Genomic DNA, 66,978 nt, shown 5'->3' on the forward strand with positions numbered 1-66,978 from the left:
TGTGTATTGGATCATACACATTTTAGAAATACTCTCTCAAACTTCCCGCATTGGTACCTCACCAGGGAGGTAGAAAACAGCAATAGCATTGAAAAAGTGTGATTGTAGTTCTGCTCTTCTGCAATATATTTCTACAAGATCTTTAACATCTTCTTTAACATTGTTTTAAAGGCTGGGACCAATATGGTGGAATATCTCCAACACACGGACATTGAGAGACTCGACCCCTTTGTGCTGCTGCTCAGAGACCAACTCTCAGTTGTCTCTGAGTAGGCTATGGATCAACTTCCTTTCCTAATATGAAGGAGACAATGGATACAAAACCTATAGGCAACTATGAAAAACAGGTGATTATTGTTATTCTTCTCATTATAAACTACTTAATACATCTCTCCCATAAAGTACAACAGGATAGTGGTGACGTCATTCAGGATTGGATTGCCATTGGTCAAAAGCCCTCTGAGAGAAATTGTGTGGCGACACTCCACACTCTTAGAAGAAATTGTTCTGCACAGAACCATAAAGGGTTCCTCGAGTAATCGCTCTGGTGGATCCCTTTATGGTTCTATGTAGAACCCCTTCAAAGGGGTTACATGAAGAACCCCCAAACATAGCGTTCTACACAGAACCATTCGTTTTAAAATGTTATATATAGAACCCATTCAAAAGGGGGACACGTGCTATACCTGAATTTGTTTTCCAAATACAATCTTTAAAAAATGTATGAGTTCATATATACAAACACACATACACAACGTAGAAATCGCACTACTAGTGAACTAACTTCATTTACATTATATGCCACAACTCCTCAATTTGGAACGCAAAAACAAGACATCTGATGTAAAAGTGTAAACTAATTACGAACAGCACTTTTGATTTTTATCTTCAATTCAGGGGCTACTTATTCGAACAGTAAACTGTATTCTCTCTTCAGAGTGACTGGAATGTTTTTGCCTACATTCAACTTAAATATGAAAGTTTCCAAAAACGGCATAGTTTTCTTTAAGGCTATTCAATGCCAAACACAAAATTCTCTCTGCTTTCAGTGCTTGTCCTTCAGCACAATTACACAGGTTCATGATGTTCTCATTTCAATACATTGTTTTCTTATTTAAACTATTTGACTTTGAGCTTACATTGAGAATAAAATCACTTTTGCAAGTAAAACCTGGCCAAGAAAGGAAGCAGCACTACAATAAAACAATACACAGAATACAAAGCAGTTCCTTCAAAAGTGAAAGTGATAAAGAGTGATGTCTGTCAGTAAATTACGTTGAGATACATATTGGTTATTTTGAATTAGGAGTCCAACTTCAATAACTTCTATTAACAAGCCAAAATACAGATCAGAATTACGGGTAATTGAAAATAATATGTAGCGGCTAGGTAAGCTTGGATGTGTTCAGAGAAACACTAAAAACGGATTGGCTTTATTTGTGGAATGCAATCCTGAAGAGTATTTGATATTTTGGGTAATAAGCTGACCGAAAATATTAGGAGAGCCATATGCACAAAATAGTATAGTCTCCTAGTGCACGTCACCGCCCTCTATTGCATAATCTACAACACCTTATACATCAAACCCAATTTACTAATATTATTGTTATGCATTCATTTGTCACATCTGCCTTTGTTGGTTAGGATAACAGTACAGGATCATCAAAATGTACTGTAACGAAACCTGTCCTAGTAAGGTCGTGTCCTAACTGGATTTGACAGAGGAGCATGTAGCTGCCACCACCTTTGGTTTACCGGACGGTCCGGTCGAATAACCCTGGAAGCTAAAATTAGTGATGTAAAGGGAGAGTGAAAAGCCAAGAGGAAGTATATAACCAAGTCTATTTAATAACCAATTTAATACGCTGGGTACACAATGTGCAATTTAGGCAAATAGAATAACAATCACAGTATCACTAAACAATCCATAAAAAGTCAATATCCATTAAACAGTTAAGTTAATTTCTCCCTCAAATACATACGACCAATTATTATAATAAAACCGCAATTGACCTTCATTAAAGAAATACTAAAATAAACCATACAATAAACACCAATGTAAGTGAAAAGAAACCACAATATAAACATCAGATAAACCATACAATAAACACACCAATATAAGTTACCACAATTACAACAGCAATTTCAACTATAAAAGCAAAATACAAACTCTTCAATGTAAAGCCAAAGAAAAACAAAAAACGGGTTAATTGTTGTTTTAGATCAATTGATTGGAATATAGCTAATAGGATCAGCAAAATCCAATCAATCAATCACTCACTTGGCCCTGTTACACAGACTGATTAATAGCAGTATGTTTAAGTCTAACCATAAATTCATAAATTAAAGCAAAGAAACTGTTACTATGTTTAAACTTGGTTTTATACAAGTCCTTGCCCAATGAAAACATGTAATCAAATACACATAATCCCACAAACAAACACATATAGATTTAAAATAGAGTCAGAGAGCTCCCGTCAACTGAACAGCTCCCCAGCATTTGGCGCACACTGCACACTGCACACTGCACACTGCACACTGCACACTGCACATGTAAAAACAAGCAGCCCCCTATTATCTGCACACAAACCAACACAAGCAATGCTAGCCGTAGAAAGAGTCTCTCTTGTGTCTTCTGAGCACTGCTTATATCCCCATCTGCTCCCGGTATGACATCCCGTGATTGGTCGCAATGCTCAGTCCAATTAGGGTTAATAAGAGCCAATTCAATCAGTGACAGAGCCGACTGGCTCATCACAGTACTACTATATTTACAGCATGACATAACAGCGCGGCGCTGGAGCGGGAAAGTGCGCTTCTTTTTGCACATCGTCTACATGCGCGAAAAGCCTGGACACTTGGGCTAAAAAAAAGACAAAAATAGAAAGTGTGAAATATGAACGTTAACATTGTAGCGCAAACATTGGGCTTCGAGCCACGTGTAACAGACAGTGCGATTCAGAACAAAGTCAAAAATAGCTTCTGCACAACAATACAACTCTTAGCTAGTAAATTCATGTGGAAAATGGACGCCCCGTCTACAGGGCTGCGGCAAGTCGTGGCCTATTTGTTGGGGAAGGATGTTGAGCTCGGTTTTCCAAACGAGCCGCTGCATATTGACCTATGTCTATTGTCTAAATGTCTATTTATTTATTGATGTATTCATTTATTTCTTTCAACATGTATTGATTCATTGATGATTTTCTCTGTGTATTCATTTTTAATTCTGGCATGGATTATCCTGCATACAAAAGCAAAGGCCCGGGACAGTGCGAGCATGACTTATACAGCGCAGTGCAATCATGGTCGCTGCTTGACATCGTCCTGCAAATAAAAAAACATTGGCTGGATGTCAAGTCACACATTGCCGGGCCAGACCTCGAACCCGGATCCTCCGGATCGTCACCCTGCTGCTCTCCAGCTGAGCTACTCCGGCAACGGAGCATCGGCGCGGAAGGGCGCTATTAACTGTGCGCTGTTTCTGCCGTCACTCATCTCCTGCAATGCCGTGTTTATGTGAGAGCTGTGACGCGCTGTAGCAGCAACTACATGTTTACTACATCTCATCTCCTCTGGGGTTTCAGTGTTTGTGAGACGGTGACACTAAACGCTGAAGTATAATGTCGGCCAATAAGCGCACTGGACACCGCCCACTGGCTGTGATTGACACAGCGGGCTTGTATGACGTCATTCACTGCTACAATGATCGAGCGCAGAAATACACCGTGGTCGTGCAAAAATGCTTTTTCTACTCTTGCGGTTTTTATTTTACACTACAGGAATAAATAACTAAACCAATATTAAATACATAGATACATGTCCCTGCCGATTCCAATGTTGGCGATTCATTGAACATGTAGCACTATTTGCACATGCATGTATTTATTGTCTCACATTAGAGATGAGATGTAGAAAACATGTAGTTGCTGCTACAGCGCGTCACAGCTCTCACATAAACACGGCATTGCACATGCCTGTAGCCAAAGTCCGTTTTTTTGTCTTCATTAAAATGATCCTTTACAGGAGTATTACATGCGAAGCCAAGGCCGGCCCTATCGGAACAGGCAAATGCTAGGGGCGCCCGAAAGAGTGAACATTTGTACGGAGGTTTGTTGCACTCAGTGCTTGTTATTGTGTGGAACCAAGTCACAGCAATTCCTGGTTATTAGCCAATAGGATGTGAGTGTTAATATGGGATGTCCTGTATAGAGCTGCTGTTAGGGAGTCAGTCAGTGAGTTGCACTGGGCAACAGCGGCACTTTGTACTGTCAAAAACAACACAAACACAGCTATTGGGTTTTGCTGATTTCTATACATAAGCAGCTCAAATTGGACATTGTCAACCTCGCCTCTAAAATATAAAAGTGCGCACACGACCGGGGGTCACGGTGCCATAGCTTGTGTTCACCTAGAAACTCGTCCGGCAGCGGCGGACGCAGCGGATTTCAGTGCAGACGCGTTTCAGCAGCGACACGTTTCCATCACACCCACCGGCACCGCGTCCAGTTTGCATATATAATGTTGCTTGATATGGGATTTTCCGCTGCTGATGTGTGGTTGTGAAGCAAAGATATGTTTGAGTCCAAATCTGCCTGATTTCATGGAGATTTTGAGCTGTTTTTTGACTTGTCTCCAGTTGTTAACATCTTCCCCAGAACCCGCACCCTGAATTACTCAATCGTCTTCGCCCTCATTTTTCAACACTAATTTTGTGCAGTGCACAGTGGGACAAAGGGAAATGGTACAGACTTTAATCTAATAAAACACAAAATGCTTGAAAGTTTCTATTATGTTTATCTATATGACTACAATAATCTTTAACAAATTAAAATGTAAGTGGTCTGAAACCGTTTTAATACAAATATATACATTTATTTAACCAGTTGATTTTTGTACTTTGTGAAATGAATGTACTAAATATAAGCAACGGGGTAAATGACTAATTCACAGATTTAGTCCATGTCTGGACCTTGACTATACCTTGACCAAGAAATGTGGACCCTGACACAACATAATTGACTACCCCTGCTGTAGAACATTGCTACATTATGCATATTGCACTAAGGTGTCTGTAATATCGTTTTTTCGTGCAATACTTTTATAATACTGTATTTATAATTCATTTTATGTCACTTGTTTCTTTAATACTGTTTTTATACTGTTTGTGTGGGGGTTTTGTTTCTAAAATAAAGAAGATCTCAAAGACATAAAGCTATGCAGTCTGTGAGTGTATGAACACAATGACCCTGCGATGCAGGGGGCACCACTTAAAATCTTGCCTAGGGCACCAAATTGGCCCTGTGCGCAGCAACTGACGTTATGCAAACGACATCCAGCTGGATAGTGAATATGGGGTGAAAAGAGCAGGAGAGACGGGAGAGAAAGCAGGCAGCAGCGTCATTGTCGCAGAATATTGAACATATGTTCAAAAACACTGCCAAACAGGGTAAGGTTGTTATATTTACTACCTAATCTAACAGTTGAGATAGATAACGCTAACTACGTGCTAGCAAACAGTCGTCAACTCCACGCAGAAGGTAGCTAATGTTTTTACTCGTGTGTGTCTGTGTCTGTCAGATTACACAAAAACTACAAGACCGATTTTCACGAAACTCAGTGGAGGGGTGTAGCATGGGTCAAGGAAGAACACAGTAAATTCTGACCATTATCCATCCAGTGGGACTAGCTAGCTACAGTGACCGATTCAGAAGATTTTTACCCTGAATATGTGTGATGTGTCGGCGCTCCATTCACGTGTGTGTGTGTGTGTGTGTGTGTGTGCGCATGTGTCTGTGTGTCTGCGTGCGTGCATGCGTGTGTTTGGACTGAAAAAGGTGGTACATGATCTTGGTAAGCAATTTGACAACATTGTAGTAAATATTTTCGGTGCATCAAAAAGCGTCCTCGTTAAGATACCAGCAGACAAGCTAATCCAGCACAAATTAGTGCATAAAAAGTAACCAAAATGAAGTATTTAAACCTCATAATTGAATACAAAACGAGGGGAAAAACTGCAAAAAGGTCCACTTTTTGAAAAAAGAACCCCCCTTCCACTAGGCTGGCTACGGGCCTGTTGCAGGAGATGAGTGACAGCAGAAACAGCGCACAGTTAATAGCGCTCTTCCGAGTCTTTCCGGAGTTGCCCGAGTAGCTCAGTCGGGAGCGCGTCAGACTGAAGGTATGAAGCCCCAGGTCCGATCCCTGGCTCTGGCAATGAGCTACACTGTTTCCACTTCCACACTTTTACTCTGCACAACAATCTGACGCAGAGCAACCATGATTTTACAGCAAAGTGAAATCATGGTCACTCTGCTTCAGATTGTTCTGCAAAGTAAAAGCTTTCATTTCATGTTGTGTAAAAAAAGTGCAAAAGTCCAAAAGTGTCTTGACAAGTGTTGAAATTAAAGCTAGACCCACGCTAACGCGATTCTTTAAATCCCAGACGATATTTAAAATGGTGGGCTGCTCACATTTAACGACAGGCAGGATTTCACGGAATTTAGGTCTTTTGCATCATGATGCCCCAAAACAACTATTGTTATTTGAGGTATTTGAATCAATACTTATGAAAGTCAAAATCAAAAACTCAAAATAATGTAACTTGTTTTCGTGGATGTGCTCGACTCTCATTGGCTGCTGCCGGTCTCGGACCCGAGTCGCATCTTTAATATGAATTGTGTTGGATCTACTCGCCTGCCTGGCGAGCTGCAGGTTTGAGCAGAGGGCAGCGGCTCATCGGTTAGGCCCCGACCTGCTGCTTTCTGTTCAACCGGACACTCAATGACTCCATTGAATGAACAACCGGCTTAGATTGTACTTTTCAAATTGTGTAAAAAATAGTTGGTTCTTTAATATGTTATTCATACAATTCTATGCTTAACTTAAACCCTCTACAGTTAAAAATAATGAAAATGCTCTGATTAAGGTTCAATTAAGCAATCGAGAGCTCTGTTGGAACAGATACCACAGGCAGTGCCCATCTTGCCCATCTTGCCAAAGACTATCAACATCAATATTATTAGCATTAGTAATGTAACTATTCTCAATTTCCCAGCTGAGCTCACAGACACTTTCACTGACCCCCCCTCCTTCCTGGGGGGTGAATCCCTTCCTAATTGATAGGGTATTTCTGTTAGTGAAAGGACTATTTCCATACAATATCATGACTTTAGACTTTAAACTATATCTCATTCAATGATTTATTTATTTTACATTAAGTTATACCTTCAGTAACTTCCTTATTTTCCCTCATATTCCATTCAACCACCTTCACAACTCTCATGCTGAAAGTGGCAGCACATGTCTTTCACACATATCAAACTCCCTTTTTCCAGCTTCCCAAGCCTCATCAACTCTTAAACCCCTCGTCAACTTCCTCAAACCTTCCTCAACATCGCTCAGACCCACTAAATTGCTCTGTATCCTAAAAGCTGTTCTTTCTCCTTTTCCTAATTTCTTACAAGAAAATTCAAGTTATATTTATTGACATGTATTATTACTATTTATACACACATTTCACTCCATTATTTTAACTAAAATATTTACTTAACAAAATATCTTTTAGAAAATAAGCCTTTTAATTGATTTCAATAATGATTCCCAGGTACCTCAGGAAAACAAAGTTTCAAAAAATGTGTCCAGTCAATGATTTCCCCAATGAAGAGTTTGCGTGGGCACTAAGACTGTCCACCTGCGCGGCTCATATGTCCTTATTGTGTCAACTTCCTCCTATTGAAGTCCAATCTACACCGGTACATGTTCAGAAGAACTGTTCCCGAAACTAGGTTGAACTGATCAATAGTTAATTTCTTACCTACACATTGTATTTAGGGATCTTATATCTGGGATTTTCAAAAACTCTTCATTGTGGAACTCACAGCTACCAAACGACCCTTTAATTTCCTGGAGTATCTGGTTATCTATTGAAGACTCTGTATAGGAAGTTGAAGAAAGTGTTTTGTGATAATTATATAATGTTTTATATTAATACTAGCATTAGAAGTAGTTTGTATACAGACTGAGCAGATTAGATTTAGCAGCACAAGTAAAGGGTCAACAAGGTTGATTTGTTAGAAACTCCTGTCAGAAATGAAAGATCACCCAGTGCCGAAATAGCCTACAGATGTCTGCTGAGAATTTGTTTATGACTTAATCGTTTCTCCAGATAGGCAGGAATTGTTTCTGTTAACGAGCGATTGACACTAGGTAAATGACGACCGTGGGATCGCATCTTCCTAGTGCACATCAAAGACGGACATCTGCTTTGGATCCATCACCTCTTCACGGGAGGACAGATCATAAAACGGACCCGGACCTGTATCTTCTGATTGGATGAACGGCCATAAGATGTTACGTAATTTTCCTATAAAGCTGCACTCATGTTGGTAAACATTAAGTTCTCACTGAAGGAATTATTCCTGACGTGGGGCTTCCGAGCGTCTTGATTAAAGTTCTATTTGCTTTATCTCCACGATTTCTCCACTGATTTCCGAGACGGTTCTACATCTATGTATTCATATCTTCACCATATTTTACTGTTTCCTCAGATTCCCATTTCAGAAATTAGCTCAAATTCAATTTTCAACATTTTATTTTGTATTTCTGGGTTGTAAAATAGTATTTTATTTTTATTTTCTCCTTTAAATGGTTCAATGTTAATTTAGCTCACTTCTTCAATGCTTGTCATTTTATATTTCTATAGTATCCTTCAAATTCGTACCCTTTGACTACTTCACTCATCTTAAATCCAAGGTCTAATTTATTTCAGGTATTTTATGCTGGCCCCAAACATTTTCTGAAAATAAGACTATAATATATCACTATTCTGTTTACATTCTCCTGCCTGGATTTTACATCAGGCTGTCAGGGCTGCACCAGAGTGCTGCTCCTGTGGATGTCAGCCTTTCATTTCCCTTTAATTTGACTTTATAGAATTTGTCCATAATATGATTTTTAACAAACAAATCCTTGTCCTTCTGGGTCTTAGACGACACCATTACTATTTATTTACTTTATTATTACTTTATTTTTATTATTTAGTGTATATTGTGTATTACTTTAACATTATTCTCATAATAGAATATATAATTTATTTATAATTTGTGATGCCTTATGCACTCTATATGCACTCTATATACAGTTAAATGTTTAGATCCAGCCTGGAGCTGAACCTCTGGAGCCACTGGGGAGCTGTTCAGTTGACGGGAGCTCTCTGACTCTATTTTAAATCTATATGTGTTTGTTTGTGGGATTATGTGTATTTGATTACATGTTTTCATTGTTTAAACTTGGTTTTATACAAGTCCTTGCCCATAGTAACAATGTCTTTGCTTTAATTTATGAATTTATGGTTAGACTTAAACATACTGCTATTAATCAGTCTGTGTAACAGGGCCAAGTGAGTGATTGATTGATTGGATTTTGCTGATCCTATTAGCTATATTCCAATCAATTGATCTAAAACAGCAATTAACCCGTTTTTTTTTGTTTTTTTTTGGCTTGTTGTGAATTTTGGCTTTACATTGAAGAGTTTGTATTGTGTTCTTTTGTAGTTGAAATTGCGGTTGGAAGATCGTATTTTTTTTTCGCCACACTGCTCGGCCGCACCACTCGCACTGACTGAATGTTGTGTTGAGGTGTGTGTGCTGCACCAAACGGGAGCACCGGGACAATGTCATCATACGCAGCACATCAACACAACATTCATACTTTTATTCTGTCTTTTTTTTTTTTTTGGCTTGTTGTGAATTTTGGCTTTACATTGAAGAGTTTGTATTGTGTCCTTTTTTAGTTGAAATTGCTGTTGTAATTGTGGTAACTTATATTGGTGTGTTTATTGTATGGTTTATCTGATGTTTATATTGTGGTTTCTTTTCACTTACATTGGTGTTTATTGTATGTTTTATTTTAGTATTTCTTTAATGAAGGTCAATTGCGGTTTTATTATAATAATTGGTCGTATGTATTTGAGGGAGAAATTAACTTAACTGTTTAATGGATATTGACTTTTTATGGATTGTTTAGTGATACTGTGATTGTTATTCTATTTGCCTAAATTGCACATTGTGTACCCAGCGTATTAAATTGGTTATTAAAAAGACTTGGTTATATACTTCCTCTTGGCTTTTCACTCTCCCTTTAACATCACTAATTTTAGCTTCCAGGGTTATTCGACCAGACCGTCCGGTAAACCAAAGGTGGTGGCAGCTACATGCTCCTCTGTCAAATCCAGTTAGGACACGACCTTACTAGGACAGGTTTCGTTTCAGTACATATTGATGAACCTGTACTGTTATCCTAACCAACAAAGGCAGATGTGACAAATTAATGCATAACAATAATATTAGTAAATTGGGTTTGATGTATAAGGTGTTGTAGATTATGCAATAGATCTCAACGTAATTTACTGACAGACATCACTCTTTATCACTTTCACTTTTGAAGGAACTGCTTTGTATTCTGTGTATTGTTTTATTGTAGTGCTGCTTCCTTTCTTGGCCAGGTTTTACTTGCAAACGTGATTTTATTCTCAATGTAAGCTCAAAGTCAAATAGTTTAAATAAGAAAACAATGTATTGAAATGAGAACATCATGAACCTGTGTAATTGTGCTGAAGGACAAGCACTGAAAGCAGAGAGAATTTTGTGTTTGGCATTGAATAGCCTTAAAGAAAACTATGCCGTTTTTGGAAACTTTCATATTTAAGTTGAATGTAGGCAAAAACATTCCAGTCACTCTGAAGAGAGAATACAGTTTACTGTGCGAATAAGTAGCCCCTGAATTGAAGATAAAAATCAAAAGTGCTGTTCGTAATTAGTTTACACTTTTACATCAGATGTCTTGTTTTTGAGTTCCAAATTGAGGAGTTGTGGCATATAATGTAAATGAAGTTAGTTCACTAGTAGTGCGATTTTTTCGTTGTGTATGTGTGTTTGTATATATGAACTCATACATTTTTTAAAGATTGTATTTGGAAAACAAATTCAGGTATAGCACGTGTCCCCCTTTTGAATGGGTTCTATATATAACATTTTAAAACGAATGGTTCTGTATAGAACGCTATGTTTGGGGGTTCTTCATGTAACCCCTTTGAAGGGGTTCTACATAGAACCATAAAGGGATCCACCAGAGCGATTACTCGAGGAACCCTTTATGGTTCTGTGCAGAACAATTTCTTCTAAGAGTGTGGAGTGTCGCCACACAATTTCTCTCAGAGGGCTTTTGACCAATGGCAATCCAATCCTGAATGACGTCACCACTATCCTGTTGTACTTTATGCGAGAGATGTATTAAGTAGTTTATAATGAGAAGAATAACAATAATCGCCTGTTTTTCATAGTTGCCTATAGGTTTTGTATCCATTGTCTCCTTCATATTAGGAAAGGAAGTTGATCCATAGCCTACTCAGAGACAACTGAGAGTTGGTCTCTGAGCAGCAGCACAAAGGGGTCGAGTCTCTCAATGTCCGTGTGTTGGAGATATTCCACCATATTGGTCCCAGCCTTTAAAACAATGTTAATGAAAGGTACTCACAGTCATTTTAAATATTACATCCTGTAGTGTTTCCTTTCAAAATATAATCTTATTATGACTTGAACTAAATAAATCCTTTGACCCACTAATACCAAATTACAGTTAGGGGGGCCACAGGTGTGATTTGAAAATACGATGTTCCATGTCTTTCTGTTGTGTTTTGACCTGGGGATCTGTAATTGTCCAAGTGGCTACTGCACATGTACTTATTTTATATTAAATGTGTTATTTAATTAGGCTTGGTTCTGGTGAGCATGTACAAGACGTCAGCTTTTTAAATAACTGTGTGTATTGGATCATACACATTTTAGAAATACTCTCTCAAACTTCCCGCATTGGTACCTCACCAGGGAGGTAGAAAAAAGCAATAGCATTGAAAAAGTGTGATTGTAGTTCTGCTCTTCTGCAATATATTTCTACAAGATCAAGAACGGGCTCTGAAAACACTGAGGGTACAGGACGAGGACAGCGAAGCAATGAGCAACACTTGATACAGGATAAGAGCAACGGATACTTAGAATTTATAGGTGTAGGCCCCGTAGTAAAATATTCCCATCCGTTTTCATGGTACAATACTTTGATAATGACCCCCAATAGTCTTTCAAATGCCTGAATATCTGAAAAACATTTTTTTTTTCTGAATTGAAAACCCTAGCTGGCTATGCATTCGTTTGGCACCATCTAACATTTCGGAATCTGTGCATTCTTTACCCTTCCACAGGCGGTACACACTGGCAGCAAAACATAAATTGTTACCTTGGTTTATGTCTATTATTTTACTAAATAAAATACCTTTTAAGCGCCTCCGCGCACCACCACCACCTTGCATATTTCTAATCACAGTGACCGTTATTCGCAAACTCAAATGTGATAGAATTTTGTTGTGACTTTGTAGTAAATTAGCTATGCTCTCTAAGAAATCTGCAGCGTCCAGCTCCCCCACATTTCGCCTCCTCGATTAGAAAAGATTATTTAATGACCCCGAGCTCGGTCTCAGCTGTACAAAATCATTAGGACCCACATTGTGTGATATTTCATTTAGCAATCCTTGCACAGCTCCATGCTCAATACGGACAGCATTCATATAAGATTGTACCAGATCCAGGTTCACAAACCTGAATTCTTCATAAAACTCCATACCCCGAAACCTATTAATTTCTCGGTCATAGCGACGAATAATCTCCAAAAACCCCCGAGGAGGGTCCCCGCCAACGCCACCCTCAGCCATTTGTTCATCATTTTCATTATTCATCTCTAACATTGCAGCATCACCACCCCCGATCTGATTATCATTGTTATTAGCTACCGATGCTAGTTCCTTAGATACATCCTGATCTATATATTCCTGAATTTCCAAGTTTACCGGATGGCCTCCCGTCTGGAGAGTGTGCAACAGTGTCTGTGACCGTGCTAATTGTGACACATTTGTTCTAAATTTAAGCCTACACAGCATTCTTTTCGCAGCATTAATTTTATTTCGCATTACCCCCCTAATTACACAAGCAGACTGACAGATTTTGTGCTTCTCCTTTTTCATTGTTTGTCAATTGTTGTTTTCAGAATTGGTTGTTTTTTGTAACAACCCTTCTCGATCTTGCAGAGACTGATTGATTCACAGTGTGAATTACAGATTCATCAAACTCTCATCAGAAACGGGTCAATTCCCTATTTGTTTTAACAAATTTGTCAAAACATGTATTATGCACTGAGCGGTGTTTAACGCCTCCACAAGCTGACTGCATATCTTGCTAAACACCAGGGCCCTACAATCACCAGGGGTCTGTATGTCAACACAGGGTGATTGATCACATTTCATCTCAGTATCCCCACTAGTGGTGGCTTTAACCGTGCTTTTACCCCGTTTACCTCTTTTTACAGTAGCGGAGCTCGGTCGGTTCACTTTCACACATTGCACCCCCACATCGGTGGTGTCGTGTGCCACCCGGTTTGTCTTACTCAGGGCTTTTCTGGGCGCTGTGTTTCCCCTTTGTGTGACTGGTGGCTGTCTCCCCCGCTGTAGAACGGACCTCCCTTTATCAGCACGATCGGATCTCTTCACCTGTTTTCCACTTGACAAGCCTCTCAAGCAGGGCAATGCAGGCTGTGCCGCATTTTTAGCTATAATAAAACAAACATGTCAATTACACTTTATACAGTGACTTTTCACTACATTTCGAACAAATACAAAATATAATATTATTATTATTATTATTATTATTATTAATAACATTGGTAAAAACGGTGAATGTTACACACCTCCATTCAAAGTTTGCTCTGTGACTTGGGGTGGGTGGGGGAGTGCTTAGTTATGTGGGTTAAACAACTGTCAAATCAAAAAACAAACATTGGTCCCATAAATGTACACAATATAATGTTTTAGAAGATGTAATTAATTTATAATATGTAACAACTTGTTCTATGGCATACCATGAAATCTGAATAAAACTGGCCATTAAACACATTGCTTTGGCCCACCTTCAGAACACGTGTCTCCTGCGGTTTGGAAGGCGCTGTTCGGGACGTAGGCGTTGGGGGTTGCGAGTTCCACTCTCCGTGGTCCCCTGCGGGGTGCTCGGCCCGACAGTCTCGGCTCTGTTATTCTGTGCTGTAATATCTCGGTTCTCTCTCACCTTAAATTATACAAACCATGAACTATGCATGATATACTAACACTTTTAAACCCAACTCTATTACTATAAAAAACATTCTTACCATCAATACATGATAACGCATTTACTAGCTCTTCCTCATCAAATGGACCCCAGTCAGATGCCATTATGAAGAGTGTGTCCCTTCATATATTATATTGGATGTGTAAAATTAACTGCTTGGAGCGGCTTATTTATGGGGGGGCAAAATGGTATTTCATAATTTTTCTAAGAATCACACAAAATTGTATTCCACATAACATACCAGGAAACCGCCAAAAATGTTGTTCTTATTACAGAATTCAGTTGGGGCGGTATGTTGGGGTGTCTATTTCACTCCGATAAAGTTGATCTCCAACAGACATCTGTATCTATGCGTGCTATGGTCATGGTCTCACGTTCAAAACAACGTGTACACACTGGGTGAGGTGACCATTTGGAGAGATAAATTGTTATCACATATTTGTTATGGACACGAGCCTAATGGGTACAAATGACTGTACCCACGTGGCACCCATACACGCACCCAACTCCGCCCACACTCCTCCTCCTCTGTAGAGCCACTGCCCCCCATTTACCCACGTGTCCCCACACACGCCCCCAACCCCACCCACACCCCGCCTCCTCTGTAGAGCCGCCGGCCACCATTTACAGTATAAAGAGCATGCTGGTAAACACAGAAAACATGTCACCCGTTCGGGACAGAACAGGTCTGCGGTAACTGGTGGAAACCCCCATAGCGCACTATGGCTACACCAGCTAAGAAGACACCCCCTAGCGACCACGCTGCTGATGAAGATGCGGGGGCACCTAACACAAAATTAAGATGGTCGGAAGACAGGGACCCAAAAGAGGTAACACTTTATTTTACTTTAAAAACGTGTTTAGAATATTATTATTAATTTTAAACGTATGCCGGTGTTTACATGCTGTTAGGCCGTATGTGTGTATATATAAATTTCAATGCAAAGTGAATTTAAATGCATGTTTTCTTCTTTGTATGTTTATCAAAAGAATAGTGTCAGCGCTCCTCCTCCGAGCCCCAGGGATGCTCTCCCAATGTCTGATGAAGACGAAGGTGTCAACACTGGTGATGAGTCTGAAGATGATGACAAGGACCATGAACATGGCAGGGAGGATAAAACCTCAGACACTGATGATGGAGTTGGACCATCAATGGAAAGAGAGGTAAATATAGAGGTCCTACAACTGTGTATAGTTGTGTACTTCTTTACTGACCGACACACATTACAGTTTTAAGTGTTATTTTCTTTTCTCTTCATTAGAATAGTGGAGTACCAGACACCAGTGATATGGATTCCTCTGTCAACTCTTTAAGACCCCGAACAAGATTGAACATTGCATGCTTCTGTTCTTGCCTTGCTAGAACCCACAAGAGTTTTGATTCAGACAGGGAAGTTCCGAGATATAATTGTAAAAACTATGATGATCATGTAACACTAGTGATGACACACACCATAAAGGGCATTATTGCGCTAGTGTTACAACATTGTATTGGCCGTGAATTAGTTGATAAGTGTGAGGCCTGTCTGATAGGTGACCCCAGCCAAGCACAGCATCTCTGTCTAACTTTAGATCACGAGCAAGGGAGTGTCTGGAGTAGTGTCGCTCTTATATGTAACAAAATAAGTGTCACCCACTTTCTAAATGTTGTGTTATGTGTTGCACGTGCCCTATGTGGGCTATGCATCACCAGACAGACTGAGAAAGAAGTGAAATCTCTTTTGCATAGCTTAGAAACATGCACTCTACCTTTGAGATGGTTAAGTGACTTGTTGGAAAGTGTAGATGAGTAAGTGATACAATTAATTGAGAAGGTTATAAATAACAAGCCTTATAAGATGTTTTACAAATTTGTTTTGCAATAAGACATTATATATATTTTTTCCAGAGAAAGAAAACTCCTGCTGCCGTGGGTTTATGTATACGTATGTTTGAGGAATCTCTGCTTGAAGATGCCATCCTCACTCTAATAGCTCACAAGTTTGGTGATTTGTGATGACACTGGTAATCCTAATGTGACATTGCTGGTTGAGGATATTGTGAAAACAGTGGATGCCCTCCCCAACATGCTCAAGAGAATGCTGTATAAAGATCCACGTCCTGGTGTACCTGCTTTTACAGCTGTTCAAAAAGTTCTCCAGAGTTCTTTTGGAAACACCATCCCTATCATGACCAAGTCCAATATATATGTGTGTATTTAAAACTTGTATTTTTTAATTTACTAAAACAGTATCATAAGACAATATAACCTTAAAAACACAGTTTATGCTATAAAACATTACACCTCCACACAAGCAGGGTGAGGTACACTCGGACCCTCACCATGATGGATGTCACCCTAGCAAAATGGCTACCATCTTACCAAATGACCTATGACCTTACAAATGGTAACAAAATGGCTCCCATCTTACCAGATGACCTATGACCTTACAAATGGCTGACATCCAATATGGCCGATATCATCCAAGATGGCTGACAAGGGAGGGTAAAAGGGTAACCCTGGGGGTGATGGGAAGGAGAGAGAAGTTCCGGTTCAAAGGTGGGGGTAACCGGAAGGTGAGGTGGGCCTTCCGGTCTATGGTACGTAGGGAGGGCGGGACTTCCGGCTGTCAAAATTGTAAGTGATGCTGCCATCATACCGTTTGACATTGTCTCCAAGGTTCTCATCGTGAATAACAAACAAAATTCAAACTACCTTCTGGCCTGACCTTCTAGCTTGACCTAATCTTTCTTAAGTATACAAGAGAGAAAAACAGGTGTGAGAAAAGAATTTCTAACTTTCCTTCCATACATACATACATACATACATACATACATACATACATACATACGGAAAATAAATAATAGAATTTTGAATCACAATAAGATGTAATCAAGTACAGAAAAAGAAAATGTAATAAAATGTGATCTTAAATACATACAAATAAAGAAAATTGGTTTACTATTTCCAGATTCCTTTTTTGAAATACATTGACATGCATTACAAATGAGTATTTACATTATATTTACAGCCGGTGCTCGTGTGTCACTGTGTCCCTCAGGCTGTGGTAGGCGCTGACATATTGGGCAGCCAGGGTGGCTGTGTGTCCCTCCCCCAGGAGGACTGACCGTTTTTCTTTTTTCTAAGTTTTGTCACAGGTTGGGTGGGCATCCATTATGTTGTTACAGAATGTGTCCCTTATTTTGGGCTAAAGCTTTCCGTGGAGGGGAACGTGGATCAGTTTGTACCATTTTTGGGAAGATCTGCCTTGTTGGGGCGGAGCTGTGATCCAGGTGAACAGCAGATCGGGCATAGGTGGGCATGTGGGCAGAGGAGTAGGAAGGCCGGTCAAGCAAATAAGCTTGCTAAGGTACGCAGCAGCAGCAAGCAGCCCCCCCATCCAGCCAGCCAGCCAGTCTGGCTAGCAGTGACTGAGTGGTTGACAGACGGCAAGCAACGGAATGTACGTGCTCTGTGATGTCATAGCAGTCAGCTGAGAGAGGCTCGTGATGTCATCGCTGAGCTGTCTGTCTGTCTGTCTGTCTCTCTCTCTCTCTCTCTCTCTCTCTCTCTCTCTCTTCCTCTCAATTCAATTCATTTGTATTGTCAAAGCAATTGGACATACATACATACATACATATATATATATATATATATATATATATATATATATATATACATACATACATACATCCATACATGCTAGAAAGTCATTACTATGTTATCTTAAAGGCTAACTAAGCAGAACATATATCATTATAGAACAGAGTTCATAGGTCAACACATGGTTTTAGGGAACAGGCTCGTAGGTCATACCGTTTGACATTGTCTCCAAGGTTCTCATCGTAAATAACAAACAGAAATCAAACTATCTTCTGGGCTGACCTTCTAGTTTGACCGTATCTTTCTTAAGTATACAAGAGAGAAAAACAGGTGTAAGAAAATAATTTCTAATTTTCCTTCTACACATATATACATACATACATACATATGTAGCGTTATGTTGGGTGTATTTGGATAAGAGCATTTGGGCTCTGAGCTGAAGCACGGATCTAAAGAAGACCTCTCCCCCCCCCAAAGTTATCAGATTTCCTTAGCTCATCAGCTTGGAACTGGTTTGCATCAAAGTGACAGTTTTGGGGAGGATGGCACCGAGAAGAGGCCAAATAGTTTGGAATTCTGCTATGAGATGTCTGGAGAAAGGGGCCTGTAGGTGATAAAAACTCTTTGAAGTGGACGAGAGCCGAAATCCCGACATAGAGCTACGAACCCGGGCCAACCGGCATTTCCAAAAGATGGCATGGATTGACATCAGTCATAAATCAAGCCCCCCTCCAATAGGACACTGGGGGCTGAAACCGAAATCCAATCTCAAGAACTCAGGGACCAATCACCTACTGATCTGACAGACTTTAAGGAACAGCGGACAGTCTTTCTCTCTCTCTTTCTCTCACCTGAACCAGAAACTCGCTGCCACAGCTCAACCTGTAGCTCTGTTGCCAGAACCAGAATCAGAAACCAACCAAGTCTTTGCCGGCAACAGAAGAGTTAAACTGGGAGAAGGAGATTGAGCCGTACGAAGAATTCTTTTAAAGGACTTTATTAAATAAATAACTTTACAGACCCACCTGATCAGTGGAGTTTTACAGCTGGACAATTGACTAAGTCGACTGAATACGAAAGTGTCAGTCACTTAAATAGCTATTTGAGTCTTAAGAAACTTGACCCTTGGAATAAACAGGGCCCTGCTTTCCTCAAAGACTTTGTCTTCAAGTAACTACGGTGGAACCCTGCTTACAAAGAAGATATTGTGCACAACCTTGGAGCATTCAAACCAGTGGAAAATCTGTTTGGAAAAGACTCTACATTCCCGAAACCCCAACTTCCAGGTGCATCGACTGAGTGGAAGTTCTTGGACAAAGCCGAACCGGACTGCCTTTGTTCCAAACCACACAGACCTCGTGCCGAGTGCTGTTATCTGAGCCCGAAGCCAGAGAGGCCTCTCTGCGACGAAGTTCACATAAGTTTAACAGTTTGGAGTTTGTGATTCATGACATTTGAGAAATCAATTAGAAATGTTAATCTGTGATTCATAACTCTAGAATGTGTAATATCATTTAGTTTTCTTAAATATAAATGTGTGTTGCATTAAACTGTTTTGTTGATAATTTTAGAAATAAAATCTGTCAACCCCGAGAAATATCTTCTCATTCCTGTTTAACTGTTTAGTCTGAAATTGACACAAGTGAATAGACATTAGATTATTGGTGGCCCTGCCTATCCTTAATCATTGAATAATAATCAGTTAAGGGAAATTGTGGTAACAAATAGGATCTTTCTCGGCACCTAAACGTAAATGAGACTGATATATATATAACGAGAAGTTACCCGACATAAATACTAACCTGCGTAGTTATTTAATGTCTGACTAATAATACTAACAATAGACTCACCTTCGTCTTACTAACCGGTATTGTAGTCAATGTGTTTATAACCTTTTTTGTTTAACGATTTGTTAAACGGAATGTATGTGCTCTGTGCTGTCATAGCAGTAAGCTGAGAGAGGCTCGTCATGTCATCGCTGAGCTGGCTGGCTGGCTGGCTGGCTCTCTGTGTGTGTGTGTGTGTGTGTGTATGTGTGTCTCTCTGTCTGTCTGTCTGTCTGTCTCTCTCTCTCTCTCTCTCTCTCCCTCTCAATTCAATTCATTTGTATTGTCAAAGCAATTGGACATGCATACATACATACATACATATATATGGAAAATAAACAATATGTGTACATCTCTTTCGGCATTAGTGGTGCCCTCACAGATGTGCAAGTTACATGACAGACAGACAGACAGACACACACACACTTTCACACACAGACAGACAGACAGACAGACAGACACACGCATATTATGGGTCTTTGTTGGGTAGTGAAATGGGTAGCATCAGTCGCAGTGTGGGTTATGTCAGGGAGCCAATCATAGTCCCCGTTATTTGCATATCGTGGCGCAAAGCATTCTGGGAAAAGCAACTAAACACGTTTAGTCATGTATTTGTCCATAGTTTACACATGAGATGAAAGAGACAGTATGACGTATTGAGCACCTGGGATTCCTCATGTGTATGTGAGGGGCAGAGGAACCGGATCCCAAGTGTGCGTCCCAGGTGCTATAGGTTTCAAAGCATGCAGGGGAATAGGCACCCCACCCTGACACAAAGAAGACTGGATAGGGAGATATAAATAGCAATGGGGAGACTCTTGTACTTGGTGTGGCTCTATCCATATAGTGGGGCCAGCATGTGCAGCAATAGAAGCTCAGCCTGGGGAGACTGGATTTAGCATTTCCTCTCCATTTTGATAACTATCCATAATCATTTCTGCAAAATACTTCTATGATACCTATGTATGTTTTTTACTTGTACTATATTATACTATCAAGTATCAGTGTACACATACAATGTGACCTGTTACATTAATACAGAGGCCACGGAAGGCCAGATCACTAATAGCCACTGTCCCCTGATATTACACTTTTTCACAATCACTTTGGCACTCATTTCAGAACCTTGATGTCATTTTTCAAAACTCTAGACACTAAACTCACACCCGATGATCAAAATGCACATTTTTCAAAACTCTAACACTTTTTTACAATTGCTTGGATACAATACACATCAACCTCAGATCATTTGTTCATTGAACTAAAATGACACAACTTAACATCAAAGTATTACCATTTCAAAATGCAATTCACACATTACATCTGAGATCACTGTCTATTCATTTCATTACAAAGATCTAATTATCAATTGATACAGCTGCTCAAAATGATAAGTGACTGTTGCATTACTCTTAATGCATAATTTTATGGAAACTGACAAACAATATTCCATGTTTCGATCATGAAAGTTTCAGGATAATGAGATCCATTGACACCAATAACCGAGGAGCATGAACCAGTTGGACTACATTATCTATGGATGTAATATTTCATCATCATTCATCATCATGTAGCACTTTTCCACACCATGTTTTCAGTGTGGAAGGAAAGTTAGAAATTCTTTCTCTAATACCTGTTTTTCTCTCTTGTATACTTAAGAAAGATAAGGTCAAGCTAGAAGGTCAGGCCAGAAGGTAGTTTGATTTCTGTTTGTTATTTACGATGAGAATCTTGGAGACAATGTCAAACAGTATGATTGAAGTGCCTGCTCCCTAATCCATGTGTTGATCTATGAACTCTGTCCTATAATGATATAAATTCTGCTTAGCTAACTTTTAAGATAACATAGTAATGACTTTCTGATTATAACCAGCTCTTTGATTTTTGTGTATAAAAGCTCTGACTGTTAAAATGAAGGCAGAGCGACTTTGGGATCTACTTGAGTCACTGTTCCTCTCCACGCTGCGTGTATTAAAGGCATTGCAACTAACGCTCCAACCTGGTTGAAGATGATTGTTCTTCCACATCAGATTTGACATTACTGTATGTATGCAGGCCCTTGTAATTGCTTTTCCAATACTGCCAACTGGTTATTGATGATTGATTTCACATTGTGGTACGAGTATCGAGTGAAATGAGTGCTATCCACCCCAGCAACACAGTGATAACATGGAGCCGGCAAGTCATCCAGGTCACAATAGAGGTCAAGCAGTGGGAGGAGGAAGACGTGGTGGTCAAAGGAATGGAAGGGGACATGCACCCCTTCTGAGAGGTGGTCGTGGGCCTCGTCATAGAGGAGGGCTTAGGCCTCACCAGAGAGGCAGCCATGGGCCTCATTTGAGAGGTGTTGGGGGAACGTGGTAGAGGACAAGGCCACGGACCAGACAGCGGCAGCAACAGCAAATAGTGTCCAGTGAAATCCGAGAAATAGTTGTAGAGCATGTTGTAAATCATGGCATGACCATGACTGAGGCAGCTACAATGATTCAATCAAACCTCAGAATCAACTCAGGATCAACTGTGGCCTCAATCATCAGAAATTTCCGTACTGAGAAGCGGCAAGTCTTCAGCATGCACTAAACATTAGGCTACTCTCAATTGTCAAATGACTGTATACTGCATACCAATGTGTAGCACAGAGTATAGTGTGCCTTTTGAAAGAAATGCAGACAGAGTGAAGCAGCTGATGACTGAGTATGTTCAGGTATGTTCAGTTTCAAGATGCCTCTTGTGAAAAATGGTTGTGAGAACCTGAACCTGAACACAGGGCTGATGGAAATTCAGAAGTACAGTAATCAATCCTTTGTTTTACACTAAGCCAGGTGAGGAACACTGCAGTTGACATTTTACTGTAGTTCTGTTCTTTTTTGTAGCTAATTATTGTTGCATGGCTTCAAAGAAACCTATGGTGTGATTTGATTGTATTGCATCAATACATTTCAGATTTTGTTCAATGATTCCACTGTGTCTGTAGTATTCTCTCTACTAGTCCTTTTACAGTGATGTATTTATGTGTAGTACCATAATGAAACATGTATCACATATTTTGTACTACAATATTTAATGATTGTACGAACAACTACACAGTGAAACTATCGGTATCTTCTGTGTGGGTGATCTAAATAAATGTTACTATGGTATTTCATGATAAATGAATTATTTGAACCAACAAGTCTGCAAGTGCAAGGTTTCTTTAAAGATATGAATGCACAATGCAATGTTTTGAACATTGGACAGCCTGTGTTACAAGTGATGACCGTTTTGAGTTTTGTGTCTAGAGTTTTGAAAAATGACATCAAGGTTCTGAAATGAGTGCCAAAGTGATTGTAAAAAAGTATGCAATATGCGATATGCAAATAACGGGGACTATGATTGGCTCCCTGACATTACCCACACTGCGACTGATGCTACCCATTTCACTACCCAACAAAGACCCATAATATGCGTGTGTCTGTCTGTCTGTCTGTCAAAGTATGTGTGTGTGTGTCTGTGTGTGTCTGTGTCTGTCTGTCTGTGTGTGAAAGTGTGTGTGTGTCTGTCTGTCTGTCTGTCATGTAACTTGCACATCTGTGAGGGCACCACTAATGCAGAAAGAGATGTACACATATTGTTTATTTTCCATATATATGTATGTATGTATGTATGCATGTCCAATTGCTTTGACAATACAAATGAATTGAAATGAGAGGGAGAGAGAGAGAGTAAGAGAGAGAGAGACAGACAGACAGACAGACAGACAGAGAGACACACACACACACACACACACACACACACACACAGAGAGCCAGCCAGCCAGCTCAGCGATGACATGACGAGCCTCTCTCAGCTTACTGCTATGACATCACAGAGCACGTACATTCCGTTTAACAAATCGTTAAACAAAAAAGGTTATAAACACATTGACTACAATACCGGTTAGTAAGACGAAGGTGAGTCTCTCGTTAGTATTATTAGTCAGACATTAAATAACTACGCAGGTTAGTATTTATGTCAGGTAACTTCTCGTTATATATATATCAGTCTCATTTACGTTTAGGTGCCGAGAAAGATCCTATTTGTTACCACAATTTCCCTTAACTGATTATTATTCAATGATTAAGGATAGGCAGGGCCACCAATAATCTAATGTCTATTAACTTGTGTCAATTTCAGACTAAACAGTTAAACAGGAATGAGAAGATATTTCTCGGCGTTGACAGATTTTATTTCTAAAATTATCAACAAAACAGTTTAATGCAACTCACATTTATATTTAAGAAAACTAAATGATATTACACATTCTAGAGTTATGAATCACAGATTAACATTTCTAATTGATTTCTCAAATGTCATGAATCACAAACTCCAAACTGTTAAACTTATGTGAACTTCGTCGCAGAGAGGCCTCTCTGGCTTCGGGCTCAGATAACAGCACACGGCACGAGGTCCGTGTGGTTTGGAACAAAGGCAGTCCGGTTCGGCTTTGTCCAAGAACTTCCACTCAGTCGATGCACCTGGAAGTTGGGGTTTCGCGAAAGTAGAGTCGTTTCCAAACAGATTTTCCACTGGTTTGAAGGCTCCAAGGTTGTGCACAAAATCTTCTTTGTAAGCATGGTTCCACCGTAGTTACTTGAAGACGAAGTCTTTGAGGAAAGCAGGGCCCTGTTTGTTCCAAGGGTCAAGTTTCTTAAGACTCAAATAGCTATTTAAGTGACTGACACTTTCGTATTCAGTCGACTTAGTCAATTGTCCAGCTGTAAAACTCCACTGATCAGGTGGGTCTGTGAAGTTATTTATTTAATAAAGTCCTTTAAAATAATTCTTCGCTCAATCTCCTTCTCCCAGTTTAACTCTTCTGTTGCCGGCAAAGACTTGGTTGGTTTCTGATTCCGGTTCTGGCAACAGAGCTACAGGTTGAGCTGTGGCAGCGAGTTTCTGGTTCAGGTGAGAGAGAGAGAGAGAGAAAGACTGTCCGCTGTTCCTTATAGTCTGTCAGATCAGTAGGTGATTGGTCCCTGAGTTCTTGAGATTGGATTTCGGTTTCAGCCCCTAGTGTCCTATTGGAGGGAGGCTTTATTGATGACTGATGTCAATCCATGCCATCTTTTGGAAATGCCGGTTGGCCTGGGTTCGTAGCTCTATGTCGGGATTTCGGCTCTCATCCACTTCAAAGAGTTTTTATCACCTACAGGCCCCTTTCTCCAGACATCTCATAGCAGAATTCCAAACTATTTGGCCTCTTCTCGGTGCCATCCTCCCCAAAACTGTCACTTTGATGCAAACCAGTTCCAAGCTGATGAGCTAAGGAAATCTGATAACTTTGGGGGGGGAGAGGTCTTCTTTAGATCAGTGCTTCAGCTCAGAGCCCAAATGCTCTTATCCAAATACACCCAACATAACGCTACATGTGTATGTATGTATGTATATATGTGTAGAAGGAAAATTAGAAATTATTTTCTTACACCTGTTTTTCTCTCTTGTATACTTAAGAAAGATACGGTCAAGCTAGAAGGTCAGCCCAGAAGATAGTTGGATTTCTGTTTGTTATTTACGATGAGAACCTTGGAGACATTGTCAAACGGTATGACCTACGTGCCTGTTCCCTAAAACCATGTGTTGACCTATGAACTCTGTTCTATAATGATATATGTTATGCTTAGTTAGCCTTTAAGATAACATTATAATGACTTTCTAGCATGTATGGATGTATGTATGTATGTATATATATATATATATATATATATATATATATATATATATATATATATATATATATATGTATGTATGTATGTCCAATTGCTTTGACAATACAAATGAATTGAATTGAGAGGAAGAGAGAGAGAGAGAGAGAGAGAGAAAGAGAGAGAGAGAGACAGACAGACAGACAGACAGACAGCTCAGCGATGACATCACGAGCCTCTCTCAGCTGACTGCTATGACATCACAGAGCACGTACATTCCGTTGCTTGTCGTCTGTCAACCACTCAGTCACTGCTAGCCAGACTGTCCCTAAGACAAAGTGTACAATACTTCAATTATATCTCCTCCAGACAGATAAAGAGTATTAAGAGCTACGATGAAGTTACCCAGGAGACGTAAAAAGCTTGCATCACCTGGTATTTCCTGGAGGTCACCCATCCAAGTACTAACCAGGCCCTGGCCCGTTTAGTTTCCAAGGTCTGACGAGATCGGGCACGTTCAGGACGGTGTGGCCGCAAGCCGAGATGCCTGGCTGCATGATGTCTCTTAAAGGCTGGCGGGTATTGACGGAATTTCCAGCAAAAAATAAAAAATAAAAAAATAAAAAAATGGAGGGAAAAATAACAGTGCAGGAAAGGGTGTTGAAAGTAGCCGGGAACGTGTACAATTCTTCAATTATATCTCCTCCAGACAGAAAGAGAGTATTAAGAGCTACGATGAAGTTACCCAGGAGACGTAAAAAGCTTGCAGCACCTGGTATTTCTAGGAGATCTCTCATCCAAGTACTGACCAGGCCATGCCCCGTTTAGCTTCCGAGATCTGACGAGACGGGGTGCGTCCAGGACGGTGTAGCCGCAAGCCGAGAGGCCTGGCTGCATGATGTCTCTTAAAGGCTGACGGGTGTTGACGGAACTTCCAGCAAATAAAAAAAGAAAAATTGAGGGAAAAATATCAGTTCAGCAAAGGGTGTTGAAAGTAGCCGGGTACGTGTACATTTCTTCAATTATATCTCCTCCAGACAGAAAGAGAGTATTAAGATCTACGATGATGTTACCCAGGAGACGTATAAAGCTTGCAGCACCTGGTATTTCCAGGAGGTCACCCATCCAAGTACTGACCAGGCCCTGCCCTGTTTAGCTTCCGAGATCTGATGAGATCGGTCGCGTTCAGGACGGCGTGGCCGCAAGCCGAGAGGCCTGGCAGCATGATGTCTCTTAAAGGCGGGCGGGTTTTGACGGACCTTCCAGCAAAAAAAAAAAAGAAAAAAGAAAAATGGAGGGAAAAATATCAGTGCAGCAAAGGGTGTTGAAAGTTGCCGGGTACGTGTACATTTCTTCAATTGTATCTTCTCCTGACAGAAAGAGAGTATTAAGAGCTACGATGAAGTTACCTAGGAGACGTAAAAAGCTTGCAGTACCTAGTTTTTCCAGGAGGTCACCAATCCAAATACTGGCCAGGTCCTGCCACGTTTTGCTTCCTAGATCTGACAAGATCGGGCGCGTTCAGGACGGTGTGGCCGCAAGCCAAAAAGCCTGGCTGCATGATGTCTCTTAAAGGCTGGCGGGTATTGACGGAACTTCCAGCAAAAAAAAGAAAAATGGAGGGAAAAATACCAGTGGAGCAAATGGTGTTGAAAGTAGCCGGGTACGTGGACAAATCCTCAATTATAACACCTCCAGACAGAAAGAGAGTATTAAGAGCTACAATGAAGTTACTCAGGAGACTAAAAAGCTTGCAGCGCCAGGTATTTCCAGGAGGTCTCCCATCCAAGTATTGACCAGGCCCTGCCCCGTTTAGCTTCCAAGATCTGACAAGATCGGGCACGTTCAGGTCAGTGTGGCCGCAAGCCTAGAGAGCTGGCTGCATGATGTCTCTTAAAGGCTGGAGGGTATTGACGGAACTTCCGGCAAAAAAAAAAAGAAAAAAGAAAAATGGAGGGAAAAATATCAGTGCAGCAAAGGGTGTTGAAAGTAGCCGGGTACGTGTACAATTCTTCAATTATATCTCCTCCAGACTGAAAGAGTATTACGAGCTACGATGAAGTTACCCAAGAGACGTATAAAGCTTGCAGCACCTGGTATTTCCAGGAGGTCACCCATCCAAGTACTGACCAGGACCTGCCCCGTTCAGCTTACGCGATCTGACGAGATCGAGCGCGTTCAGGACGGTGTGGACACAAGCCGAGAGGCCTGGCTGCATGATGTCTCTTAATGGTTGGCGGGTATTGACGGAACTTCCAGCAAAAAAAAAAAAAAAGAAAAACGGAGGGAAAAATATCAGTGCAGCAAAGGATGTTGAAAGTAGCCAGGTACGTGTACAATACTTCAATTATATCTCCTCCAGACAGAAAGAGAGTATTAAGAGCTACGATAAAGTTACCCAGGAGACGTAAAAAGCTTGCAGAACCAGGTATTTCCAGGAGGTCCCACATTCAAGTAATGACCAGGCCCTGCCCCGTTTAGCTTCCGAGATCTGACGAGATGGGGCGCGTTCAGGACGGTGTGGTTGCAAGCCAAGAGGCCTGGCTGTATGATGTCTCTTAAAGGCTGGAGGGTATTGATGGAACTTCCAGCAAAAAAAAAAAAAAAAAGAAAAACGGAGGGAAAAATATCAGTGCAGCAAAGGGTGTTGAAAGTAGCCCGGTACGTGTACAATTCTTCAATTATATCTCCTCCAGACTGAAAGAGAGTATTAAGAGCTACGATGAAGTTACACAGGATACGTAAAAAGCTTGCATCACCTGGTATTTCCAGGAGGTCACCCATCCAAGTACTAACCAGGCCCTGGCCCGTTTAGTTTCCAAGGTCTGACGAGTTCGGGCGCGTTCAGGACGGTGTGGCCGCAAGCCAAGAGACCTGGCTGCATGATGTCTCTAAATGGCTGGAGGGTATTGACAGAACTTCCAGCAAAAAAAAATGAAAAAAGAAAAATGGAGGGAAAAATATCAGTGCAGCAAAGGGTGTTAAAAGTAGCCGGGTACGTGTACAATACTTCAATTATATCTCCTCCAGACAGAAAGAGAGTATAAAGAGCTACGATGAAGTTACCCAGGAGACGTAAAAGCTTGCAGCACCAGGTTTTTCTAGGAGGTCTCACATTCAAGTACTGACCAGGTCCTGCCCCGTTTAGCTTCCGAGATCTGATGAGTTCGGGCGCGTTCAGGACAATGTGTCCGCATGCCAAGAGGCCTGGCTGCATGATGTCTCTTAAAGGCTGGAGGGTATTGACGGAACTTCCAGCAAAAGAAAAAAGAAAAAAGAAAAATGGAGGGAAAAATACCACTGCAGCAAAGGGTGTTGAAAGTAGCCGGGTACGTGTACAATTCTTCAATTATATCTCCTCCAGACAGAAAAAGAGAATGAAGAGCTATGATAAAGTTACCCAGGAGACGTAAAAAGCTTGCAGCACCAGGTATTTCCACGAGTTCTCACATTCAAGTACTGACCAGGCCCTGCCCCGTTTAGCTTCCGAGATCTGATGAGATCGGGCGCATTCAGGACAATGTGTCCGCATGCCAAGAGGCCTGGCTGCATGATGTCTCTTAAAGGCTGGAGGATATTGACGGAACTTCCAGCAAAATAATGAAGAAAAAAGAAAAATGGAGGGAAAAATATCAGTGCAGCAAAGGGTGTTGAAAGTAACCGGGTACGTGTACAATACTTCAATTATATCTCCTCCAGACTGAAAGAGAGTATCAAGAGCTACGATAAAGTTACCCAGCAGACGTAAAAAGCTGGCAGCACCTGGTATTTCCAGGAGATCTCCCATCCAAGTACTGACCAGGTCCTGCCCCGTTTCGTTTCCGAGATCTGACGAGATCGGGCGCGTTCAGGTCTGTGTGTCCGCAAGCCGAGATGCCTGGTTGCATGATGTCTCTTAAAGGCTGGCGGATATTGATGGAACTTCCAGAAAAAATAAAAAATAAAAATAAAAATGGCGGGAAAAATATCAGTGCAGCAAAGGGTGTTGAAAGTAGCCGGGTACGTGTACAATTCTTCAATTAAATCTCCTCCAGACAGAAAGAGAATATTAAAAGCTACGACGAAGTTCCCCAGGTGACGTAAAAAGCTTGCAGCACCTGGTACTTCCAGGAGGTCTCCCATCCAAGTACTGACCAGGTCCTGCCCCGTTTAGTTTCCGAGATCTGACGAGATCGGGCGTGTTCAGGACGGTGTGGCCACAAGCCGAGACGCCTGGCTGCATGATGTCTCTTAAAGGCTGGCGGGTATTGACGGAATTTCCAGCATAAAAAAAAAAAAAAAAAAATAGAAAAATGGAGGGAAAAATATCAGTGCAGGAAAGGGTGTTGAAAGTAGCCGGGTACGTGTACAATTCTTCAATTATATCTCCTCCAGACTGAAAGAGAGTATTAAGAGCTACGATAAAGTTACCCAGGAGACGTAAAAGCTTGCAGCACCAGGTATTTCCAGGAGGTCTCACATTCAAGTACTGACCAGGTCCTACCCCGTTTAGCTTCCGAGATCTGACGAGATCGGGCGCGTTCAGGATGGTGTGGCAGCAAGCCAAGATGCCTGGCTGCATGATGTCTCTTAAAGGCTGGCGGGTATTGACGGAATTTCCAGCAAAAAAAAAAAAAAAGAAAAACGGAGGCAAAAATATCAGTGCAGCAAAGGGTGTTGAAAGTTGCCGGGTACGTGTACAATACTTCAATTATATCTCCTCCAGACAGAAAGAGAGTATTAAGAGCTACGATAAAGTTTCCCAGGAGAAGTAAAAAGCTTGCAGCACCTGGTATTTCCAGGAGGTCACCCATCCAAGTACAGACCAGGCACTGCCCCGTTTAGCTTCCGAGATCTGACGAGATCGGGCGCGTTCAGGATGGTGTGGCCGCAAGCCGAGACGCCTGGCTGCATGATGTCTCTTAAAGGCTGGCGGGTATTGACGGAACTTCCTGCAAAAAAAAAAAAAAAAAAAAAGAAAAATGCAGGGAAAAATATCAGTGCAGCAAAGGCTGTTGAAAGTAGCCGGGTACGTGTACAATTCTTCAATTATATCTCCTCCAGACAGAAAGAGAGAATTAAGAGCTACGATGATGTTACCCAGGAGAAGTAAAAAGTTTGCAGCACCTCGTATTTCCAGAAGGTCACCCATAAAAGTACTGACCAGGCCCTGCCCCGTTTAAATTCCGAGATCTGACGAGATCGGGCGCATTCAGGACGGTGTGGCCGCAAGCCGAGAGGCCTGGCTGCATGATGTCTCTTAATGGCTGGCGGGTATTGACGGAACTTCCAGCAAAAAAAAAAAAAAAAAAAAAGAAATAGAAAAATGGAGGGAAAAATATCAGTGCAGTAATGGGTTTTGAAAGTAGCCGGGTACGTGTACAATTCTTCAATTATATCTCCTCCAGACAGAAAGAGAGTATTAAGAGCTACGATGAAGTTACCCAGGAGACGTAAAAAGCTTGCAGCACCTGGTATTTCTAGGGGGTCTCCCATCCAAGTACTGACCAGGCCCTGCCCCGTTTAGCTTCCGAGATCTGACGAGATCGGGCGCATTCAGGACGGTGTGGCCGCAAGCCGAGAGGCCTGGCTGCATGATGTCTCTTAAAGGCTGGCGGGTATTGACGGAACTTCCAGCAAAAAAAAAAAAAAAAAAATAGAAAAATGGACGGAAAAATATCAGTGCAGCAAAGGCTGTTGAAAGTAGCCGGGTACGTGTACAATTCTTCAATTATATCTCCTGCAGACAGAAAGAGAGAATTAAGAGCTACGATGAAGTTACCCAGGAGACGTAAAAAGTTTGCAGCACCTCGTATTTCCAGAAGGTCACCCATAAAAGTACTGACCAGGCCCTGCCCCGTTTAAATTCCGAGATCTGACGAGATCGGGCGCGTTCAGGACGGTGTGGCCGCAAGCCAAGACGCCTGGCTGCATGATGTCTCTTAAAGGTTGGCGGGTATTGACGGAACTTCAAGCAGAAAAAATAAATAATAATAAAAATAAAAAAATTGATGGAAAAATATCAGTGCAGCAAAGGGTGTTGACAGTAGCTGGGTACGTGTACAATACTTCAATTATATCTCCTCCAGACAGAAAGAGAGTATTAAGAGCTACGATAAAGTTACCCAGGAGACGTAAAAGCTTGCAGCACCAGGTATTTCCAGGAGGTCTCACATTCAAGTACTGACCAGGTCTTGCCCCGTTTAGCTTCCGAGATCTGATGAGATCGGGCGCGTTCAGGACTGTGTGGCCGCAAACCTAGAGGCCTGGCTGCATGATGTCTCTAAAAGGCTGGCGGGTATTGACGGAACTTCCAGCAAAAAAAAAAAAAAAAAAAAAGAAATAGAAAAATGGAGGGAAAAATATCAGTCCAGTAATGGGTTTTGAAAGTAGCCGGGTACGTGTACAATTCTTCAATAATATCTCCTCCAGACTGAAAGAGAGTATTAAGAGCTACGATGAAGTTACCCAGGAGACGTAAAAAGCTTGCAGCACCTGGTATTTCCAGGAGGTCACCCAACCAAGTACTGGCCAGACCCTGCCCCGTTTAGCTTCCGAGATATGATGAGATCAGGCGCGTTCAGGACGGTGTGGCCGCAAGCCAAGAGACCTGGCTACATGATGTCTCTTAACGGCTGGCAAGTATTGACGGAACTTCCAGCAAAAAAAAAAAAAAAAAAAAATAGAAAAAGGGAGGGAAAAATATCAGTGCAGCAAAGGGTGTTGAAAGTAGCCGGGTACATGTACAATTCTTCAATTATATCTCCTCCAGACAGATAGAGAGTATTAAGAGCTACGATAAAGTTACCCAGGAGACGTAAAAGCTTGCAGCACGAGGTATTTCAAGGAGGTCTCACATTCATGTACTGACCAGGTCCTGCCCCGTTTAGCTTCCGAGATCTGACGAGATCGGGCGCGTTCAGGATGGTGTGGCTGCAAGCCAAGAGGCCTGGCTGCATGATGTCTCTTAAAGGCTGGCGGGTATTGACGGAACTGCCAGCAAAAAAAAAAAAGAAAAATAGAGGTAAATATACCAGTGCAGCAAAGGGTGTTGAAAGTAGCCGGGTACGTGTACAATTCTTCAATTATATCTCCTGGAGACAGAAAGAGAGTTTTAAGAGCTACGATGAAGTTACCCAGGAGACGTAAAAAGCTTGCAGCACCTGGTATTTCCAGGAGGTCACACATCCAAGTACTGACCAGGCCCTGCCCCGTTTAGCTTCCGAAATCTGATATGATCGGGCGCGTTCAGGACGGTGTGACTACAAGCCAAGAGGCCTGGCTGCATGATGTCTCTTAAAGGCTGGCGGATATTGACGGAACTTCCAGCAAAAAAATAAAATAAAAAGAAAAATGGAGGGAAAAATATCAGTGCAGCAAAGGGTGTTGAAAGTAGCCTAGTACGTGTACAATTCTTCAATTATATCTCCTGGATACAGAAAGAGAGTATTAAGAGCTACGATGAAGTTACCCAGGAGACGTAAAAGGCTTGCAGCACCTGGTATTTCTAGGAGGTCTCCCATCCAAGTACTGACCAGGCCCTGCCCCGTTTAGCTTCCGAGATCTGACGAGATCGGGCGCGTTCAGGACGGTGTGGCCACAAGCCGAGACGCCTGGCTGCATGATGTCTCTTAAAGGCTGGCGGGTATTGACGGAATTTCCAGCAAAAAAAAAAAATAGAAAAATGGAGGGAAAAATATCAGTGCAGGAAAGGGTGTTGAAAGTAGCCGGGTACGTGTACAATTCTTCAATTATATCTCCTGGAGACAGAAAGAGAGTATTAAGAGCTACGATGAAGTTACCCAGGAGACGTAAAAAGCTTGCAGCACCTGGCATTTCCAGGAGGTCACCCATCCAAGTACTGACCAGGCCCTGCCCCGTTTAAATTCCAAGATCTGATGAGATCGGGGGCGTTCAGGACGGTGTGGCTGCAAGCCAAGAGGCCGGGCTGCATGATGTCTCTTAATGGTTGGCGGGTTTTGACGGAACATCCAGCAAAAAAAAAAAAGAGAAATGGTGGAAGAAATACCAGTGCAGCAAAGGGTGTTGAAAGTAGCCGGGTACGTGTACAATTCTTCAATTATATCTCCTGCAGACAGAAAGAGAGTATTAAGAGCTACGATGAAGTTACCCAGGAGACGTAAAAAGCTTGCAGCACCTGGTATTTCTAGGAGGTCAGCCATCCAAGTACTGACCAGGCCCTGCCCCGTTTAGCTTCCGAGATCTTACGAGATCGGGCGCATTCAGGACGGTGTGGCCACAAGCCGAGAAGCCTGGCTGCATGATGTCTCTTAAAGGTTGGCGGGTATTGACGGAACTTCCAGCAAAAAAAAAAAAAAAAAAAAAAAAGAAAAATGGATGGAAAAATATCAGTGCAGCAAAGGGTGTTGACAGTAGCTGGGTACGTGTACAATACTTCAATTATGTCTCCTCCAGACAGAAAGAGAGTATTAAGAGCTACGATGAAGTTACCCAGGAGACAAAAAAGCTTGCAGCACCAGGTATTTCCAGGAGGTCACCCATCCAAGTACTGACCAGGCCCTGCCCCTGTTACCTTCCGAGATCTTACGAGATCGGGCGCATTCAGGACGGTGTGGCCACAAGCCGAGAGGCCTGGTTGCATGATGTCTCTTAAAGGTTGGCGGATATTGACGAACTTCTAGCAAAAAAAAAAAAGAAAAATGGAGGGAAAAATATCAGTGCAGCAAAGGCTGTTGAAAGTAGCCGTGTACGTGTACAATACTTCAATTATATCTCATCCAGACAGAAAGAGAGTACTAAGAGCTACGATGAAGTTACCCAGGAGACAAAAAAGCTTGCAGCACCAGGTATTTCCAGGAGGTCACCCATCCAAGTAGTGACCAGGCCCTGCCCCTTTTACCTTCCGAGATCTGACGATATCGGGCGCGTTCAGGACGGTGTGGCCGAAAGCCAAGAGGCCCGGCTGCATGATGTCTCTTTAGGCTGGTGGGTATTGACGGAACTTCCAGCAAAAAAAAAAAAAAAAAAAGAAAAATGGAGGGAGAAATATCAGTGCAGCAAAGGCTGTTGAAAGTAGCCGGGTACGTGTACAATTCTTCAATAATATCTCCTCCAGACTGAAAGAGAGTATTAAGAGCTACGATGAAGTTACCCAGGAGACGTAAAAAGCTTGCAGCACCTGGTATTTCCAGGAGGTCACCCAACCAAGTACTGGCCAGACCCTGCCCCGTTTAGCTGCCGAGATCTGACGAGATCGGGCGCGTTCAGTATGGTGTGGCCGCAAGCCGAGATGCCTGGCTGCATGATGTCTCTTAAAGGATGGCGGGTATTGACGGAATTTCCAGCAAAAAAAAAAAAAAAAAAAAATAGAAAAATGGAGGGAAAAATATCAGTGCAGCAAAGGGTGTTGAAAGTAGCCGGGTACGTGTACAATTCTTCAATTATATCTCCTCCAGACAGAAAGAGAGAATTAAGAGCTACGATAAAGTTACCCAGGAGACGTAAAACCTTGCAGCACCTGGTATTTCCAGGAGGTCTCCCATCCAAGTACTGACCAGGTCCTGCCCCGTTTAGCTTTCGAGATCTTACGAGATCGGGCGCGTTCAGGATGGTGTGGCCGCAAGCCGAGATGCCTGGCTGCATGATGTCTCTTAAAGGCTGGCGGGTATTGACGGAACTGCCAGCAAAAAAAAAAAAGAAAAATAGAGGGAAATATACCAGTGCAGCAAAGGGTGTTGAAAGTAGCCGGGTACGTGTACCATTCTTCAATTATATCTCCTGGAGACAGAAAGAGAGTTTTAAGAGCTACGATGAAGTTACCCAGGAGACGTAAAAAGCTTGCAGCACCTGGTATTTCCAGGAGGTCACACAGCCAAGTACTGACCAGGCCCTGCCCCGTTTAGCTTCCGAGATCTGACGAGATCGGGCGCATTCAGGACGGTGTGGCCGCAAGCCAAGAGGCCTGGCTGCATGATGTCTTTTAAAGGTTGGCGGGTATTGACGGAACTTCCAGCAAAAAAAAAAAAAAAAAAGAAAAATAGATGGAAAAATATCAGTGCAGCAAAGGGTGTTGACAGTAGCTGGGTACGTGTACAATACTTCAATTATATCTCCTCCAGACAGATAGAGAGTATTAAGAGCTACGATAAAGTTACCCAGGAGACGTAAAAGCTTGAAGCACCAGGTATTTCCAGGAGGTCTCACATTCATGTACCGACCAGGTCCTGCCCCGTTTAGCTTCCAAGATCTGACGAGATCGGGCGAGTTCAGGATGGTGTGGCCGCAAGCCGAGATGTCTGGCTGCATGATGTCTCTTAAAGTCTGGCGGGTATTGACGGAATTTCCAGCAAAAAAAAATAAAAAAAAATAGAAAAATGGAGGGAAAAATATCAGTGCAGGAAAGGGTGTTGAAAGTAGCCGGGTACGTATACAATTCTTCAATTATATCTCCTGGAGACAGATAGAGAGTATTAAGAGCTACGATAAAGTTACCCAGGAGACGTAAAGCTTGAAGCACCAGGTATTTCCAGGAGGTCTCACATTCATGTACTGACCAGGCCCTGCCCCGTTTAAATTCCAAGATCTGATGAGATCGGGGGCGTTCAGGACGGTGTGGCTGCAAGCCAAGAGGCCGGGCTGCATGATGTCTCTTAATGGTTGGCGGGTTTTGACGGAACATCCAGCAAAAAAAAAAAAAGAGAAATGGAGGGAGAAATACCAGTGCAGCAAAGGGTATTGAAAGTAGCCAGGTACGTGTACAATTCTTCAATTATATCTCCTGCAGACAGAAAGAGAGTATTAAGAGCTACGATGAAGTTACCCAGGAGACGTAAAAAGCTTGCAGCACCTGGTATTTCTAGGAGGTCAGCCATCCAAGTACTGACCAGGCCCTGCCCCGTTTAGCTTCCGAGATCTTACGAGATCGGGCGCATTCAGGACGGTGTGGCCACAAGCCGAGAGGCCTGGCTGCATGATGTCTCTTAAAGGTTGGCGGATATTGACGAACTTCCAGCAAAAAAAAAAAAGAAAAATGGAGGGAAAAATATCAGTGCAGCAAAGGCTGTTGAAAGTAGCCGTGTACGTGTACAATACTTCAATTATATCTCCTCCAGACAGAAAGAGAGTACTAAGAGCTACGATGAAGTTACCCAGGAGACAAAAAAGCTTGCAGCACCAGGTATTTCTAGGAGGTCACCCATCCAAGTACTGACCAGGCCCTGCCCCTTTTACCTTCCGAGATCTGACGATATCGGGCGCGTTCAGGACGGTGTGGCCGAAAGCCAAGAGGCCCGGCTGCATGATGTCTCTTTAGGCTGGTGGGTATTGACGGAACTTCCAGCAAAAAAAAAAAAAAAAAAAAAAAATGGAGGGAGAAATATCAGTGCAGCAAAGGCTGTTGAAAGTAGCCGGGTACGTGTACAATTCTTCAATAATATCTTCTCCAGACTGAAAGAGAGTATTAAGAGCTACGATGAAGTTACCCAGGAGACGTAAAAAGCTTGCAGCACCTGGTATTTCCAGGAGGTCACCCAACCAAGTACTGGCCAGACCCTGCCCCGTTTAGCTGCCGAGATCTGACGAGATCGGGCGCGTTCAGTATGGTGTGGCCGCAAGCCGAGATGCCTGGCTGCATGATGTCTCTTAAAGGATGGCGGGTATTGACGGAATTTCCAGCAAAAAAAAAAAAAAAAGAAAATAGAAAACTGGAGGGAAAAATATCAGTGCAGCAAAGGGTGTTGAAAGTAGCCGGGTACGTGTACAATTCTTCAATTATATCTCCTCCAGACAGAAAGAGAGAATTAAGAGCTACGATAAAGTTACCCAGGAGACGTAAAACCTTGCAGCACCTGGTATTTCCAGGAGGTCTCCCATCCAAGTACTGACCAGGTCCTGCCCCGTTTAGCTTTCAAGATCTTACGAGATCGGGCGCGTTCAGGACGGTGTGGCCACAAGCCGAGAGGCCTGGCTGCATGATGTCTCTTAAAGGTTGGCGGGTATTGACGGAACTTGCAGCAAAAAAAAAAAAAAAAAAAAAAGAAAAATGGATGGAAAAATATCAGTGCAGCAAAGGATGTTGACAGTAGCTGGGTACGTGTACAGTACTTCAATTATATCTCCTCCAGACAGATAGAGAGTATTAAGAGCTACGATAAAGTTACCCAGGAGATGTAAAAGCTTGCAGCACGAGGTATTTCAAGGAGGTCTCACATTCATGTACTGACCAGGTCCTGCCCCGTTTAGCTTCCGAGATCTGACGAGATCGGGCGCGTTCAGGATGGTGTGGCCGCATGCCGAGATGACTGGCTGCATGATGTCTCTTAAAGGCTGGCGGGTATTGACGGAACTGCCAGCAAAAAAAAAAAAGAAAAATAGAGGGAAATATACCAGTGCAGCAAAGGGTGTTGAAAGTAGCCGGGTAGGTGTACAATTCTTCAATTATATCTCCTGGAGACAGAAAGAGAGTTTTAAGAGCTACGATGAAGTTACCCAGGAGACGTAAAAAGCTTGCAGCACCTGGTATTTCCAGGAGGTCACACATCCAAGTACTGACCAGGCCCTGCCCCGTTTAGCTTCCGAAATCTGATATGATCGGGCGCGTTCAGGACGGTGTGACTACAAGCCAAGAGGCCTGGCTGCATGATGTCTCTTAAAGGCTGGCGGATATTGACGGAACTTCCAGCAAAAAAATAAAATAAAAAGAAAAATGGAGGGAAAAATATCAGTGCAGCAAAGGGTGTTGAAAGTAGCCTAGTACGTGTACAATACTTCAATTATATCTCCTGGAGACAGAAAGAGAGTATTAAGAGCTACGATGAAGTTACCCAGGAGACGTAAAAAGCTTGCAGCACCTGGTATTTCCAGGAGGTCTCCCATCCAAGTACTGACCAGGCCCTGCCCCGTTTAGCTTCCGAGATCTGACGAGATCGGGGGCATTCAGGACGGTGTGGCCGCAAGCCGAGAGGCCTCGCTGCATGATGTCTCTTAAAGGTTGGCGGGTATTGACGGAACTTCATGCAAAAAAAAAAAAAAAAAAGAAAAATGGATGGAAAAATATCAGTGCAGGAAAGGGTGTTGAAAGTAGCCGGGTACGTGTACAATTCTTCAATTATATCTCCTGGAGACAGAAAGAGAGTATTAAGAGCTACGATAAAGTTACCCAGGAGACGTAAAAGCTTGCAGCACCAGGTATTTCCAGGAGGTCTCACATTCATGTTCCGACCAGGTCCTGCCCCGTTTAGCTTCCAAGATCTGACGAGATCGGGCGAGTTCAGGATGGTGTGGCCGCAAGCCAAGAGACCTGGCTGCATGATGTCTCTTAAAGGCTGGCAAGTATTGACGGAACTTCCAGCAAAAAAAAAAAAAAAAAAAAATAGAAAAAGGGAGGGAAAAATATCAGTGCAGCAAAGGGTGTTGAAAGTAGCCGGGTACGTGTACAATTCTTCAATTATATCTCCTCCAGACAGAAAGAGAGAATTAAGAGCTACGATAATGTTACCCAGGAGACATAAAACCTTGCAGCACTAGGTATTTCCAGGCGGTCTCACATTCATGTACTAACCAGGCCCTGCCCCGTTTAGCTTCCGAAATCTGATATGATCGGGCACGTTCAGGACGGTGTGACTACAAGCCAAGAGGCCTGGCTGCATGATGTCTCTTAAAGGCTGGCGGATATTGACGGAACTTCCAGCAAAAAAAAAAAAAAAAAAATAGAAAAAGAAAAATGGAGGGAAAAATATGAGTGCAGTAATGGGTTTTGAAAGTAGCCGGGTACGTGTACAATTCTTCAATTATATCTCCTCCAGACAGAAAGAGAGTATTAAGAGCTACGATGAAGTTACCCAGGAGACGTAAAAAGCTTGCAGCACCTGGCATTTCCAGGAGGTCACCCATCCAAGTACTGACCAGGCCCTGCCCCGTTTAAATTCCAAGATCTGATGAGATCGGGGGCGTTCAGGACGGTGTGGCTGCAAGCCGAGAGGCCTGGCTGCATGATGTCTCTTAAAGGTTGGCGGATATTGACGAACTTCCAGCAAAAAAAAAAAAGAAAAATTTAGGGAAAAATATCAGTGCAGCAAAGGCTGTTGAAAGTAGCCGTGTACGTGTACAATACTTCAATTATATCTCCTCCAGACAGAAAGAGAGTACTAAGAGCTACGATGAAGTTACCCAGGAGACAAAAAAGCTTGCAGCACCAGGTATTTCCAGGAGGTCACCCATCCAATTACTGATCAGGCCCTGCCCCTTTTACCTTCCGAGATCTGACGATATCGGGCGCGTTCAGGACGGTGTGGCCGAAAGCCAAGAGGCCCGGCTGCATGATGTCTCTTTAGGCTGGTGGGTATTGACGGAACTTCCAGCAAAAAAAAAAAGAAAAAAAGAAAAATGGAGGGAGAAATATCAGTGCAGCAAAGGCTGTTGAAAGTAGCCGGGTACGTGTACAATTCTTCAATAATATCTCCTCCAGACTGAAAGAGAGTATTAAGAGCTACGATGAAGTTACCCAGGAGACGTAAAAAGCTTGCAGCACCTGGTATTTCCAGGAGGTCACCCAACCAAGTACTGGCCAGACCCTGCCCCGTTTAGCTTCCGAGATATGATGAGATCAGGCGCGTTCAGGACGGTGTGGCTGCAAGCCAAGAGACCTGGCTGCATGATGTCTCTTAAAGGCTGGCAAGTATTGACGGAACTTCCAGCAAAAAAAAAAAAAAAAAAAAATAGAAAAAGGGAGGGAAAAATATCAGTGCAGCAAAGGGTGTTGAAAGTAGCCGGGTACATGTACAATTCTTCAATTATATCTCCTCCAGACAGATAGAGAGTATTAAGAGCTACGATAAAGTTACCCAGGAGACGTAAAAGCTTGCAGCACGAGGTATGTCAAGGAGGTCTCACATTCATGTACTGACCAGGTCCTGCCCCGTTTAGCTTCCGAGATCTGACGAGATCGGGCGCGTTCAGGATGGTGTGGCCGCAAGCCGAGATGCCTGGCTGCATGATGTCTCTTAAAGGCTGGCGGGTATTGACGGAACTGCCAGCAAAAAAAAAAAAGAAAAATAGAGGGAAATATACCAGTGCAGCAAAGGGTGTTGAAAGTAGCCGGGTACGTGTACAATTCTTCAATTATATCTCCTGGAGACAGAAAGAAAGTTTTAAGAGCTACGATGAAGTTACCCAGGAGACGTAAAAAGCTTGCAGCACCTGGTATTTCTAGGAGGTCTCCCATCCAAGTACTGACCAGGCCCTGCCCCGTTTAGCTTCCGAGATCTGACGAGATCGGGCGCATTCAGGACGGTGTGGCCGCAAGCCGAGAGGCCTGGCTGCATGATGTCTCTTAAAGGTTGGCGGGTATTGACGGAACTTCCAGCAAAAAAAAAAAAAAAAAAGAAAGATGGATGGAAAAATATCAGTGCAGCAAAGGGTGTTGACAGAAGCTGGGTACGTGTACATCACTTCAATTATATCTCCTCCAGACAGATATAGAGTATTAAGAGCTACAATAAAGTTACCCAGGAGACGTAAAAGCTTGCAGCACCAGGTATTTCCAGGAGGTCACCCATCCAAGTACTGACCAGGACCTGCCCCGTTTAAATTCCAAGATCTGATGAGATCGGGGGCGTTCAGGATGGTGTGGCTGCAAGCCAAGAGGCCGGGCTGCATGATGTCTCTTAATGGTTGGCGGGTTTTGACGGAACATCCAGCAAAAAAAAAGAAAGAGAAATGGAGGGAGAAATACCAGTGCAGCAAAGGGTGTTGAAAGTAGCCGGGTACGTGTACAATTCTTCAATTATATCTCCTGCAGACAGAAAGAGAGTATTAAGAGCTACGATGAAGTTACCCAGGAGACAACAAAGCTTGCAGTACCAGGTATTTCCATGAGGTCACCCATCCAAGTACTGACCAGGCTCTGCCCCTTTTACCTTCCGAGATCTTACGAGATCGGGCGCATTCAGGACGGTGTGGCCACAAGCTGAGAGGCCTGGCTGCATGATGTCTCTTAATGGTTGGCGGATATTGACGAACTTCCAGCAAAAAAAAAAAAGAAAAATGGAGGGAAAAATATCAGTGCAGCAAAGGCTGTTGAAAGTAGCCGTGTACGTGTACAATACTTCAATTATATCTCCTCCAGACAGAAAGAGAGTACTAAGAGCTACGATGAAGTTACCCAGGAGACAAAAAAGCTTGCAGCACCAGGTATTTCCAGGAGGTCACCCATCCAAGTACTGACCAGGCCCTGCCCCGTTTAGCTTCCGAGATATGATGAGATCAGGCGCGTTCAGGACGGTGTGGCTGCAAGCCAAGAGACCTGGCTGCATGATGTCTCTTAAAGGCTGGCAAGTATTGACGGAACTTCCAGCAAAAAAAAAAAAAAAAAAAATAGAAAAAGGGAGGGAAAAATATCAGTGCAGCAAAGGGTGTTGAAAGTAGCCGGGTACATGTACAGTTCTTCAATTATATCTCCTCCAGACAGATAGAGAGTATTAAGAGCTACGATAAAGTTACCCAGGAGACGTAAAAGCTTGCAGCACTAGGTATTTCCAGGCGGTCTCACATTCATGTACTAACCAGGTCCTGCCCCGTTTAGCTTCCGAGATCTGACGAGATCGGGCGCGTTCAGTATGGTGTGGCCGCAAGCCGAGATGCCTGGCTGCATGATGTCTCTTAAAGGATGGCGGGTATTGATGGAATTTCCAGCAAAAAAAAAAAAAAAAAAAAATAGAAAAATGGTGGGAAAAATATCAGTGCAGCAAAGGGTGTTGAAAGTAGCCGGGTACGTGTACAATTCTTCAATTATATCTCCTCCAGACAGAAAGAGAGAATTAAGAGCTACGATAAAGTTACCCAGGAGACGTAAAAGCTTGCAGCACTAGGTATTTCCAGGCGGTCTCACATTCATGTACTAACCAGGTCCTGCCCCGTTTAGCTTCCGAGATCTGACGAGATCGGGCGCGTTCAGTATGGTGTGGCCGCAAGCCGAGATGCCTGGCTGCATGATGTCTCTTAAAGGCTGGCGGGTATTGACGGAACTGCCAGCAAAAAAAAAAAAGAAAAATAGAGGGAAATATACCAGTGCAGCAAAGGGTGTTGAAAGTAGCCGGGTACGTGTACAATTCTTCAATTATATCTCCTGGAGACAGAAAGAAAGTTTTAAGAGCTACGATGAAGTTACCCAGGAGACGTAAAAAGCTTGCAGCACCTGGTATTTCTAGGAGGTCTCCCATCCAAGTACTGACCAGGCCCTGCCCCGTTTAGCTTCCGAGATCTGACGAGATCGGGCGCATTCAGGACGGTGTGGCCGCAAGCCGAGAGGCCTGGCTGCATGATGTCTCTTAAAGGTTGGCGGGTATTGACGGAACTTCCAGCAAAAAAAAAAAAAAAAAAGAAAGATGGATGGAAAAATATCAGTGCAGCAAAGGGTGTTGACAGAAGCTGGGTACGTGTACATCACTTCAATTATATCTCCTCCAGACAGATAGAGAGTATTAAGAGCTACAATAAAGTTACCCAGGAGACGTAAAAGCTTGCAGCACCAGGTATTTCCAGGAGGTCACCCATCCAAGTACTGACCAGGCCCTGCCCCGTTTAAATTCCAAGATCTGATGAGATCGGGGGCGTTCAGGATGGTGTGGCTGCAAGCCAAGAGGCCGGGCTGCATGATGTCTCTTAATGGTTGGCGGGTTTTGACGGAACATCCAGCAAAAAAAAAAAAGAGAAATGGAGGGAGAAATACCAGTGCAGCAAAGGGTGTTGAAAGTAGCCGGGTACGTGTACAATTCTTCAATTATATCTCCTGCAGACAGAAAGAGAGTATTAAGAGCTACGATGAAGTTACCCAGGAGACAACAAAGCTTGCAGTACCAGGTATTTCCATGAGGTCACCCATCCAAGTACTGACCAGGCTCTGCCCCTTTTACCTTCCGAGATCTTACGAGATCGGGCGCATTCAGGACGGTGTGGCCACAAGCTGAGAGGCCTGGCTGCATGATGTCTCTTAATGGTTGGCGGATATTGACGAACTTCCAGCAAAAAAAAAAAAGAAAAATGGAGGGAAAAATATCAGTGCAGCAAAGGCTGTTGAAAGTAGCCGTGTACGTGTACAATACTTCAATTATATCTCCTCCAGACAGAAAGAGAGTACTAAGAGCTACGATGAAGTTACCCAGGAGACAAAAAAGCTTGCAGCACCAGGTATTTCCAGGAGGTCACCCATCCAAGTACTGACCAGGCCCTGCCCCGTTTAGCTTCCGAGATATGATGAGATCAGGCGCGTTCAGGACGGTGTGGCTGCAAGCCAAGAGACCTGGCTGCATGATGTCTCTTAAAGGCTGGCAAGTATTGACGGAACTTCCAGCAAAAAAAAAAAAAAAAAAAATAGAAAAAGGGAGGGAAAAATATCAGTGCAGCAAAGGGTGTTGAAAGTAGCCGGGTACATGTACAGTTCTTCAATTATATCTCCTCCAGACAGATAGAGAGTATTAAGAGCTACGATAAAGTTACCCAGGAGACGTAAAAGCTTGCAGCACTAGGTATTTCCAGGCGGTCTCACATTCATGTACTAACCAGGTCCTGCCCCGTTTAGCTTCCGAGATCTGACGAGATCGGGCGCGTTCAGTATGGTGTGGCCGCAAGCCGAGATGCCTGGCTGCATGATGTCTCTTAAAGGATGGCGGGTATTGATGGAATTTCCAGCAAAAAAAAAAAAAAAAAAAAATAGAAAAATGGTGGGAAAAATATCAGTGCAGCAAAGGGTGTTGAAAGTAGCCGGGTACGTGTACAATTCTTCAATTATATCTCCTCCAGACAGAAAGAGAGAATTAAGAGCTACGATAAAGTTACCCAGGAGACGTAAAACCTTGCAGCACCTGGTATTTCCAGGAGGTCTCCCATCCAAGTACTGACGAGGTCCTGCCCCGTTTAGCTTCCGAGATCTGACGAGATCGGGCGCGTTCAGGATGGTGTGGCCGCAAGCCGAGATGCCTGGCTGCATGATGTCTCTTAAAGGCTGGCGGGTATTGACGGAACTGCCAGCAAAAAAAAAAAAGAAAAATAGAGGGAAATATACCAGTGCAGCAAAGGGTGTTGAAAGTAGCCGGGTACGTGTACAATTCTTCAATTATATCTCCTGGAGACAGAAAGAGAGTATTAAGAGCTACGATGAAGTTACCCAGGAGACGTAAAAAGCTTGCAGCACCTGGTATTTCTAGGAGGTCTCCCATCCAAGTACTGACCAGGCCCTGCCCCGTTTAGCTTCCGAGGTCTGACGAGATCGGGCGCATTCAGGACGGTGTGGCCACAAGCCGAAAGGCCTGGCTGCATGATGTCTCTTAAAGGTTGGCGGGTATTGACGGAACTTCCAGCAAAAAGAAAAAAAAAAAAAATAGAAAAATGGAAGGAAAAATATCAGTGCAGGAAAGGGTGTTGAAAGTAGCCGGGTACGTGTACAATTCTTCAATTATATCTCCTGCAGACTGAAAGAGAGTATTAAGAGCTACGATAAAGTTACCCAGGAGACGTAAAAGCTTGCAGCACCTGGTATTTCCAGGAGGTCTCACATTCAAGTACTGACCAGGTCCTGCCCCGTTTAGCTTCCGAGATCTGACTATATCATGCGCATTCAGGACGGTGTGGCCGAAAGCCGAGAGGCCCAGCTGCATGATGTCTCTTTAAGGCTGGCGGGTATTGACGGAACTTCCAGCAAAAAAAAAAAGAAAAAAGAAAAATGGAGGGAAAAATATCAGTGCAGCAAAAGGTTTTGAAAGTAGCCGGGTACGTGTACAATTCTTCAATAATATCTCCTACAGACTGAAAGAGAGTATTAAGAGCTATGATGAAGTTACCCAGGAGACATAAAAAGCTTGCAGCACCTGGTATTTCTAGGAGGTCTCCCATCCAAGTACTGACCAGGCCCTGCCCCGTTTAGCTTCCGAGATCTGACGAGATCGGGCGCATTCAGGACGGTGTGGCCACAAGCCGAAAGGCCTGGCCGCATGATGTCTCTTAAAGGTTGGCGGGTATTGACGGAACTTCCAGCAAAAAAAAAAAAGAAAAAAAGAAAAAAGAAAAATGGATGGAAAAATATCAGTGCAGCAAAGGGTGTTGACAGTATCTGGATACGTGTACAATACTTCAATTATATCTCCTCCAGACAGAGAGAGAGTATTAAGAGCTACGATGAACTCACCTAAAGGATTATTAGGAACACCATACTAATACTGTGTTTGACCCCCTTTCGCCTTCAGAACTGCTTTAATTCTACGTGGCATTGATTCAACAAGGTGCTGAAAGCATTCTTTAGAAATGTTGGCCCATATTGATAGGATAGCATCTTGCAGTTGATGGAGATTTGTGGGATGCACATCCAGGGCACGAAGCTCCCGTTCCACCACATCCCAAAGATGCTCTATTGGGTTGAGATCTGGTGACTGTGGGGGCCAGTTTAGTACAGTGAACTCATTGTCATGTTCAAGAAACCAATTTGAAATGATTCGACCTTTGTGACATGGTGCATTATCCTGCTGGAAGTAGCCATCAGAGGATGGGTACATGGTGGTCAAAAAGGGATGGACATGGTCAGAAACAATGCTCAGGTAGGCCGTAGCATTTAAACGATGCCCAATTGGCACTAAGGGGCCTAAAGTGTGCCAAGAAGACATCCCCCACACCATTACACCACCACCACCAGCCTGCACAGTGGTAACAAGACATGATGGATCCATGTTCTCATTCTGTTTACGCCAAATTCTGACTCTACCATCTGAATGTCTCACCTCTTTTTCCTATTTGTAGTGGAGATGAGTGGTACCCAGTGGGGTCTTCTGCTGTTGTAGCCCATCCGCCTCAAGGTTGTACGTGTTGTGGCATCACAAATGCTTTGCTGCATACCTCGGTTGTAGCGAGTGGTTATTTCAGTCAAAGTTGCTCTTCTATCAGCTTGAATCGAGTCGGCCCATTCTCCTCTGAGCTCTAGCATCAACAAGGCATTTTCGCCCACAGGACTGCCGCATACTGGATGTTTTTCCCTTTTCACACCATTCCTTGTAAACCCTAGAAATGGTTGTGCGTGAAAATCCCAGTAACTGAGCAGATTGTGAAATACTCAGACCGGCCCGTCTGGCACCAACAACCATGCCACGCTCAAAATTGCTTAAATCACCTTTCATTCCCATTCAGACATTCAGTTTGGAGTTCAGGAGATTGTCTTGACCAGGACCACACCCCTAAATGCATTGAAGCAACTGCCATGTGATTGGTTGATTAGATAATTGCATTAATGAGAAATTGAACAGGTGTTCCTAATAATCCTTTAGGTGAGTGTATATGTATGTATGTGTATGTATGTCCAATTGCTTTGACAATACAAATGAAATTAATTGAGAGAGAGAGAGAGAGAGAGAGAGAGAGAGAGAGAGAGAGAGAGAGAGAGAGAGAGGGAGGAATATGAGCTCCTAAAAAACATTTGTTTTTATACATAAGCGGATTTAATTTGTGATTTACAAATGTATATATAGCACTATAAACATACACAGAAGACATGGAATAGAAATTCAGAAGAAAAAGTATTCAAAAAATAATAATTTTAAGAGAAACACAAAAAGAAGAAAGCAGAGAGACAGTTCAGGAAGAAAAGTCAGAAAAGAAAAGCTGAAGACAAGAATTGGAGGTAAGAGACAAATAATTAAACAAAAAAATATGTATTAATAAAATAAATAAGCATTCTCAGTAGTTGACTCAGCCAATGAAAATGCAGAGCTCCAATTTGAATAGAGTGACAGTAGGAGAGAGCCCAACTGCCACTGAGACTGATACAAATCTATCGAACAGCAGTCTGACTGCAGAGCTGCCTTTTGAAATCCGATACCCTGAAGACATTCGCTCTGCACAGGCTATAAGGACTACAAACAAGCTGTGATGAGAGCATCTCCTGAGACCCTCATCCTAGACTACACCGGTAAAGGAGAAAACAGGGTCAAGAACAATCTACTGTTCTACACTCAGTACCCCACCGCCTTTCACAAAACCCTGTGCCAGACATACCCCAATAACAACAAGAGGGGCATTAGCAGAGGCAGGCAGATCTCAGTGCTGGTAGAGAAAGACACAGACAGTGTGATGCTCACTTTTAATGTATACCACAACGGGACCATCATGGTGCAGGACAGCGAGAGCAGCCTGGACCAATTATCTCTCGGCTTCCACACCTCAAAGCAGCAGACTGAGGTAGAGAAACACGAGCCAGAGCCGGCCACCCTGCAGTCTGCCCCCAGCCACACGGAGCCAGACAGTGCCCCATCTCCCACAGACTGCCCCCCTGTCTCCCCAAAACTCTCCAGCAACATTAAAACACTAAAGGAATGCCTATCAGTGCTGGAGCTGAAGTTTGCGGAGTTCAGGGACTAAAGATGCACCACAAGGCTGAGATCCATAAGCTGAGAGCAGCAGTGAGAGACCAGGAGGAGCAGAGCCAAACCCTGAGGACGGAGCTGCACAGAGCGAGGGAGGAGCTGACCAGGACACCCCAGCACAGCCAGCTGAGGAGCCTGCAGAGCCAGCTGGAGAAGCTAAGAGAGGAGCACAGAGACTGCACTGCACTGACCCCACAACACCTACAACCCCTGACGCACCCACTGACGCACCCACTGATCCACCCACACTCCCCACCACTCCTGACACCCCCACTATCACCAGACCTGCCACTAATACACAAACCCCTGAAACGCCACTCCCCTAAAACACACCCGCTGCCCCCACCACTCCCGACGCAAAACCCGGAGTGGCAGGTCAACACAGAGGTGGTCATTCTGAGCGACTCCAATGGGAAGTTCCTGGATGAGAGGCGCCTCTTCCCTGGGCGAAAAGTGAAAAAGCTTTGGTGCCCGACAGCACAGAGAGCCCTGGAGCTGCTCTCCAAGAGGAGGCTGTGCCAGGTCAAACACATCCTCATCCACACCGGCACTAACGACCTGAGTGCCCGCAGGGGCGATGTGGCCTCAGCCCTGAGACAGGTGGCAAAGAAAGCCACAGAGGAATTCCAAACTGCCAAAATCACCATCTCCACACTGCTGCCCCGCACAGACGTGCCCCTGCACATCATCCAGGCCATCAACGCAGAAGTATCCCGAAGATGTGCCCTCCTCCCCAACGTCCACCTGGCACACCACTGAGACATCCAGCCACATCACCTGTATGACCACGTCCACCTCAACAAGACGGGTGTGAGGAAGGTCCGTTTTTAGTGTTTCTCTGAACACATCCAAGCTTACCTAGGCGCTACATATTATTTTCAATTACCCGTAATTCTGATCTGTATTTTGGCTTGTTAATAGAAATTATTGAAGTTGGACTCCTAATTCAAAATAACCAATATGTATCTCAACGTAATTTACTGACAGACATCACTCTTTATCACTTTCACTTTTGAAGGAACTGCTTTGTATTCTGTGTATTGTTTTATTGTAGTGCTGCTTCCTTTCTTGGCCAGGTTTTACTTGCAAAAGTGATTTTATTCTCAATGTAAGCTCAAAGTCAAATAGTTTAAATAAGAAAACAATGTATTGAAATGAGAACATCATGAACCTGTGTAATTGTGCTGAAGGACAAGCACTGAAAGCAGAGAGAATTTTGTGTTTGGCATTGAATAGCCTTAAAGAAAACTATGCCGTTTTTGGAAACTTTCATATTTAAGTTGAATGTAGGCAAAAACATTCCAGTCACTCTGAAGAGAGAATACAGTTTACTGTTCGAATAAGTAGCCCCTGAATTGAAGATAAAAATCAAAAGTGCTTTTCGTAATTAGTTTACACTTTTACATCAGATGTCTTGTTTTTGCTTTCCAAATTGAGGAGTTGTGGCATATAATGTAAATGAAGTTACTTCACTAGTAGTGCGATTTTTTCGTTGTGTATGTGTGTTTGTATATATGAACTCATACATTTTTTAAAGATTGTATTTGGAAAACAAATTCAGGTATAGCACGTGTCCCCCTTTTGAATGGGTTCTATATATAACATTTTAAAACGAATGGTTCTGTGTAGAACGCTATGTTTGGGGGTTCTTCATGTAACCCCTTTGAAGGGGTTCTACATAGAACCATAAAGGGATCCACCAGAGCGATTACTCGAGGAACCCTTTATGGTTCTGTGCAGAACAATTTCTTCTAAGAGTGTGGAGTGTCGCCACACAATTTCTCTCAGAGGGCTTTTGACCAATGGCAATCCAATCCTGAATGACGTCACCACTATCCTGTTGTACTTTATGGGAGAGATGTATTAAGTAGTTTATAATGAGAAGAATAACAATAATCACCTGTTTTTCATAGGTTTTGTATCCATGGTCTCCTTCATATTAGGAAAGGAAGTTGATCCATAGCCTACTCAGAGACAACTGAGAGTTGGTCTCTGAGCAGCAGCACAAAGGGGTCGAGTCTCTCAATGTCCGTGTGTTGGAGATATTCCACCATATTGGTCCCAGCCTTTAAAACAATGTTAAAGAAGATGTTAAAGATATTGTAGAAATATATTGCAGAAGAGCAGAACTACAGTCACACTTTTTCAATGCTATTGCTGTTTTCTACCTCCCTGGTGAGGTACCAATGCGGGAAGTTTGAGAGAGTATTTCTAAAATGTGTATGATCCAATACACACAGTTATTTAAAAAGCTGACGTCTTGTACATGCTCATCAGAACCAAGCCTAATTAAATAACACATTTAATATTAAATAAGTACATGTGCAGTAGCCACTTGGACAATTACAGATCCCCAGGTCAAAACACAACAGAAAGACATGGAAGATCGTATTTTCAAATCACATCTGTGGCCCCCCTAACTGTAATTTGGTATTAGTGGGTCAAAGGATTTATTTGGTTCAAGTGATAATAAGATCATATTTTGAAAACAAACACTACAGGATGTCATATTTAAAATGACTGTGAGTACCTTTCTTTAGTGACGGTTCTGAGGGGGGCAGGGATTAGTTGAGTGTGCTAATTGGAGCTGTGAAGTGTGCAGAGAAAATACAAATGTTTTCTTTTAATATGAAAACAAAGAACTTTTTTTTAACACCGACCTGGGATTGTGTTTCTTTCCAAGTTTCCTTATTGTTTCTGAGAAGAGACTGTTCACTTGCAAAGTGAACTGGACCCGTGTGACTCGCAGGTAAGGAGAGCCCGTGTTGAACTAAGATGGCTACAGTGAGTTTTCCTGGACAAAGCTCGGGCAAAGGATAGCGCAGAGTGCACCTGCACCTGAGATTGTGTTGAGAAGCTTTGTGATAAGAGCAGGTAAAGAGGGAAAAGAAACACAAGTATTTTCTTTGTTTGAAGAACACATTTTGTTTTAACTGAAACGGGACTACAACTTTTGAAAGGGAAATAGTTGCTAGTGCACTGTATTTTTATTGAGTTTATTAGAAGAAAAAAGCTTATATTTTGGACAGAACGAACTCGTTTGGCATGCAACTAGCAGCAAACGATGAGAAGCAAACAAAACAGTTAGCAAGTTAGCAAGTTAGCAAGTTACAGTCTGTCCTAGGTCCGGGGGTGCTTATGGTTGTTTATGGGTTCCCTTACCTTAGCCAGTGTCATGTACGGGTGTCCGTACCTTACTGGAGTGTTTGTTTTTATTATAATATATATACATAATATAATATATAATAATGTAATATTTCAGATAAATCGTCACAGTGAGTGACACCAGCATTATTGGTTTTTTGAGAAATAAAAAAACAGAATGTAGAGAAGAAAATGTTGGAAGGAAGTTGGGAGAAAGACTGGTCTCCGAAGGAGCTCCGGGACTGGTGGAAGCAACAACAACCAGATAAGACAGAGAAAGGAATTGTGATATTGTGTCAGGTTGGTGAGAATCAAGAAAAGAAAATAACAGAAATGGAAGATCATCATAAACAGTAATGTGAATTGAGAGAAGAAGTTGTGAAAAATACGATAGAATTAATAGAACTACAAGGCAAATTAGAAGGGCAAGAAAAGTGGTCAGAAAAGGTGAAGGTGTAGGTGCGCGATGTGCTGCCGTGTTAGGAGCGCGTCGCGACACAGATCACTCCGAGGACGACAGGCCCGATTGGGATGATTTAGATCGCAAAGCATGGGAATATGAAAAAGGAGGTTTTGCTAGCGCTCCTCCCCCATATAATCCGGAATATAAATCAATCACTGATTTTGGTTATAATAATACATTGTATCCAGATCTGACCGCTCTGAAAACGGTCCCAGCTGCACCCATGCAAGTCAAAACTAGACAGAGTAAAGAGGAAGGTCAATCAATAGTCTATACGACTAAAACCCATGTCCCCTTCTCCCCAGGAGAAAAAGAAATGATATGGGCGTCCCTCCCAAAATTAAAACCAAACCAGGGTAACACAACTTTTTGGGATATTCTAGATGAAAAGATGGTTATTCACCTCCTTCACCCGCACGATGTACACATCATCGTGAAGGCTAAATGTCCGCCCAACATTTGGATACAGTTACTACGAGAATATCAGACCGGGGAGTGGGCTAATGTAGCCTCTACAGATGAGGAGGAAATAACAGAACTTTTTCACAATGGATCAAGAAAACTGAGATAGTGAAATAATGAAATAATCGAGTGGGATTATTTGACATTTTATTCTAAATAATCATAAGCTTAAATAATAAGTTATAAGGGCTGTTTGAGACACTGCAGGGTCAATAAAACATGCCACAGATCGGATATCTGAATTATCTTTAGATATCAATGTGTATGTGCTTTGTGTGTTTATGAATATGTATAGTTTGAAGGTGATATAAGGTAAATGTCTATGTTTTGGCAATCATTTTAGAATTATATTTAAAAATGTAACAACAGATTTATCATATTCATGAGGATCTTTGGCTCTATACAGAGTGCCTCAAGCATCAGAAATCAGAAAGAAAGACTATTATAAGAAAAGTAATCCAAAATATACATTGAATAAACAGATGGATAATAATAGTAATACATAAATAGTCATGGTGTCTCCACAAGAAGAACCAGAATTTGTTTGTTAAACATCATGTTATGGACAAGCTCTGTCAAAAGTCAAATTCAAGGAAACGAAAGGCTAGAAGAGAGCCTGGTGCAGCCCTGACAGCCTGTGAAAGCAGGAGAATGTAAACAGTCTGGTGACATGTTACAGTCTTTCAGAAAATGTTTGGTTATTGGTGCCTAGCATATAATACCTGAAATGAAAGTCAAAGTAGACCATGGTTTTAAGATGAGTGATGTAGGAAAAGGGTAAGATACCGCAGAAGTATAAGATTACAACTATAGAATAAGTAAGCTCAAGTAATATAAAATGCTTTACAGGAGAAAAGTAAGAATGGAAAGGAAGAGTAAAAGAGAAGGTGTCCTAGGATTATGGGAATCATTATTGAGATCGATGGCCTATTGGCTAATATTTTGTTAGGTACATATATGACTTCAATAAACGAATAATGGAGTGACATCTGTATAAATATAAATAAAACATATTGATAAAAAAACCTGAATACATTTCTTGTAAGAAATTAAGAATAGGAGAAAGAATAGCTGTTAGAATGCAGAGCAATGTTAACCAAAGTTGAAGAGGGTTTGAGTAAGTTGACGAGGGTCTGAGTAAGTTGATAAGGCTTGGGAAGCAGGAAAAGGCGAGTTTGATGTGTGTGAGACAAATGTGCTGCCACTTTTAGCACAGAGAGCTTCTGATGGTGATTGAATGAAACGTGGGAAAATAAATAAACTTGATGTAGGATAAATGAATAAATAATTGAATGAGATATGAGCCGCAGAGACCTCCCACATTGGAAAGTGGACTACAGCAGATAATCCTCTCCTCTCCCAGGGCAGGGTGATTAAGTGGGGACGCGTGTGAAGAGTGCAGGTGGACCCAGGTGAGTTGTGAAAGAAAGAAGAAACAAAAATAATAAGGCACGCGTGCAAACAATCAAAATAATACTAAGTGAATAACAAATTAAACAATAAAGTGAAAGATAATCAACACACAAAATAATGGCAATATAGAACCAAACAAAATACACAAGCCATATTGCATAAAGTGAAGTGAAATATAAATATAATAAGTAATGGTGATTAAGGAGCTAATTAACACCGTCCGTGACATTTACATTGGTTGGGTGTGTGGATACCAGTAATTATTTTTGTTTTATTGAAATACAAAATAATTCTATTTTTCCGAAGTGCTGAACTTTAATACAGTCTAGAAAGATTAATATTTTTTGTCTTGGGCTATATTATTATTACCATAGTTTTTCTATTGTATAAGTATCTTGGAGTAGAGGCATAGGTGGGCATGTGGGCAGAGGAGTAGGAAGGCCGGTCAAGCAAATAAGCTTGGTAAGGTACGCAGCAGCAGCAAGCAGCCCCCACATCCAGCCAGCCAGCCAGTCTGGCTGGCAGTGACTGAGTGGTTGACAGACGGCAAGCAACGGAATGTACGTGCTCTGTGATGTCATAGCAGTCAGCTGAGAGAGGCTCGTGATGTCATCGCTGAGCTGGCTGGCTGGCTGGCTGGCTGGCGGACTGGCTGGCTCTGTGTGTGTGTGTGTTTGTGTGTGTGTCTGTTTTTCTGTTTGTCAGTCTGTCTGTCTGTCTCTCTCTCTCTCTCTCTCCCTCTCAATTCATTTGTATTGTCAAAAGCAATTGGACATACATACATTCATACATATATATATATATATATATATATATATACACTCACCTAAAGGATTATTAGGAACACCTGTTCAATTTCTCATTAATGCAATTATCTAATCAACCAATCACATGGCAGTTGCTTCAATGCATTTAGGGGTGTGGTCCTGGTCAAGACAATCTCCTGAACTCCAAACTGAATGTCTGAATGGGAAAGAAAGGTGATTTAAGCAATTTTGAGCGTGGCATGGTTGTTGGTGCCAGACGGGCCGGTCTGAGTATTTCACAATCTGCTCAGTTACTGGGATTTTCACGCACAACCATTTCTAGGGTTTACAAAGAATGGTGTGAAAAGGGAAAAACATCCAGTATGCGGCAGTCCTGTGGGCGAAAATGCCTTGTTGATGCTAGAGGTCAGAGGAGAATGGGCCGACTGATTCAAGCTGATAGAAGAGCAACTTTGACTGAAATAACCACTCGTTACAACCGAGGTATGCAGCAAAGCATTTGTGAAGCCACAACACGTACAACCTTGAGGCGGATGGGCTACAACAGCAGAAGACCCCACCGGGTACCACTCCTCTCCATTACAAATAGGAAAAAGAGGCTACAATTTGCACAAGCTCACCAAAATTGGACAGTTGAAGACTGGAAAAATGTTGCCTGTTCTGATGAGTCTCGATTTCTGTTGAGACATTCAGATGGTAGAGTCAGAATTTGGCGTAAACAGAATGAGAACATGGATCCATCATGCCTTGTTACCACTGTGCAGGCTGGTGGTGGTGGTGTAATGGTGTGGGGGATGTTTTCTTGGCACACTTTAGGCCCCTTAGTGCCAATTGGGCATCGTTTAAATGCCACGGCCTACCTGAGCATTGTTTCTGACCATGTCCATCCCTTTATGACCACCATGTACCCATCCTCTGATGGCTACTTCCAGCAGGATAATGCACCATGTCACAAAGGTCGAATCATTTCAAATTGGTTTGTTGAACATGACAATGAGTTCACTGTACTAAACTGGCCCCCACAGTCACCAGATCTCAACCCAATAGAGCATCTTTGGGATGTGGTGGAACGGGAGCTTCGTGCCCCGGATGTGCATCCCACAAATCTCCATCAACTGCAAGATGCTATCCTATCAATATGGGCCAACATTTCTAAAGAATGCTTTCAGCACCTTGTTGAATCAATGCCACGTAGAATTAAGGCAGTTCTGAAGGCGAAAGGGGGTCAAACACAGTATTAGTATGGTGTTCCTAATAATCCTTTAGGTGAGTGTATATATATACATACATACATACATGCTAGAAAGTCATTACTATGTTATCTTAAAGGCTAACTAAGCAGAACATATATCATTATCGAACAGAGTTCATAGGTCTATACATGGTATTAGGGAACAGGCACGTAGGTCATTCTGTTTGACATTGTCTCCAAGGTTCTCATTGTAAATAACAAAGAGAAATCAAACTACCTTATGGCCTCCTGACCTTCTAGCTTGACCTTATCTTTCTTAAGTATACAAGAGAGAAAAACAGTTGTGAGAAAAGAATTTCTAACTTTCCTTCCACACATACATACATACATACATACATACATACATACATACATACATACAAACCAGAGGCATGCAAAAAAATATAAAGAGGAAGAAAATGTTGTATAGCACATACAAAAGGGATGGTGATGAAACAAAATACATAGAATATGTTGAGCTGCAAAGAGATCTTAAGAAAGGGATCAGGAAAGCAAAGAGGGAAATAGAAAGAAACATAGCTCTTGGAGCTACAACCAATGCAATGAGCTTTTTTCAAAATTACAACAGCAAGCGGTCAATTAAGGAGGAGGTGAAACAGATAAAGGGCAAAAATGGAGGTATCTTGGAAAACGAACAAGATGTGGCAAATATTCTAAATGAGTATTTCACAGAGGTTTGTACAAAAGAAAAAACAGATGACATGCCACAGGTTGACAATCAATCCAGTCAAACCCTAAGAGAGATCAGGATAAATGAGGAGGAGGTACTAAAGGGACTAGCAGAATTAAAATCAAACAAATCACCTGGGCCAGATGGGATATTTCCAACAGTACTTAAAGAAATGAGGGAAATTATGTATAGGCCGTTAACTCGATTATTTCAAATGACACTTAGAACAGGGGATGTTCCCACTGACTGGAAGACAGCAAATTTCATACCAATCCACAAGAAAGGGGACAAAACTGAGCCAGGAAATTACAGACCAATCAGTCTCACCTGCATCACCTGTAAAATGTTGGAAAAAATGATTAGACAGAAAATAGAGGAGCATCTCAATGAAAACCATATTCTTGGAGATAGTCAACATGGGTTTAGACGAGGCAGATCATGTCTTACTAACTTAATACATTTTTTTGAACATGCAACTGCAGCTGTAGATCACGTGAAAGCATATGATATGATATACTTAGATTTCCAAAAAGCTTTTGATAAGGTTCCACACCAAAGACTGATCCTCAAATTGGAAGCTGTAGGCATTCAGGGTCATGTAAGTAGATGGATTATGAACTGGTTGATGTATAGGAAACAGATTAGAGGAGTCACTTCTAACTGGAGTGAGGTTGTTAGTGGAGTTCCACAGGGATCAGTACTAGGGCCTTTGCTTTTTCTAATCTATATTAATGATCTGGACTCTGGGATACTTAGCAACCTTGTCAAATTTGCAGATGATACTAAAATAGGTGGCTTAGCAGATACAATCTTGGCAGCACATGCTATTCAGAGGAACTTAGATAAATTCAGTTGTGGGCTGACACCTGGCAAATGAAATTCAATGTGGACAAGTGCAAGGTAATACATGCAGTAAAACAAAAATGTCCACTATAATTACACTATGGGAGGTACAGATCTAGATGAAGTAATGCATGAGAAAGACCTAGGAATCTATGTGGATTCACTTTCTCCATCCAAACAATGTGGGGAAGCAATACAAAAGGCATACAGAATGCTAGGGTATATCGTCAAAAGTGTAGAATTTAAGTAATGTTAAGACTGTACAATGCACTAGACCTCATCTGGAATACTGTGTACAGTTCTGGGCACCACACTTCAAGAAGGATATTGCTGCTTTAGAGACAGTTCAGAGGAGAGCAACCAGACTTATTCCAGGTCTGAAGGGAAAGTCCTACTCGGAGAGACTGAGGGAACTGAACCTTTTCACCCTGGAACAGAGGAGATTACGTGGGGACTTGATCCAAGTCTTCAAAATCATGAAAGGTTCCTCAAACCAGAGGAGCTTTTCCAGATCAGCAGGGGCACACGCACCAGGGGACAACAAATGGAAATTGGGCTTCAAGGCATTCAAAATGGAAAGTGGTAGAAGCTGAAAGTTTGGGAACATTTAAAAATAGACTGGATAGGATCCATGGATCACTTAGATATTAATGGACACCAAACGAGCATGATGGGTCGAATGGCCTCCTCTCGTGTGTAAACTTTCTTATGTTCTTATGTTCTTATGAATGTTCCCTAAGCATGTTTCAAATGTTCCCTAATTTATGTTACAAATGTGCCTTAGCACCTCTCTCTCTCTCTCTCTCTCTCTCTCTCTCTGTCTCAATTCAGTGCATTTGTATTGTCAAAGCAATTGGACATGCATACATACATACATACATATATATGGAAAATAAACAATATGTGTACATCTCTGCATTAATGGTGCCCTAACAGATGTGCAAGTTACATGACAGACAGACAGACAGACACTCACACACACTTTCACACACACACACACACACACACTTTCACAGACAGACAGACAGACAGACACACACACACACACACACACACACACTTGTATACCTGACACGTATAGAAGACTGGATAGGGAGATATAAATAGCAATGGGGAGACTCTTGTACTTGGTGTGGCTCTATCCATATAGTGGGGCCAGCAGCCACTTAGCAGGTGTAGCAATAGAAGCTCAGCCTGGGGAGACTGGATTTAGCATTTCCTCTCCATTTTGATAAGTATCCATAATCATTTCTGCAAAATACTTCTATGATACCTATGTATGTTTTTTACTTGTACTATATTATACTATCAAGTATCAGTGTACACATACAATGTGACCTGTTACATTAATACAGAGGCCACGGAAGGCCAGATCAGTAATAGCCACTGTCCCCTGATATTACACTTTTTTACAATCACTTTGGCACTCATTTCAGAACCTTGATGTCATTTTTCAAAACTCTAGACACAAAACTCACACCCGATGATCAAAATGCACATTTTTCAATTGCTTGGATACAATACACATCAACCTCAGATCATTTGTTCATTGAACTAAAATGATACAACTTAACGTCAAAGTATTACCATTTCAAAATGCAATTCACACATTACATCTGAGATCACTGTCTATTCATTTCATTACAAAGATCTAACTATCAATTGATACAGCTGCTCAAAATGATAAGTGACTGTTGCATTACTCTTAATTCATAGTTTTATGGAAACTGACGAACAGTATTCCATGTTTCGATCATGAAAGTTTCAGGATAATGAGATCCATTGACACCAATAACCGAGGAGCATGAACCAGTTGGACTACATTATCTATGGATGTAATATTTCATCATCATTCATCATCATGTAGCACTTTTCCACACCATGTTTTCAGTGTGGAAGGAAAGTTAGAAATTCTTTCTCTAATACCTGTTTTTCTCTCTTGTATACTTAAGAAAGATAAGGTCAAGCTAGAAGGTCAGGCCAGAAGGTAGTTTGATTTCTGCTTGTTATTTACGATGAGAATCTTGGAGACAATGTCAAACAGTATGATTGAAGTGCCTGCTCCCTAATCCATGTGTTGATCTATGAACTCTGTCCTATAATGATATAAATTCTGCTTAGCTAACTTTTAAGATAACATAGTAATGACTTTCTGATTATAACCAGCTCTTTGATTTTTGTGTATAAAAGCTCTGACTGTTAAAATGAAGGCAGAGCGACTTTGGGATCTTCTTGAGTCACTGTTCCTCTCCACGCTGCGTGTATTAAAGGCATTGCAACTAACGCTCCAACCTGGTTGAAGATGATTGTTCTTCCACATCAGATTTGACATTACTGTATGTATGCAGGCCCTTGTAATTGCTTTTCCAATACTGCCAACTGGTTATTGATGATTGATTTCACATTGTGGTACGAGTATCGAGTGAAATGAGTGCTATCCACCCCAGCAACACAGTGATAACATGGAGCCGGCAAGTCATCCAGGTCACAATAGAGGTCAAGCAGTGGGAGGAGGAAGACGTGGTGGTCAAAGGAATGGAAGGGGACATGCACCCCTTCTGAGAGGTGGTCGTGGGCCTCGTCATAGAGGAGGGCTTAGGCCTCACCAGAGAGGCAGCCATGGGCCTCATTTGAGAGGTGTTGGGGGAACGTGGTAGAGGACAAGGCCACGGACCAGACAGCGGCAGCAACAGCAAATAGTGTCCAGTGAAATCCGAGAAATAGTTGTAGAACATGTTGTAAATCATGGCATGACCATGACTGAGGCAGCTACAATGATTCAATCAAACCTCAGAATCAACTCAGGATCAACTGTGGCCTCAATCATCAGAAATGTCCGTACTGAGAAGCGGCAAGTCTTCAGCATGCACTAAACATTAGGCTACTCTCAATTGTCAAATGACTGTATACTGCATACCAATGTGTAGCACAGAGTATAGTGTGCCTTTTGAAAGAAATGCAGACAGAGTAAAGCAGCTGATAACTGAGTATGTTCAGGTATGTTCAGTTTCAAGATGCCTCTTGTGAAAAATGGTTGTGAGAACCTGAACCTGAACACAGGGCTGATGGAAATTTAGAAGTACAGTAATCAATCCTTTGTTTTGCTTTTTACACTAAGCCAGGTGAGGAACACTGCAGTTGACATTTTACTGTAGTTTTGTTCGTTTTTGTAGCTAATTATTTTTGCATGGATTCAAAGAAACCTATGGTGTGATTTGATTGTATTGCATCAATACATTTCAGATTTTGTTCAATGATTCCACTGTGTCTGTAGTATTCTCTCTACTAGTCCTTTTACAGTGATGTATTTATGTGTAGTACCATAATGAAACATGTATCACATATTTTGTACTACAATATTTAATGATTGTACGAACAACTACACAGTGAAACTATCGGTATCTTCTGTGTTACTATGTTACTATGGTATTTCATGATAAATGAGTTATTTGAACCAACAAGTCTGCAAGTGCTAGGTTTCTTTAAAGATATGAATGCACAATGCAATGTTTTGAACATTGGACAGCCTGTGTTACAAGTGATGACCGTTTTGAGTTTTGTGTCTAGAGTTTTGAAAAATGACATCAAGGTTCTGAAATTAGTGACAAAGTGATTGTAAAAAACTGTATATTCATCCTATTTAATGTGCTCTTTTAAAATGTACTTTTCTTTTTTATGTTGCCATTTCTGTTCTACCAATGTTTCAGTTGTTAGCCAAAGATTGACAGAGTACATCTCATACACACAGGCCAGACAGCAAAGATTTCTTTTTGAAATTCAATTACAAATGCTGCATGAACTCATCAATACGATTAGAGCTCCTGAAAGCAATATAACTAACTCACTCTACAGCATCTCATTAGCAGTGAAAAGAAACCAAGAAAGTTGGGACAGTCGACTGTTTACCACTATGTAACATCACCTTTTCTTTTAATAACACTTATTAAGCACTTGGGCACTGAAGACACCACTTGGTTAAGTTTAGCAAGCGGGATTTTCCCCCATTCATCCATTATGCATTTCCTCAGCTGCGCAACTGCACAGGGCCTTCGTTGTCTTAATTTGCACTTCATAGTGCGCCACACATTCTCAATTCGGAGACAGGTCAGGACTGCAGGCAGGCCATGCTAGCACCCGCACTCTCTGCCTATGCAACCATGCGCTTGAAATCTGGGCAGAATGTGGTTTGGCGTTATCCTGCTGAAAAATGCAGGTACGTCCCTGGAAAAGACGATGTCTGGATGGCAGCATATGTTGCTCCAAAATGTGTACATCTCTTTCTGCAAAAATGGTGCCCTCACAGATGTGCGAGTTACATGACAGACACTCATACACACTGTCACACCCATACACACACAAACACACACTTTCACAGACAGACACACGCACACACACTCACTTTCACACAGAGACAGACACACAAACACAGAGACAGACACACACACACTCACTTTCACACAGAGACACACAAACACATACACTTTCACACAGACACACACACACATACATACATACATACATACATATATAAGGAAAAGAAACAATACATTTAAAAATCACAAAAAGATGTAAATGTAAATGTAGATGTAAAGATGTTAATGATCTCAAGGTAGCTGGGACCATAGTCACCAAGAAAACAATTGGTAACACACTATGCCGTGAAGGACTGAAATCCTGCAGCGCCCGCAAGGTCCCCCTGCTCAAGAAAGCACATGTACAGGCCCGTCTGAAGTTTGCCAATGAACATCTGAATGATTCAGAGGAGAACTGGGTGAAAGTGGTCTCAGATGAGACCAAAATCAAGCTCTTTGCCATAAACTCAACTCGCCGTGTTTGGAGGAGGAGAATTGACCCCAAGAACACCATTCCCACCATCAAACATGGAGGTGGAAACATTATGCTTTGGGGCTGTTTTTCTGCTAAGGGGACAGGACAACTGCACCGCATCAAAGGGACAATGGACGGGGCCATGTACCGTCAAATCATGGGTGAGAACCTCCTTCCCTAAGCCAGGGCATTGAAAATGGGTCAAATACTTATTTCCCTCATTAACATGCAAATCAATTTATAACTTTTTTGAAATGCATTTTTCTGGATTTTCTTGTTGTTATTCTGTCTCTCACTGCTAAAATACACCTACCATTAAAATTATAGACTGATCATTTCTTTGTCAGTGGGCAAACGTACAAAATCAGCAGGGGATCAATTACTTTTTTCCCCCACTGTACATACATATATATGGAAAAGAAACATTACAAGTATAAATCACAATAAGATGTAATAAGGTACAGATAAACAAAGTGTAATAAAATGTGATCTGTTTGAAAATGCAGGGACGTCACTGGAAAAGATGATGTCTGGATGGCAGCATATGTTGCTCCAAAATGTGTACATCTCTTCTGCAAAAATGGTGCCCTCACAGATGTGCGAGTTACATGACAGACAGACAGACAGACACTCACACACACTGTCACACCCACACACACACTTTCACAGAGAGACATATACACACACACACACACACACACACACACACTTTCACACAGAGACAGGCACACACACGTACAGACACACACACTAACTTTCACACAGAGACAGACACACACACACACACACACACACACACACATACATACATACATATGGAAAAGAAACAATACTTTTATAAATCACAATAAGATGTAATAAAGTACAGAAAAACTAAATGTAAGAAAATGTGATCTTTAATACACACAAATATGTATGGCTGGTCGGATGCGTCTTGGACTCGGGTTCCTCTTCATTACGTATAACGCTTTTGCCTTTTGCTAAAGCTTTCCGTGGAGGGGATCGTGGGTGAGTTTGTACCATTCTTGGGGGGCTCTGCCTTGTTGGGGCGGAGCTGTGATCCAGGTGAACAGCAGATCGGGCATAGGTGGGCATGTGGGCAGAGGAGTAGGAAGGCCGGTCAAGCAAATAAGCTTGCTAAGGTACGCAGCAGCAGCAAGCAGCCCCCCCATCCAGCCAGCCAGCCAGTCTGGCTGGCAGTGACTGAGTGGTTGACAGACGGCAAGCAACGGAATGTACGTGCTCTGTGATGTCATAGCAGTCAGCTGAGAGAGGCTCGTGATGTCATCGCTGAGCTGGCTGGCTGGCTGGCTCTGTGTGTGTGTGTGTCTGTGTCTGTCTGTTTTTCTGTTTGTCAGTCTGTCTGTCTGTCTGTCTCTCTCTCTCTCTCCCTCTCAATTCAATTCATTTGTATTGTCAAAGCAATTGGACATACATACATACATACATACATATATGTAGCGTAAGGTACACTTATACATTTCAATTAAAGAAGTGAATTCATAGTATCACCTTATCACGAATCCTGGAGTCTTGTAGAACTCAATTTCTGTAATAATTGGACGCAGACACCAATTCCAAAGATATAAATTGTCAAATTTATTTAAAAACAAAGACTAAATGTAGCACTACACTAATTATACAAAAGGGAAAAACTAATTAAAATTCAACTCTAGATCAACAAATCAAAGACAAATCACTTCCGTGACCAAATCAAAGACCATGGGATCCCATAGGATAACACACAAATCGTTAAACAAAAAAGGTTATAAACACATTGACTACAATACCGGTTAGTAATTCTAGGAATCACTAAGAAACAGTTGAAAGTGCTAAATTGCAGTTTCAGAAGATGAAAAAAAACTGTAACTGATGGGATATGTAGTACTTTATACTCGAGTGGTCTATGCGATTACACCCTGTTGGTGTTATTAAGAACGCCAAGTACCAGAATGCAGAGCGGGACTGTTTTTTGTGCCGTGACTTGTCGGGGGAAAAAGGCGCAGAAAAAACGGACGAGAAGGTGAAGGTAGTATGGCGGTGATGCACGCGTTGGTGAAGTGGGAAAGCGGGGTCGACAAAGACTCTTACAGCGTGATTCCCACTGCTTGCTTTCGCAATTTTGATTTATTCAGCATTGCTGATGATGACGAAGAGACGACTCGAAACTTCAGAGCAGAGTGGAGAGACACGAACAAACCTCCAAAAGGTGGATGGCCTGTCCATGAAGCGCAGATCATTATGACTGGTAACAATGTTTATTTAAAAAAAAAACATTAAAGTCTTTACATGCTATTTGATATATACAATCACAGTATATTTGAAATGAATGTTTAAGTTATTAATGTGTTGTACTTCTAACATACTCTTATAACATGGTAGGTGGTGGTGAGGGCGCTAAAACTCGTCATACTTGACTGGCATTTGTAAGAACGATTTATTGTGTGTTGTGCTTTACAATAAAATCCCCCAAATCACAAAATAAATTAAACCAGATATAATTTAACTTCAGTTTTGATTCAGTGTTGGCTGTTCATCTTAATTTGTATGGTCAAAGCACAGTATTTTTATGACAAATAAATATAATCCCCAAATATCTGTGGACATAATGCAGGGTTTTATTTATTTTATTTTTATTTTAGGAAAAGAAGGCGAACTAAGAAGAAAACTTAATGACCTAACAAAAATGCCCTGTCCTAAAATGAAGAGAGTACCTAAACCAAACAAAAAACTTCAAATTTCAGATGATAGTGACCTTGATGAACCACAGTTACCGGTGAGATAATTACTGCAAATATTAAATAAATGTATTGCAGGATTGTTTTTTTTTAATCATATTCATATATATATATATATTCATTTTAAACTCTTTTCCTCTCTGAATACAGCACAAAATAAGAAAGAAAACCGATGGAGCTTCAAGAATTAGATCCCGTCATATTCTACAGACATTTAAAGAGTCCAGTGAAGTTGAGCTACAGCAAAAAGTTAAGCAGCTCGAAAAGGAAAACACAAGACTTAAAAATGAAAACCAATGTCTTCGAAACCGTATGGTTGATGGTAAGTTTTTTTTATTTATAGCAAATAATTCCTTACCTTGATAAATGTTATTCTTCAGTAATTTAGATTCCAGAGTAATGTATTATAGTTGATCATACTGAAGTAATCTAGAACCACAATACAGACTCTTAATGTGCACTGTCTAATAGTTTAATAATACTGATTATTAAATAAAGTTTTTCAACATAACTTCATAATCCTACATTAATGACTATATGCATTACATTAGATCTGGTAATTGTTGTATTTTATCTTTTTTATTTTTTTCGTAGCTAATGTTAATGACCCACAAAAAGGTCAGTTTCCCAATAACATAGAGCAAGTCTCTCAAGTATAATTGCAGGCATTGATGGTTTTGTTTTCACTTTGTATTAAATATATTACTAGAAATTATTATCATTTAATACTAAGGTTTTTTTCTCCAGAGATTCCAGACCTTTTGGACAATCTGAAAAAAATTGTAACAAAAGCCACATTTATCAGCAATGAAGACAAAAGTGTGTCACCATCAAGTGGTTCTGACAGCCCCACAGCAAATTGTTCTGAATCTGACAAAGAATCACCAAAACAGGTATAACACTCTTGGTCTACAATATTACAAAGACAAGGTAAAAATATATATATTGAAAACAAATATTGGTTGTAAACAATCTAATGATGCTACATTATCAGTTATATTCATAGTTATAGTTGATAATAAGAATGTAATTGAATTATGGGTGTCACAGATTCACTGACTTTATTATGTCTGTAAATTAATAAACTTAGAATTGAGACATACTGTGGTCTTTAATAACACATTTCTGTAACAAAATCACAGCCTTACTGATAATGTATTCCACTTAACATAATATAAGAATAGTTTGGGGATAAACTTGTTTTTTATTTACCATTGTCTTTTAGGTGGAAATATTCCCAGGCACTGGAGTTTACATTGACAAACTGTCCTGGATCCTTGCAGAGAGGTGCAGCACGAATACGTCATATGCAAGAACCCTGACGGTTGCTGTCTTTGACTTTCCAACATTATTAAAGAGCAATCTTCGTGGTGGTGGCAGCAAGAGAGATCCAACTTCGGAGAAAAAGACACCTCTGGATCGCTTAAAGGTGGAAGCCATATATGGTATGTAAATGCTCTTGTACAAAATTTCTAACTCTCCTTTTTAACTGTATAGAACACAAAGGGTTAGCATTTGAAATGTTCCTTTGGCCTTTGTTTTAGTTTCAGAGACTAGAGTTAATTTATTAATAAATAATAATACCTTACATGTAGCAGCTGGAAAGATCCCAAAGTGCTCTACAGACTCACTTCACCCACCACCCTCTGGGGTGCAGCCATTTTGTACCAGCAGATTACTACACAGCAGTAAAGGTGGAGTCATAACAAATTTGTTAGACCTGATTGAGGGAAGCCTGACTTAGAATTCAGCCACGTCACTCTTTCAACAACACCTTGTAAATCACCTTGGATTAATGCTTCAGACATATTAATACATAATAATAATGAATAGTGCCATGGGATCCTTGACAATATAAACTTTCATGTCTCATTTAAATTTGACTTTTGAGCAAATACTTCACATTTCAGTCCAGTTGTGCCACATCAATGTAATGCTTAAGCAAGGTATTAATGGAGAAAAGACTGCCTTTGCATAGCTGCTTCGCCAAGTACAGATTTTACTATGAACTAGTGTAAGACAAGTTTAAGAGCATACACCAAAACGTTTAAATACACCCACACACAAAAATGTTGATTTACTGTGGCAATATGTAACTAATGAACCCTTCTCAAAGATATGTGGTATGTTTATTAAAAGATTTTTATATATCTATGTGCAAGTCATTAAATCTATGTGATACATGTTTTTTAGGGGCTACCTTGAAAAAATTGCCCAGTACCCCAAAGAGTGTAATTGGTGGTGCAATTAACAGCAAGATAAATGAACTACGACACAGAATGAAACCAGAGTGAAGATTTGAAGAACCAGATCTGTATTTTTTGTTTTGTTTTCAACAGGGTTGGGGTCAATTCCAATTCAATTTTTAATTCCCTTTTCAATTCAATTCCAATAAAGAATATTCTGTGAATGCAAAAAGTAATTGCAATTTTGAATTGATTTGTAGGAGGAATTGGAATTGAAAAACAGGAATTGACCCCAACCATGGTTTTCAGTGAGTGTTGTACAAATTGATAGGTCAGGGTTTCTGTAAAAACTTAATAGAGGCCAGCAGGCGTGCACGATCTGGGAAAAACTGCTCCACTACAACAGACCTCTTTCCCTTCGTTTTCTCTAAAAACCTCCTGATATCCTTCACTGCAGCTCTGACTCACCGAGGACGAGGAGGCGAGAGAGGAATCCGTGAAGCCGCCCTCACTGTCACTCTGAGCCCGAGGCGTCCCCGGTGGCTGCCGCGATGCTCCAGCGTGTAGCCGGACCTTTCCCCA

The 66,978-nt window shown here is 41.8% G+C and overlaps 14 non-coding genes and 45 pseudogenes across 14 annotated transcripts; 1 reads left to right on the forward strand and 58 right to left on the reverse strand.

Moving 5' to 3' along the window:
• Positions 1-25,693: 25,693 nt before the first annotated feature.
• On the reverse strand, positions 25,694-25,812 carry LOC136728562 (uncharacterized; annotated as a pseudogene).
• A 221-nt stretch (positions 25,813-26,033) lies between these two features.
• LOC136727864 (uncharacterized) lies at positions 26,034-26,152 on the reverse strand (annotated as a pseudogene).
• A 209-nt stretch (positions 26,153-26,361) lies between these two features.
• LOC136728015 (5S ribosomal RNA) lies at positions 26,362-26,480 on the reverse strand. Its single transcript, XR_010808560.1, has one exon. It is a non-coding gene; the product is annotated as a 5S ribosomal RNA (ribosomal RNA).
• Positions 26,481-26,697: 217 nt separating this feature from the next.
• LOC136728152 (uncharacterized) lies at positions 26,698-26,816 on the reverse strand (annotated as a pseudogene).
• Positions 26,817-27,021: 205 nt separating this feature from the next.
• LOC136727890 (uncharacterized) lies at positions 27,022-27,140 on the reverse strand (annotated as a pseudogene).
• Positions 27,141-27,354: 214 nt separating this feature from the next.
• Positions 27,355-27,473, reverse strand: LOC136727992 (uncharacterized; annotated as a pseudogene).
• Positions 27,474-27,686: 213 nt separating this feature from the next.
• LOC136728143 (uncharacterized) lies at positions 27,687-27,805 on the reverse strand (annotated as a pseudogene).
• Positions 27,806-28,020: 215 nt separating this feature from the next.
• On the reverse strand, positions 28,021-28,139 carry LOC136728721 (uncharacterized; annotated as a pseudogene).
• A 214-nt stretch (positions 28,140-28,353) lies between these two features.
• Positions 28,354-28,472, reverse strand: LOC136728119 (uncharacterized; annotated as a pseudogene).
• Positions 28,473-28,688: 216 nt separating this feature from the next.
• Positions 28,689-28,807, reverse strand: LOC136728743 (uncharacterized; annotated as a pseudogene).
• Positions 28,808-29,023: 216 nt separating this feature from the next.
• LOC136728111 (uncharacterized) lies at positions 29,024-29,142 on the reverse strand (annotated as a pseudogene).
• A 216-nt stretch (positions 29,143-29,358) lies between these two features.
• Positions 29,359-29,477, reverse strand: LOC136728497 (uncharacterized; annotated as a pseudogene).
• A 220-nt stretch (positions 29,478-29,697) lies between these two features.
• LOC136728548 (uncharacterized) lies at positions 29,698-29,816 on the reverse strand (annotated as a pseudogene).
• Positions 29,817-30,029: 213 nt separating this feature from the next.
• LOC136728332 (5S ribosomal RNA) lies at positions 30,030-30,148 on the reverse strand. Its single transcript, XR_010808687.1, has one exon. It is a non-coding gene; the product is annotated as a 5S ribosomal RNA (ribosomal RNA).
• Positions 30,149-30,367: 219 nt separating this feature from the next.
• On the reverse strand, positions 30,368-30,486 carry LOC136728722 (uncharacterized; annotated as a pseudogene).
• Positions 30,487-30,711: 225 nt separating this feature from the next.
• Positions 30,712-30,830, reverse strand: LOC136727868 (5S ribosomal RNA). Its single transcript, XR_010808547.1, has one exon. It is a non-coding gene; the product is annotated as a 5S ribosomal RNA (ribosomal RNA).
• A 219-nt stretch (positions 30,831-31,049) lies between these two features.
• LOC136728733 (uncharacterized) lies at positions 31,050-31,168 on the reverse strand (annotated as a pseudogene).
• A 223-nt stretch (positions 31,169-31,391) lies between these two features.
• On the reverse strand, positions 31,392-31,510 carry LOC136728727 (uncharacterized; annotated as a pseudogene).
• Positions 31,511-31,735: 225 nt separating this feature from the next.
• LOC136728613 (uncharacterized) lies at positions 31,736-31,854 on the reverse strand (annotated as a pseudogene).
• A 220-nt stretch (positions 31,855-32,074) lies between these two features.
• Positions 32,075-32,193, reverse strand: LOC136727957 (uncharacterized; annotated as a pseudogene).
• Positions 32,194-32,403: 210 nt separating this feature from the next.
• Positions 32,404-32,522, reverse strand: LOC136728691 (uncharacterized; annotated as a pseudogene).
• Positions 32,523-32,738: 216 nt separating this feature from the next.
• Positions 32,739-32,857, reverse strand: LOC136728040 (5S ribosomal RNA). The gene has a single exon (XR_010808563.1). It is a non-coding gene; the product is annotated as a 5S ribosomal RNA (ribosomal RNA).
• Positions 32,858-33,069: 212 nt separating this feature from the next.
• Positions 33,070-33,188, reverse strand: LOC136728410 (uncharacterized; annotated as a pseudogene).
• A 210-nt stretch (positions 33,189-33,398) lies between these two features.
• LOC136728403 (uncharacterized) lies at positions 33,399-33,517 on the reverse strand (annotated as a pseudogene).
• A 221-nt stretch (positions 33,518-33,738) lies between these two features.
• LOC136728519 (uncharacterized) lies at positions 33,739-33,857 on the reverse strand (annotated as a pseudogene).
• Positions 33,858-34,065: 208 nt separating this feature from the next.
• On the reverse strand, positions 34,066-34,184 carry LOC136727986 (uncharacterized; annotated as a pseudogene).
• Positions 34,185-34,400: 216 nt separating this feature from the next.
• On the reverse strand, positions 34,401-34,519 carry LOC136728492 (uncharacterized; annotated as a pseudogene).
• Positions 34,520-34,739: 220 nt separating this feature from the next.
• LOC136728523 (uncharacterized) lies at positions 34,740-34,858 on the reverse strand (annotated as a pseudogene).
• Positions 34,859-35,068: 210 nt separating this feature from the next.
• LOC136728320 (5S ribosomal RNA) lies at positions 35,069-35,187 on the reverse strand. The gene has a single exon (XR_010808676.1). It is a non-coding gene; the product is annotated as a 5S ribosomal RNA (ribosomal RNA).
• Positions 35,188-35,402: 215 nt separating this feature from the next.
• Positions 35,403-35,521, reverse strand: LOC136728125 (uncharacterized; annotated as a pseudogene).
• Positions 35,522-35,738: 217 nt separating this feature from the next.
• LOC136728054 (uncharacterized) lies at positions 35,739-35,857 on the reverse strand (annotated as a pseudogene).
• A 211-nt stretch (positions 35,858-36,068) lies between these two features.
• On the reverse strand, positions 36,069-36,187 carry LOC136728404 (uncharacterized; annotated as a pseudogene).
• Positions 36,188-36,395: 208 nt separating this feature from the next.
• Positions 36,396-36,514, reverse strand: LOC136727910 (uncharacterized; annotated as a pseudogene).
• Positions 36,515-36,729: 215 nt separating this feature from the next.
• Positions 36,730-36,848, reverse strand: LOC136728493 (uncharacterized; annotated as a pseudogene).
• Positions 36,849-37,068: 220 nt separating this feature from the next.
• On the reverse strand, positions 37,069-37,187 carry LOC136728736 (uncharacterized; annotated as a pseudogene).
• Positions 37,188-37,406: 219 nt separating this feature from the next.
• LOC136728055 (uncharacterized) lies at positions 37,407-37,525 on the reverse strand (annotated as a pseudogene).
• Positions 37,526-37,735: 210 nt separating this feature from the next.
• LOC136728692 (uncharacterized) lies at positions 37,736-37,854 on the reverse strand (annotated as a pseudogene).
• A 216-nt stretch (positions 37,855-38,070) lies between these two features.
• LOC136728286 (5S ribosomal RNA) lies at positions 38,071-38,189 on the reverse strand. Its single transcript, XR_010808645.1, has one exon. It is a non-coding gene; the product is annotated as a 5S ribosomal RNA (ribosomal RNA).
• A 215-nt stretch (positions 38,190-38,404) lies between these two features.
• Positions 38,405-38,523, reverse strand: LOC136728177 (uncharacterized; annotated as a pseudogene).
• Positions 38,524-38,743: 220 nt separating this feature from the next.
• LOC136728198 (uncharacterized) lies at positions 38,744-38,862 on the reverse strand (annotated as a pseudogene).
• A 225-nt stretch (positions 38,863-39,087) lies between these two features.
• Positions 39,088-39,206, reverse strand: LOC136728412 (uncharacterized; annotated as a pseudogene).
• A 208-nt stretch (positions 39,207-39,414) lies between these two features.
• On the reverse strand, positions 39,415-39,533 carry LOC136727906 (uncharacterized; annotated as a pseudogene).
• Positions 39,534-39,749: 216 nt separating this feature from the next.
• On the reverse strand, positions 39,750-39,868 carry LOC136728634 (uncharacterized; annotated as a pseudogene).
• Positions 39,869-40,088: 220 nt separating this feature from the next.
• LOC136728065 (uncharacterized) lies at positions 40,089-40,207 on the reverse strand (annotated as a pseudogene).
• A 210-nt stretch (positions 40,208-40,417) lies between these two features.
• Positions 40,418-40,536, reverse strand: LOC136728568 (5S ribosomal RNA). Its single transcript, XR_010808762.1, has one exon. It is a non-coding gene; the product is annotated as a 5S ribosomal RNA (ribosomal RNA).
• A 215-nt stretch (positions 40,537-40,751) lies between these two features.
• LOC136728507 (uncharacterized) lies at positions 40,752-40,870 on the reverse strand (annotated as a pseudogene).
• Positions 40,871-41,080: 210 nt separating this feature from the next.
• On the reverse strand, positions 41,081-41,199 carry LOC136727761 (uncharacterized; annotated as a pseudogene).
• Positions 41,200-41,407: 208 nt separating this feature from the next.
• On the reverse strand, positions 41,408-41,526 carry LOC136728375 (5S ribosomal RNA). The gene has a single exon (XR_010808726.1). It is a non-coding gene; the product is annotated as a 5S ribosomal RNA (ribosomal RNA).
• A 219-nt stretch (positions 41,527-41,745) lies between these two features.
• On the reverse strand, positions 41,746-41,864 carry LOC136727897 (uncharacterized; annotated as a pseudogene).
• A 220-nt stretch (positions 41,865-42,084) lies between these two features.
• LOC136727898 (uncharacterized) lies at positions 42,085-42,203 on the reverse strand (annotated as a pseudogene).
• A 210-nt stretch (positions 42,204-42,413) lies between these two features.
• On the reverse strand, positions 42,414-42,532 carry LOC136728580 (5S ribosomal RNA). The gene has a single exon (XR_010808763.1). It is a non-coding gene; the product is annotated as a 5S ribosomal RNA (ribosomal RNA).
• A 215-nt stretch (positions 42,533-42,747) lies between these two features.
• Positions 42,748-42,866, reverse strand: LOC136728335 (5S ribosomal RNA). The gene has a single exon (XR_010808689.1). It is a non-coding gene; the product is annotated as a 5S ribosomal RNA (ribosomal RNA).
• A 209-nt stretch (positions 42,867-43,075) lies between these two features.
• LOC136727762 (uncharacterized) lies at positions 43,076-43,194 on the reverse strand (annotated as a pseudogene).
• A 208-nt stretch (positions 43,195-43,402) lies between these two features.
• Positions 43,403-43,521, reverse strand: LOC136728376 (5S ribosomal RNA). Its single transcript, XR_010808727.1, has one exon. It is a non-coding gene; the product is annotated as a 5S ribosomal RNA (ribosomal RNA).
• Positions 43,522-43,740: 219 nt separating this feature from the next.
• LOC136727899 (uncharacterized) lies at positions 43,741-43,859 on the reverse strand (annotated as a pseudogene).
• Positions 43,860-44,079: 220 nt separating this feature from the next.
• LOC136728582 (uncharacterized) lies at positions 44,080-44,198 on the reverse strand (annotated as a pseudogene).
• A 210-nt stretch (positions 44,199-44,408) lies between these two features.
• LOC136728275 (5S ribosomal RNA) lies at positions 44,409-44,527 on the reverse strand. The gene has a single exon (XR_010808636.1). It is a non-coding gene; the product is annotated as a 5S ribosomal RNA (ribosomal RNA).
• A 554-nt stretch (positions 44,528-45,081) lies between these two features.
• On the reverse strand, positions 45,082-45,200 carry LOC136728199 (5S ribosomal RNA). Its single transcript, XR_010808577.1, has one exon. It is a non-coding gene; the product is annotated as a 5S ribosomal RNA (ribosomal RNA).
• A 17,208-nt stretch (positions 45,201-62,408) lies between these two features.
• Positions 62,409-62,523, forward strand: LOC136728225 (U5 spliceosomal RNA). The gene has a single exon (XR_010808590.1). It is a non-coding gene; the product is annotated as a U5 spliceosomal RNA (small nuclear RNA).
• The last annotated feature ends 4,455 nt before the right edge of the window (positions 62,524-66,978 follow it).

The sequence above is a fragment of the Amia ocellicauda genome, unplaced genomic scaffold (assembly GCF_036373705.1).
Source record: "Amia ocellicauda isolate fAmiCal2 unplaced genomic scaffold, fAmiCal2.hap1 HAP1_SCAFFOLD_29, whole genome shotgun sequence".
Lineage (NCBI taxonomy): Eukaryota > Metazoa > Chordata > Actinopteri > Amiiformes > Amiidae > Amia > Amia ocellicauda.